Source organism: Panthera tigris, chromosome B1 (genome assembly GCF_018350195.1).
Source record: "Panthera tigris isolate Pti1 chromosome B1, P.tigris_Pti1_mat1.1, whole genome shotgun sequence".
NCBI classification, from domain to species: Eukaryota; Metazoa; Chordata; class Mammalia; order Carnivora; family Felidae; genus Panthera; species Panthera tigris.
Window position 1 is genome coordinate 18606759 of NC_056663.1, and position 72089 is coordinate 18678847.

Genomic DNA, 72089 nt, shown 5'->3' on the forward strand with positions numbered 1-72089 from the left:
CCTTGTTTTGGAATTATACATATTTTTCTCGTGAGCTCCAAAGGTCTTGATAACACTGCAGACAGAATACTTTAAAAAAATCCCTCCTTTTATAATTGTCATAGAAATAATCTGATATTCCAGGTAACTTCTGAGATTAAATTTCTGGTTGTTTAAAGGAATTATAGTATACCACTGAATAAGTGGAGAATATCCAGCGTTTTACATTTTCTTTTGCAAATAAGTACTGCAGTTCGTAAGATCAAGAAGAGCCACAAGGATTATAATTTTAAAAAATCAACATGAAAATTATAGGTCCAACACCTCTATTTCCCTCCATTCCTGCTACCTAGATACACTCAACTCAGGACTTATAGAATTTACATAGTTCTTTAAAAAATTTTTTTTAATGTTTATTTATTTTTAAGAGAGACAGAGACAGAATGCAAGTGGGTTAGGGGCAGAGAGAGAAGGACACACAGAATCGGAAGCAGGCTCCAGGCTCTGAGCTGTCAGCACAGAGCCTGACGTGGGGCTCAAACTCACAAGCTGTGAGATCATGACCTGAGCCGAAGTCGGATGCTCAACTGACTGAGCCACCCAGGTGCCCCAGAATTTACATAGTTCTTAATGTTTCATTTTTAGGCATTATCAGTAGCTCCCTACCCTAAGAAATCAGAATTTACATTACCCCCATCCCCACAGGTAAACTTTCCCTCCCTCATCATTCTAATATAATCATACCGACATTTGATTATATCAATTTTCATTGTGTACTTTGTGACCCAAGAAATATCCTTCAGCTGAGCAAATATAAATACTCTTCATTAATCAACACTATTTTCTATAGACTTACTGCCTCATTTTCCCTATGTTTTCTTTCCTTACTTTTCAAATGTACCAGTCACTAACTCATCCCTTAAACTTTCCTGTGGAGGTATAAAGCTCTTAATAGTCAAACATCTATCAAATAATCAGTTCTAATGATTTTTTCCACATCTTTCTGTGAATCTTCTGTTCTACTTTGGGCAAGCTGTTGCTGATATTCTGGGAATTTTCTCCTTCACCAGCATTTTGGTAATTCCCTTACCTCTTTCCTATGTTGCATTTACCACTTCTGAAATTCTTTCTTTCTCAGTACACTCCCTCATTGTAATGGAGCACATTCTATGATGGCTTAGCAAGCAAAGAGCTAAGCTCAACTGATAATTTGGCTAAGTATGGAATGTAAGTTGGAAGCATTTCTCTGCAGAATTGGGAAAGGCATTACTCCTTTGACTTCTATTTTCCAGTATTGATATTAAGTACAAAGCCATTCTGATTTTCATTTTGTGTTACCTATTTTCTCTCCTCCTGGAAGTGGTTAGACTCGTCTTTTTATCTCTGATATTCAGAGATATCCCTGATAATGTTCCACCTCCCTGTGGATGCCTTCATTCATGATGGCATGAGGGACTCTTTCGATGTAAAATCCATCAATTTAAAATGTGTTTGAAATTCTCCTCCCCTCCACTTTCTCTGTTCTCTTAATCCTGGATTACATTTATCCTTTTCAACTATTTTTCATCTTCTTGCTTTCCTCTCTGGAATATTTCCATTTTTTTTTCTTCCAAACTTTTTACCGAGTTTCATTACTGTGTTTTTTATACTATAAAGTTCTTCATTTTTTTTGTTTACATATACATAGTATTTCTAGAATATCTTTTCATTTCTGAGGCAATTAATGGTTTTAGGTTTTCCTCCAAATTCCACTTTCTTATTGTCAGTCTTTGTCTACTACATTCCAGATTTTTCTTAAATCATTTGTGGTTCATTTTTATCTATGATTAGGGTACTTAAAAGATGACTGGGAAACTAGGTGGGACAACAAATACCAGGTCTTTCCTCTTAGTTTAACAGTCTTTCTTGGGACAAGGGATAAACCTGATCCCAGCATTCTAGAAGCCATCTAGGGGCCTGGGTTTCACTATTCAGTATTCAAGCTTTAACTTCTTTTCTCTCTTTTCAATAAGGTGTCTCACCACAACCAACACATTAAAAGTCCATTCATTTTTTAACAAGAAGTCCACTCACCAATATTTAATGAGAGGCTCCTGTGGGACATTCACAGTGTTTAAGGTGAAACAGCAGCAAATAAGACAACTTTTCCAAAGGGAAAATGTATTAATTATGTTATATTCTATAAAAGTATGGCTGTGTTGTCAAAAAGAAGCCACGAACCTTCTACTGGGGGAATAAAATCACTCAGATATGAAGTAGCTAGTGATCATATGTCTGTCTTTATGTGTGTGTATACACATATATGTATATCTTCTCTTCAACCTAGTTTTTAAAATGAAAGGAGAGTTTTAAACCTTGTATAGGAACACTAATTTAGAGAAACATAACCAAAGAGAGGAACTGCAAATGCTTCAAGAGAGAGAAACCATTAGCCAAACAGGACTCTCGAGAATGCCTTGTTTTTTGAGACTCATGTTAAAGCTACAGGGGAATTTTTCAGAGCAGCCATCATGAACTAAAGGGATTTCCAGTTAGTACAGAAATCTTAACCTACAATGATCCATTTTTATGAGTAGCTATAGCCTTCTCTTTTGCAGACCCTTTTTGTGACCTTTGCCCTCGTAAGGCCAGAATTACTATATTCCATCGGTGCCACAAGAATAAACTGTAGTGCAAAGATCTGTTCTTAGTGATTGAAAAGATTTAACCTCAATGGATTCTTTTATTTGAAGCAAGTATCCAACTCCCCATACTGCATATTCATCTCAGGCTCTATATCTGAGCTGGAAAGTTAGTCTACTATTGGGTCAGAAAAAAATTGAGCTCTGATTTAAAAAAAAAAAATTTTTTTTTAACGTTTATTTATTTTTGAGACAGAGAGAGACAGAGCATGAACGGGGGAGGGTCAGAGAGAGAGGGAGACACAGAAATTTGAAATAGGCTCCAGGCTCTGAGCCGTCAGCACAGAGCCCGACTCGGGGCTCGAACTCATAGACCGTGAGATCATGACCTGAGCCGAAGTCGGACGCTTAACCGACTGAGCCACCCAGGTGCCCCAAGCTCTGATTTTTTAAATCATATTCAGAAACCTGCCTGGAAAAACCAGATGGTCACTGGATCATGATGAAAGGATCTTAGAGAACTCTGTTTCATTACTAGCTATCCTATTGAGAAAACAAAATAAAAGCCATTTTTAGAGAGTTCCTTAGACAACATTATATTCTAAAGCTCCAATGTCAAACTGTCTTATTTGCCCATCGATGTCAGGGATCTGTGTTTTGTTCTCTCATGTAAAGTACCTGGAATATAGTGATATATGTTGATTGTACTGTTCTCCATTCATTCAAAGCCCTTGCCATTGTAGAGATTACATTCCCGAGAGAGAAGATAGATAAATTAAAGAAGAATCCAGGGAATTACTGTTGCTATAAAGGAAGTAATGTAAGAGGAAGAGTGAGGATTGGATAGAATGTTCAGGGAAGGTCTTTTTTTGTGGAGTGTAGACCGAGGAAGATAAGAGGGGAAGGAATGTGTCAGAAGGCCACCACAGTTTAAATGAAAGACAAGCCACAAGAACTAGTGTGAAAGAGGAAAGATGGTTAAAAAAAATAGTTTGAATTAGGATATATATAGAAGTACTTGGTGATGGATTGAATGTAGAATGGGAACAAAGTAAAAGGGTCAGTGATGACCCCTAAGTAATTTGAAACAAAGTGAAGCGTGAAGCTTACATGAAGCATGGGATGCCTAAGAAGTTGGCACACTTGGGAATGTATTGGGCTCGGAAGGTGGGGAAGATATTCTTGATGGATATTCACATGTCTTTTTCTCAAGTTTTTGAAAAGAGACTTTGGTCTTAAAGAGGTGAAGCATGTCACACACCTTCTCCAATTCCCTAAATTACTCAACCCAGGAAAGTAGTATCTCTCCCTTTCCCTCTAAAACAAGCCACCAAACTCCATAATGAAGAATAGGATAGGGGCACCTGCATGGCTCAGTCGGTTAATTGTCCGACTTCAGCTCAGGTCATGATCTCACATCTGTGAGTTCGAGTCCCGCATTAGGCTCTGCGCTGACAGATTGGAGCCTGGAGCCTGCTTCGGATTCTGTGCCTCCCTCTCTTTCTGCCCCTCCCCTGCTCATGCTCTCTCTGTGTCTCAAAAATAAATAAAAACATTAAAAAATTTTTTAAAAAGACTAGGATATTCTCAAAGAAAATTCACATGTACAGTCCCTGGACTAAAATTCACTCACCTCTGAAGTTCTGAATTTCAACATCGAACGTAGGAATAGCTTTTAGCTTCAGAAATTTCACAGGCCAAAGAACAAGAGTTAAGGAGATTGCAACAAGTACCCTTTGACCCTGAGGTCTACCCTCTTTTTCAAACAGAAAATCCACTGGTTTCTGGAATGACCACATAGTTCTATCTGAAACAGGAAACACAATGCAGGGTATCTTTAGCTGACCGGAGAGTGTTCATTAGAATAAACACAAAGCTCATAAAAATACTCAGAAACAAAAATATTCACCTAAGTCGTAATCTGTTTTTTAATTAAAAAATTTACTATACAAATACATAAGGTAAAATTATTTTGAGAAATGTGAATTTCACTTTTACATCTTATCAGGCTTTGACTTCCCCCACCTTCCCTTCCAGTCAATCCTAGTTATCTGACTGATACCTTTAGGGAGAGACAAACTGAGTGGGTGGAAAGATTAAATAGCCTGTTTAAGAGATTGTGTTACTATTTGGTGATTTCTAGCAAATTTTTGTCTCTGTAAATTAAAAATAAAAGCATCTACCTCTTAGAGTCAGAAGATCCAGATGATACATACAAAATATTTGGAACCTTACCTTGCAGATAGCATATTAGAAACTTATTTTAATATGTAATATTTAAATTCAATATCCTTTTTGTCATCCTACCACATTCATCATCTATTGCTGCAGAGAATTCTTTCCTCTCCTGTGGGCGTAAATTTCCAATGTCACACTTAGTGCTTTTCAGGGCAAATTTCCCATTCTCTTGCATACTTTCCAATTTGTCAGGACACAACTAAAATGTGACCTCAGTCTTTTTACATTCCCCGTCTATGTGCTTTTTACTTTCCATGTACTACTGATGGACGATGTTTATCACACAATAAGCAGGAAACCCAAGAAATCAGAACCTTCCCCATGACTTCCCCATGAATTCTTTATCTTCTCTTTATCCTTTTCTTGCTTTATACAAGATCAAGAAAATTAACTGCAGTGAGGTCACTTACCTTTCCTTCTTTTAGCCCCTTATAGATTATTTCAAGCAGCCTGACCTGACTCTCAACTGAAGGTAGGAGTAGGTCTAGATTGGTAGCAGCTGTGAGCCTTCCCTTAATTCTTAACCCAGAAAGGTATCAGTAGTTCAGCTATAAAGAGCCTCACAGCTTGATTTTGCTACACATTGTAGAGCACTATTTCCAAGCTATAACTACAGAATGAAACTGGATTTTTAACTTAAATGTACCCTGGGCAAAAAGCTTAACCATATGCAAAGCGTTTTAAGGGTAGCGATATCGTTCCGGTGTGGTGGGATAATCCTAGGTGTTTCAAATCACTGGAGGCTCCTCTGATGACCCAAGATAGCCTTCCTCTCACTTAGCCCAGGATCCAAGACATTCAGTTTCTTAAAGCCACTGCTAATTATATCTTACCAGCCAACAATTTTCCTAAAACAGCAGTATGGTTGGCAATCCCAGTCACATGAACCGTGCACACTCACTTGTCACTAGATGCCATGCAAAGCTTACTCTCATCTGTAAACCAAATAGCCTATCTCCCCAGTATTATCACCATGTCTTTACATTTTAAGATTTAGAATTGCAAGCCGCACAAAAGGCTATAGCCACCGACCAAACCAGCTGTTTTGTTTCTTGCTTCTTAATCTTGGCTGCATATTGTAACCGCCCAGACAGCTCTGGAAAAATGATGCCTGGGTTCCAACGAAGATTTTGACGTAATTAGTGTGTTTCAGGAGGGGTGGCTTATTCATATTTTTTATTTTATTTTACTTATCTTAGAGACAGATGGAGGCAGAGAGAATCCCAAGTAGTCTCTCTACTGTCAGTGCAGAGGCCAGTGCAGCGCTCTAGCTTATAAACCGTGAGATCATAACCTGAGCCAAAGTCCAGTCGGGCACTTAACTGACTGAGCCACCCAGGTGCCCCAGATAATTTTAAAAAACTCCTCAGGTGATTTTAGGATAAATCAAATTTGTAAACCTGCTACTGTACATGAACAATAATTTTTTTCTTTTTTTAATGTTTGTTTTTGAGAGAGCGAGCGAGTGAGCATGAGGGGATGGGGGAGGCAGAGAGGGGAACATCACATCCAAAGTGGCTTGAACTCATAAACCCTGAGACAATGACCCGAGTTGAAGTTGGATGCTTAACCACCCATGTGCCTCCTCCCCCAAGACTTATTGTGATTTGCTGTGAAGATGTGCAAAGACTTTTCTTGTCCTGACTTTACTTGTATATCTTGAAGCATTGAATTATCAGGCTTCTTATAAGAAATCTAATTATCCTTGTAAGAAAGTAGAATACTTGCAAAAATAATTTTAAAATATTCACATTTTCTGCAATACCTCCTCCCCACCCAGATAAAGTACCCCGGGAAATCGAGTTCTCTGTTTAGAACGATGTCAGGAAGTCTTGACACTGCCAGTAATAGGATCAAAGGATGTCTTCATTTCACCTGTCACTGTGATGATGTCCTCAAATCTAAAGTCTTGATTCATCTAATTGTGTTTTCAGAACTCGCTAGAGTCCTTAACTTAGTCCTATAGAGTCCAGGCTGTATTACTTCTCTAAGTTCCCAATTTTATGCTGCATATGCATTTATTGTTCTAATTAGTAGGGCCCTTCCGTTATTACCATTCATGACTCAGTTTCAATGTAACCTCTGCCACTAAATAAGTGTTGAAAGCCACATGAATGCAAAAACTCTGGGATAATGAACTAGATTCCAACTCAAGTGAGAGAAATCTTTTATTGGATTACTTTATGTAAATTCTTTTACAAAGTCAAACTCTTTACTTCTGCCCCCTCTTAGATTTCATGCCAAGGAAGACTGTGGGCTAACAGTAACATCACAAGAAGAAACGGGAGGAAGGCAAATGCTAAGTGAGTCTGAATTTGTGACTCCACTTGGGATACAAAGAGAAAATATGGGCCTGAGAGCTCCTTGGAAGGTGAGGGAAGAGAAATTATAAATGAGGGATCTGTTTGCCACATCATAGAAGGATATCTGCCCAGACTGACAGTCTAGGAAGACTCCAACTTTGTGCATCTGCTCTCCTCTCAAGGAGACCCTCTTCAGAGGGGGAAAGGCCCAGAAGGTATAATTGGTTCCCATCAAAGAACCCATGAGCAAGACTTTATTTCCCGAAGTGGTGGGTAGATCACCATGTCTGCTGGCAGAATCTTCAGATACCCCCAACTGCCACTTGGTGGCCTTCTCCACATCCACCTCCCAGTAGTGCCTCCCTGAGGTGAAGCTTTCCACACCCAACACGGTGGCACTGAAGACAAATCTTCCTGGGCTGTGAGGCACGTCCTGCTGGACATTTCTGAGATGCATGCTTCTCAGATCCTCAGATAAGACCAAACAGGGATTAGCTGTTTTAGGATCCAAAGTGACAGCTCCTGCAGGAAGAGAGAAACTCAGTTAAACTCAGTGAGAGTTGTCCATGCCCACACCACAGACTATTTCTAACATGCAGAGGCTTGCCAATGAGTGGGCTCGTGTCGCAGGCACAGATATGGAAGAGGCAATCCAAGAGTTCAGGACAGGTAACCTCTGAGCTTTGTTTCAAGAAGTGGACACCAGAGAAGAAAGTGAGATAATGGAAGGAGATGCAATCTGAGGAGGAAGAACAAAGAATAATGGAACACACAGAGGTTTGGAAGTACCTGTCAAACCAGAAAGGAATTTGAGCAGGCTGTAAAAATGGCATCCAATCCTACTTAGGTATCACCTGGGACCCATCTCTACTCCTCTGAAGATCTCCAAGCCTGGAACTCCAAGATCTATTCCCCTACAGAATCATCAGAATCTCCTAACAGATCAGGCTTTTCCCTGTGACCGGCTGTGATTCCCTGTAACTGAATTGCTCTCATCTTAAATATCACCAGAGTGTGACCCGGATGCCTATAAATTGTTGCCAGCAGGCCCTTGATATTGAGTAAATCAAAAGAACATATTAGCAGAGGCTAGAAGACCTGAAGGAATCCTCCAGAAAAAAAAAAAAAAAAATCAAGCTGAGAACAAGAAAGCTCAATGTGATTTCTTATACTTGGATGAAAGTAACACTTGCCTTCATACCTCAAACTGTTCCTTCTCTTTATCTCTTTCTCCTCAACATTTTCTCAGGGCTAAATGGTGGGTCGTCCTTTTCACTACATGCACTCTTTCTCCCCAGGTTACTTCACCTAGCCTCAGTTTTAAATATCTTCTGTATGTTCATGGCTTACTTCATGGAGAAGTTGCGAAATACCAGTTCGAAATAACACAAGCATTTAACACATACTGTGCCCAAAATGGAACTTCAAAACTACCCCTTTCTAGTTTCTACTTCAGTTAACAGCATACTTACTTCTTCAGTTGCTAAAGCATAAACCTGGAGTAGTTCCTTATTTCTTACTCTAATTTCTAATCCAGCAGAAAGTTTTGATGCCAAATGCACTTAAAGTTCTGGAGTTTAGGCCTCATTCATATTATTAGGTGGTCTTAAAAGCCATAAGCCTTTACATTTAAATACAAGTTGTCCCAGACTTTTAGTATTTCCAGAAGATGGGCAGAAACATATGCGGACTCTCTCTACAATAACGCATATATTCATTTTTGAACTCAAAGAATTTCTAAAAATAATATCCAAGGAAAAAAGCAAAACTTTCTGTTTAAAAAAATCAAACACATACTCAAAGTAAGAAAGCGCTATTTTTTTTTAAATTTGTTTTTAATGTTTATTTTTGAGACAATGCGACAGAGTGCAATCATCAGAGGGGCAGACAGAGGGAGACACAGAATCTGAAGCTGGCTCCAGGCTCTGAGCTGTCAGCCCAGAGCCTGACGCAGGGCTCGAACTCACAAACCGTGAGATCATGATCTGAGCCAAAGTCGGACGCTTAACCAACTGAGCCACTCAGGCGCCCCAAGAAAGCACTATTGAGATTAGCAGAAATAAACCTGAATAACTTTAGATATTGGAATCACCAGGCACTGAACTAAAATAATTTTTGCTTACAAGTTTGAAGACAAAAGAAAAGCTTAAAAATATCTACAGGATATAGAAAAGCTAAAAAGCAAGACCAAATGGATTTGACAAAGAACAAAATAGATTATCTAGAAATGAAAATTAAAGTGTCTATGACTCCACCAAAAGTCTGCTAGAACTGATATATGAATTTAGCAAAGTCGCAGGGTACAAAATTAATGTACAGAAATTGGTTGCATTTTTATACACGAATAATGAAGCAACAGAAAGAGAAATAAAGAAACTGATCCCATTCACAATTGCACCAAGAACCATAAAATACCTGGGAATAAACCTAACCAAGGATGTAAAAGATCTGTATGCTGAAAACTATAGAAAGCTTATGAAGGAAATTGAAGAAGATACAAAGAAATGGAAAAACATTCCATGCTCATGGATTGGAAGAATAAATTTTGCTAAAATGTCAATACTACCCAAAGCAATCTACACATTCAATGCAATCCCAATCCAAACTGCACTAGCATTCTTCTCAAAGCTAGAACAAACAATCCTAAAATTTGTATGGAACCACAAAAGACCCCGAATAGCCAAAGTAATGTTGAAAAAGAAAACCAAAGTGGGAGGCATCACAGACTTTAGCCTCTACCACAAAGTTGTAATCATCAAGACAGTATGGTACTAGCACAAAAACAAACACATAGACCAATGGAATCGAATAGAGAACCCAGAATTGAACCCATAAATGTATGGCCAACTAATCTTTAACAAAGCAGGTAACAGTATCTGATGGAAAAAAGTCTCTTTAACAAATGGTGCTTGGAGAACTGGACAGCAACATGCAGAAGAATGAAACTAGACCACTTTCTTACACCATCCACAAAAATAAACTCAAAATGGATGAAGGGCCTAAATATGAGACAGGAAACCATCAAAACCCTAGAGGAGAAAGCAGGAAAAAAACCTCTCTGACCTCAGCCGCAGCAATTTCTCACTTGACACGTCTCCAAAGGCAAGAGAATTAAAAGCAAATATGAACTATTGGGACGTCATCAAGATAAAAAACTTCTGCACTGCCAAGGAAACAATCAACAAAACTAAAAGCCAACCAACGGAATGGGAAAAGATATTTGCAAATGACATATTGGATAAAGGGCTAGTATCTAAAATCTATAAAGAACTCACCAAACTCCACATCCAAAAAACAAATAATCCAGTGAAGAAATGGGCAGAAGACATGAATAGACACTTCCCTAAAGAAGACATCCAGATGGCCAACAGGCACATGAAAAGATGCTCAATGTCACTCCTCATCAGGGAAATACAAATCAAAACCACACTGAAATACCACCTCACACCAGTCAGAGTGGCTAAAATGAACAAATCAGGAGACTATAGATGCTGGAGAGGATGTGGAGAAATGGGAACCCTCTTGAACTGTTGGTGGGAATGCAAACTGGTGCAGCCACTCTGGAAAACAGTGTGGAGGTTCCTCAAAAAATTAAAAATAGATCTACCTTATGAGCCAGCAATAGCACTGCTAGGAATTTACCCAAGGGATACAGGAGTGCTGATGCATAGGGGCACTTGTACCCCAATGTTTATAGCAGCACTCTCAACAATAGCCAAATTATGGAAAGGGCCTAAATGTCCATCAACTGATGAATGGATAAAGAAGATGGGGTTTATATATCCAATGGAATACTACTTGGCAATGAGAAAGAATGAAATCTGGCCATTTGCAGCAACGTGGATGGAACTGGAGGGTATTATGCTAAGTGAAATAAATCAGTCAGAGAAAGCCAGATACCATACGTTTTCACTCATATGTGTATCTTGAGCAACTTAACAGAAGACCATGGGAGGGGAAGGAAGGGGAAAAAAAAGTTACAGAGAGGGAGGGAGGCAAACCATAAGAGACTCTTAAATACTGAGAAAAAACTGAGGGTTGATGGGGGGGTGGGGGAAAGGGGAAAGTGGGTGATGGGCACTGAGGAAGGCACTTGTTGGGATGAGCACTGGGTGTTGTATAAATAAACTGAAGCGTCTATGGACGATTATAAGAAAGCTATATATCAATATGCCTCATTAACCTATATACCAAAATTCTTTAAAGTATTAGTACATTGAATCCAGCAATATATAAAATGGATAAAACATCATAACCAGGTTTACTCCTGGAATGCAAGGCTGGGCCAACATATGAAAAAATATATTTACCATATTAATATATGAAGAAAAAATATGCATCTAATAAATTCAACATTTGTTCACGATACAAAGTTTTAGCAAACCAGGAATAGAGGGAGAACTTCCTTAACTTGATGAAAGGCAACTACAAAAACCTACAGCTAATGAAAAGTTCAAGGTGAAAGACTTAATGCTTTCTTTCACCCTAAGATCAAGAACAAGGCAAATGTTTCTCAGTGCTCCTATGTGATATTATATTTGAGGTCATAGCACCAGTACAACAAGGTGAGAAGAATACAGAAAGGATTACATATTGTAAAGAAATAAAACTGCCTGTATTAATAGAGCACCTGACTCTCTTTGCAGAAAATCCCAAAGAATCTATAAAAAAGCCACCAGCTCTGAATGAGTTTAGCATAGTCATAGATGCAATGTCAATATATACAAATTATTTTTATATATAAGCAATAAACTAGAAATGAATAAAATTTCAATTACAAGTGTGTACAAGAACTAAAAACTATAAAATACTTAGAGACCCATCTAATATGCATGATATTTGTTTGCTGAAAACTTCAAAACATTGATAGTGAAGCAAACCTAAAAAGAAATATGTCATCTTATCCCTAAATTAATCTATACGTTCAATATAACACCATTTAAAATCTCAGGGTTTTTTTTTGTAGAACCCAACAAGCTGATTTTAAAATTTATGTGAAAAAGCAAAGGATCTAGAGTAGGCAAAATTATTTTTATAAGAACAAATTTGGAAAACTCACATGCCAATTTTAAGACTTCCTATAAAGTACACATTCAAGACAGTGTTGTATTAGCAAAAGGAAAAACACAGTGATCAATGGACCTATTAGATTCAATATAGACCTGCTTAAACGTGCCAGCTGATTTTCAACAAAGGTGCTAAGTAAATTTAATGAATAATATCTTCACCAAATAATGCTGGAACAACATGAACAAAAAAGGATACATACATGAACAAAAAAGGAGCGGGTGGGGAGTTATACCAGATCCTGAGTCATACACACATATGACTCCAAAAGAATAACAGACATAAATGTAAGAGCGAAAGCTTCAAGAAAAAAAAAATCTCTATTTGGATACTAAAATACTTCTTAGCACACAAATAGCACAAACCATAACAGAAAAAAAAGTTGGTAAGCTGAATTTCAAAATTATTTGCAATAATCAAGATATACAAGCCACCCAAGTGTGCACCAACAGATGAATGGGTAAAGAAGAAGTGGTAGATATACACAATGGAATATCAGTCAGCCACACAAAAGGATGAAATCTTGCTATTTGCAACAACATGGATGTAAATAAAGACTATAATGCTAAGTGAAATAAGCGAGTCAAAGAAATACAAATACCATGATTTCATTCATGTGGAATTTAAGAAACAGAACAAATGAACAAAAAGAAGACAAACTGAAAAACAGACTCTTAACTATGAGAACCAAACTGATGGTTACCAGAGGGACGCAGGTTGGGGAAGGGGTATAACAGGCAATGGGGAATAAGAATACACTTCTCATGATGAGCACTGAGTAATGTACAGGCTTGTTGGATCACTACTTGTGCACCTGAAACTACTAAAACACTGTGCACTAACATTGGAATTAAAATTAAAAATTTAATAAAAAAAGAAAATATAAATCACAGAGTGGAATAAATATTTGCAAAACGTGTCTGATAAAGAACTGGTAAATATTAATGAGAAAATATAAAGAAATCACAAAACTCAATAATATACAACAAAATTTTAAAAATAGGCAAAATGTTTATAGATACACTTCAAATAGATATAATAAAGTACAAATAAACATGAAAATATGCTCGACATCCCTAGTCATTTCAGAAATGCAAATTAAAATTTAAAGTGATATTTAACTACGTATCTATTAGGTCAGCTTTAATTAAAGAAAAAAAAAGTGACACTACCAAATGCTTATGACGATGTAGAGCAACTGAATCTCATACATTAACAGTGGGAATGCAAAATGGCACAGCCAATTTGGAAAACAAATTTTACAGTCCCTCTCCTAGATATGCAACCAAGAGAAATGAAGTCATGTCCACTTAAAACTCCCTAAGCAAATATTTATAGCATATATTTAGAAATAACTCAAGTGGCCATGGAACTGCAAGAGAATAAATTGTGGTCTATTCATACAACGGAGTACAACACAACAAAAAAGAATAAACTACTGATACACACAACAAACTTGGATATGCCTCTCATGCTTTACGCTAAGTGAAAAAAGCCAGACTCAAAAGGCTACCTACCGTATGAATCCACCTGCAGGACATTCCAGAAAAGGCAGTGGGGCAGGAGATAGAAATCTTTCATTATACATGTTGACATTTTTTCCCCTAGAAGTTTAATTTTTTTTTTTTTTAACTGAAATCTGCTTGCAATCATGTTTCAGGGTTGAAAACTGGGAAAGGATTTGCACAGGAGAGCCTTTCAACATAAGAGCATACAATTATTTTCTTGATAACTATCCAATGTGCACAGCATTATTAAACTCTCCAGTCTTTTTAAATCCTTAAGCTCTTTGGAATCTACTTGTATTTACGGTAGGACGTTCGCTGGATTTTCCAATACAAAGTCAAGTGCCCTGTAATCATGGAGGTGTGTCGACTTACTTTGCAGAACTTTGAGCATTCTGCTCATTCCTGTTACTTGGCATAAACTCAGGTCCGTGATTTGGGCTTGCTCCAGACACTGAAGCAGTAGTGACTCACTCCTATTAAAAAAAGGACAGCCTGTTACCTGTGCAGACGCCAGGCCCCCCACTATTCAGAGGATGGATCTTGTTACATGACCTCCCGATCCTTACCCCAACATCCCTACTCCTGGGTGCTCGTGTATCAGACCTTGACTCCCACCCCAATGTTTCCAAAATGAAAACTTACCTTTTCAAAGAAGATCCTGCATTCTGCAGGGTGAAAAAGAGATAAGGTTAGTATCTGAGCCACGCCTCTTGTGAGTTGTACCCCTGAAAATATCTTCTCATAATGAAACTCGATTTCTACATAATTTCCTCAGCTTCATGGTACTAATTATCAGATACCCAATTTTAACATTGAATGGTAGAAGTCAGAAAAAATACTTAAAATCACGGTTATATTCCCAAGGTAACTATTTGGGTTTTTTGTTTTAATATTCTTAGTTTTATTATTCAGGGACTATATAGTCATTTTACATGGAATTTAGAACCTGCTGAGTCAGATGATGTCTTGACAAGATTTATATTTAATCTGGATGTCTTTCTTTCCTTCTTTTAAAACTTTTTTTTAAGGTTTATTTATTTTGAAAGAGAGAGAGAGAGAGAGAGAGACAGAGACAGAGGGAGAGAGAGAATTCCAAGCAGGCTCTGCACTGTCAGCGCAGAACCTGATGTGGGTCTTGAACCCACAAACCATGAGATCATGACCCGAGCCGAGATGGAGAGTCCAGATGCTTGGGGTGCCTGTCTGGTTAAGTGTCCGACTTTGGCTCAGGTCATGATGTAATGACTGCAAAATTTATCACATCATACAATTATAATACAATATTGTTTTATATATTCATTATACCACGCATTAGATCTCTATTGTTTATTACTATTCATTACAAGTTTGTGCCCTTAAACACCATCACTCTTATCAACGATCTGCCACCCTATTCCATTCTCCAGTAAGTACCCTTTTACTTTTGTTTTTTTAAATAGGTTTAACTTTTTTAGATTCCACATATAAGCAATATTGTACAATAGTTGTATTTCTGACTTATCTTGTTTAAGCACAATGTGTTCACAGTCTATCCATGTCATCACAGATGGGAGGATATTTTCCTTTCTCGTGGCTCAGTAATATTCCATCATTTATATGTACCACACCTTTTTCATTCATTTATCTGTTAATGGACATTTGGGTTATTTCCAAACATGAGTATGTGCATCCCTTTGAAATTCTGTTTTCATTTCCTTTGGGTATAGGCACACAAAGGGAATTACTGGATCATATGGAAGATCTATTTCTCATTTTTTGAAATACTTCCACATTGTTTTCTACAGCGGTTGGACCAATTTACATTCCCACCAACAATGTTTAAGTACTCCCGTTTCACCACATCCTCACCAGCACCCATTGTCTTTTATTGATGACAGTCATTCTAACAGTTGAGAGGGTCTACCTCATTGTAGTTTTTTATTTAAATGTTTATTTTTGAGAGAGGAGAAAGGGAGGGAGGGAGAGGGAGACAGGGAGAGAGGGGGAGAGGGAGTGGGGGGGAGAGAGAGAGAGAGAGAGGGAGAGAGAATCCCAAGCAGGCTCTGCACTGACAGCATGGCTCGATCCCATGAACCATGAGACCATGACCTGAGCTGAAATCAAGAGGTGGACACTTAAATGACTGAGCCATCCAGGTGTCCCTCACCGTGGTTTTGATTTACCTTTCCCAAGGGACATATTTTCCATTCCTCACCTCAGTCATCTTATCCAGAATAGTCATCATTTCAAACTCTGCCCATCTACTTGCTTTCTATACTGTCAATGGCAAGAGTTGAGCAGGCGCAAGGGCTTGCTAAACGGGGGACGGTGGGGGAAGCTGGGTCAGAAGCTGAGCATGACTGAGCCACACCTACTAGAACTGTCTGGGACTGGGCTCTAGAATAGAACCCAAGAGTTTATCAGCAAGTGTTTTTCAAATAAGAGCACTCCCATTGCAAATATGAGTCCAGCAGCAGCAGGATATGGATAAAGTCTTCAAAAGATAATAATTTACTAGTTGAAAGGTGATGCATTTAAAATATACAATACTATGCAAATAAACCTCACCCTTGTTTCTCCAAGGTTACTGCTCAATGTTTGTGTTACAATCTCTGCGTTTATTTTGCCAAAGTCAGTCCGTGAATGTTAATGAACATGTCTATACATATATACGTATCCACAAAACCAAACAAAAAAGCAGTTCCGTATGTTTCCACTCCCATCAAATACCCTGAAAATACCTTTTACCACTATAGAGTTGCTTCATTCTTTTTTTCTGGTTGCAGAATATTCTATTGTATTGATGTGTCATTATTCGACTAACCAATTATTCACCCTAATAAGGGATATCTCAATTCAAATTACTGATAGTCTTAAGGTGAGAATTCATACCATGAAGTAACTCTCCCCTGTACCAGGGTTTTAGATAATTCATAATGCTTTTGGTGACTGCCAAAAGCTACAAAGCCTTCATGTATGTTTGCAAATCATAGAATATTCTAGAATTGACACTTAATGAGCACGGTCCACTTCTCATTTCTCAAATACTGCAATGAAGATAATTTCTGGAATCTTACCTGGAGCACCATTAGGGTGTATTTCCCACACTTCTTCTCCAGCTCTACAGTCATCTTTTGGAGGCTGCAGATGTGTCCCGAAAGCCGGCCTTCACTCTCCTTCAGTTTATTCATGTTCTCTTTCCCCAAATCGTTCAGTCTCTGCAGAATCATCTCCTTATTACTATTTTACAAGTGATAATCTCATTTATTCACTAATTCAACTACCTCTTCAATGTACTTTTCTTCCTGCCATCTCAGAAATACATATAAGTAGATATGGCCCGACAACTCCTCTGTGTCAAGGACACCTCAATAGAAGCTAGATTCTTTGACACAATATATTTGTGTTGATGTGGAAGGTATGCACATAGTCCACTTATACAGAAGACAACCTGACTCTAAAACAGATCATGTTATTTTGCTGTACAGTTTTGTCCAGAAAGTCTCCTGTTACCTTCATTAAATTAAATTTGAAATTAAAAATATAATCAATTAATAAGAAAGAATGAATCAAGCTACTGACATTTTTTATCCTTGCAAAGATGCTCTATCTAGGCATAAGAGCACATGCTCATGTTATTTTTTTTCTTAACACAAATGATGCATATTATACCCTACTTTAAAAAAAAAATTTTAATGTTTATTTTTGAGAGAGACAGAGAGTGAGCACGGGAGGGAAAAAGAGAGAGGGAGACAGAATCTGAAGCAGGCTCCAGACTCTGAGCTGTCAGCACAGAGCCCGAAGTGGGGGCTCGAACCCACAAACTGTGAGATCATGACTTGAGCTGAAGTTGGTCGCTTAACCTACTGAGCCACCCAGGCGCCCCTACTTGTTTTTTATTAATAAATAATATGTTCTTGGAGAGCATTTCTTATCCATACACATACGGCTGTGTTATCTTTTCTAACTGCCCAAGAGCATTCCATTTTAAGTACATAATACAATCTATTTTGAGAGTCCTGGTTTGATGGATATAGGTTGTACTTAATCTCTTGCTATCATAAACATTACAGTTAATAATAATGCCTAATAGTCTCCACTGCATAATACGTACAAACACTATTTAAAGAGCTTTATGTAGATTATAACATTCAATCCTCACAATAGCATAAAAACTACAGGTATTTTCTCCACTTTATAGCTAAGGAAACTGAGTCTCAGGTTAAACAACATGTATAGGTTAGACTAGCCACTTAGAGACTAGTAAATAGCAGAAGCCAGGTAGGAATTTCACCAGTCTGGCTTCAAACATGACCTCTAAACCATGGCTCTATACTGGAATAATTTTACAGCATTCCCTTATCCTTGTATCTTTTTATATGCATGTAAGTATATCTGTAAGATAAGTGACCGGAAATAGAACGGCTGGCTGAATACATACATTCTTTCAATGTACATGTGGCTGTCACTGGATGTCTCATTCTAGAATTGGCATAATGTTCAGCTCCCCTTTCCCTCATTTCCCAAATACTGTGAGCGTGCCGTTTTCCACCTCTCACCTGTAGCGTTTCCTGGGACTGCCCCTTCAGCTCTGTGGCAAAAGCCAGCACTTGATTCAGATGGTCTTCCCTCAACTTTGGGTTGAATACGCAGTCTTGTAGGCTCCGGAAGTTCATCTCTTCAACCATCAACCGGAACCTTATTCTATATTCAGACTCAATCATCTCTTTAAAATCCTGCTCTTCTCCCTTCATCACAGATATAGATAAGAGACTTCAAGTTAAACAGCAGAGATAAATATTCATGGTCACTTTCCATCTCTAACTCCAATACAAAGACAAGGGAATATCAAGTACAGGGGAAGAAACAAAATGCATACATACAGAGGGCAAAGAAAGTTTCAAGATCAACCAACATCAACATAATCTTAGAACATGCAATGCAGATGAACACATGTTAACTGACTTAGAAAACTGAGGAATCTACAATCACAGTGACAAAGAGGGGGAGGTGAGGAAAATTGGAAGGTGGGGCAAATGGATTTGGCTGATGCTTTGGATAGTGAGTATCAGGAAAGGGAAATGGTAGGGTGACACCAAAGTTGTTAGATAAAGCAACTGGAAGAAGGAAGTTGCCAAAACAGGAAAACAAGGGAGGGACAGATTGTAGAGGCAGGGAGTATATGAGCAGCTCAGTTTTTGGATATGCTGGTTTTGATTAGTCAATCAGTCAACCAAAAGAGATGTTGAATAGAAGTTGGATGTGAAAGCCTGTATCACTTGGAAGTCGGAGCTACCGACTGGCACTGGGAGTGGCCAGCTTAATGATATTTCATCTCATGAGACTCCGCAGTCAATACTTATCAAGAACCGAACCACTGCTCACCACCTCTACCACTAACCCCTGGTTCACCATCACCTGTCCCTGATAACTACAACAGTCCCCTGTCAAGTATCCCACCTCTGTTCTCACCCTCCTACAGTCTTGTCTGATCTCAGCAGTCAGTGTTTCTGTGAGAATGAAAGTTCAATCAAGCCACCCCTCTGTTCAAAACTTTCCTTGTTTCCCTATTTCATTTAAAATTTTTTTTTAAAGTTTATTTATTTATTTTGAGAGATTAAGACAGAGAGCAGGGGAAGGGCAGAGAGAGAGAGTGAGAGAGAGAATCCCAAGCAGGCTCTGCACTGCCAGCACAGATCCTGATGTGGGGCTGGAAACCAAGAACTTTGACATCATGACCTGAGCTGAAATGAAGTCAGATGCTTAACAGACTCAGCCACCAAGGCACCCTTCCCTATTTCATTTAAAGTCATCTACCCTAGGGGTGCCTGGGTGGCTCATTCGGTTAAGTGGACTTTAGCTCAGGTCATGATCTCTCAAGGTTAGGTTTGTGAGTTTGAGCCCCACTTCCTGCTCTGTGCCGACAACCCAGTCTGGAGCCTGCTTCAGATTTTGTGTCTTCCTCTCTCTCTGCCCCTCCCCTGTTGGCACTGTCTCTCTCCCCCTCAAAAATAAATAAACATAAAAAAAAAAAAGTCAGCTGCCCTATAGATTTGGCCCCTTTATCTTCTAATATCACCTATCGGCTTCCACTGCCTTTCCAGCCCCAACTAAGAACCTACCAGATTCTTCCCAAAACAGTATAACTCAATCCCTCAACAGCTTGAGTTTTCTCAAATGCCACTTTCTGAACAAGGTCCTGATCACTTTATTTCAAAGTATATCCCATCATGCTTCCCTCCGCCCACCCCTCCCTGAATGTATAGCATTTACCATGTAACATTCATTTTACTTATTTGGTTTACTTCCATGAGAATGTCAGTTGCACAAGGGCAATTTTTTTTCCCTCTCCTACTACTGAATCTCCAACACCTAGTATAGTCCCTGGCAAAGAGTGGGACCCCAATATTTTATTTTTGAATATATGGTGGTTAAGGCTGAAAAAAATGGGGATCAGTTGAAAAGTTCTTGCAGAGTCAGTCAATTCTTCTATCATCTTCAACTAGCCATTTATTGTCTTTAAAATTGAAAGAGAGAAGAGTCAGAATCTGGATATCTGGCACAGAATAGAGTTAAAGGCTTGAGTTAGAAGGTTTGAAATCAGAAGTGAAACATGGGCATAACAGACAGCAAGCCCTCATTCTGGACAGTAATTCTCAAACTGCCTTTTAAATGGTTTTAGGATTAAAATTTAAAAAAAGGGGGGGGGGCACCTGGGTAGCTCAGTTGGTTAAGCATCCGACTTTGGCTCAGGTCATGATCTCATGGTTTGTCAGTTTGAGCCCCACATCAGGCTCTGTGCTGACAGCTCAGAGCCTGGAGCCTACTTCAGATTCTGTCTCCCTCTCTCTCTGCCCCTCCCCCACTCACACTCTGTGTCTCTCTCCTTCAAAAATAAATAAACTTAAAAAAAAATAATAAATGGTTTCAGGATTTACATGGCCACCAACACTACATGAGATGCTCACTCGCCCATGGCGCTGTTATAAACTGTTATCAATCATTAGTATCTTCCAATAAGGGTTACAAATGTCATTTCACAAATTTAAGAGTTAATTTGTATTCTTCTTACCATAAAAAAAGTTCAGGATCTTCTTATATATTCAAAAGGTAGTTGCATTTCCTTTTCTGCAAAATCTCATTTCTTTGATCATTTTTCTATTGAATTTCTAGTCTTCTGCTTATTGATGTTAGACAGTTCTTTATTCATAAAGAAATTAACACTTTTCCTACCAATGGATTTCAAATATTTTTCCTGGTTTGTCATTCATCTTTTGACTTTGTTTATGTTATTTGCTGTCCAACGTTATAGGTAATTACCTAAGACTCGAGATAAGCACTGACCTGAATCATCACCATTCTTTCTTGCTCATCAGCCAATATGCTTTTAGCTACTTCAAGTTTCTCCTTCAATGTGTTCAATATCTCCTGGAATAACTTCTGCAGAGAAATAGATCACAAAACTCTAGGTAAAGTAATCGCTTTAGAATAGTTAGATTTTTCACCTTGGACAACTGAAAAAGGGCCAATACACCTATGTTTTCTTAGCCTTTAAGTTTAAGATCTAAATATAGTACCTGTCTAGAATTCTCTGATAAACACTGCCTAAGGGAAGTGACCTTGCGGGATCAGAATATCGCCTCCCCTCCCCCAAATAAGTGAGTAAGAGGAGGCGGCCAGTGTTAAGAGTGCTCTGGGATCTGCAGGAGGCTCACCCTATAAACGCCAGCAGCCTCTTGTACTCCACACACCAAGTGATTCTCGTGCTCCTGAGAGTGGAAGCACTGGCCACACAGCAGGATTTGGTCATCAACACAGAACAACTGCACTAGTTCCAGGTGTTTCTCACAGTAGACATCTTCCGGGAATTTTCGCTGTAACTGGGAGCTGAGCCTCCTGGACATCCTGGCAGGTGTCCCTAGGTGAACTTTCTGCCGTGGAATACCTCCCTGCACACTGAACCATAAAAGAGTGGCGGTGATTTGGGGGAGTCACACTTGCCAACCGCGGTGTCCACCCTCAGCCAAGCATCAGATCCCCTCAGCGCATCCGCGGCTCCTGGAACCCGCAGGCCTTCCGCAGCCAGCAGCCACGTGCTCGGGGGAGGACACACGGGACTCACACCCGTATCCTGAGATTGAGGGGGCTTCCAAGTTTTCTCAAAATTTAGCACTGGGCTGAAAATTAGTTACAAGCGAGGACACAGGACACCACTTCCCTGTAAGGCACTAGGGGAAAAAAAAAAAAAAAAAAAGCAGCTGAAGAAGAAAGAAAAAGAAGAAAAGGCACTTACTAGAAGGCAGAGAGTATTAAAACGCTGGAGGAACATCCGGGACTAGAGTGCGGCAAAGACCGGCTTCAGGCATTTAAGGACGCTCTCCCTTTCCCAGGGCTTGCACAAGCCGGAAAATGCAGCCAGCTTCCCGGGCCTCCTTAAAGGGGAGTGGCACTTGGGTGCCAAATTTAAGGGAGACCCCCCCCCCCGCTTTCTAAGTACGCATGCGCCTAAGTGTGAGGCACCTCAAGTTTTGTGGGCAAAGCCGAAGACACCTGTCGTCTAAGAGCTGGCCAATAAAGATATCGATTAAAAAAATAAAAAGGCACCCCCAAAAGAAAAAACAAAAATGCTAACGGGAAACTGCTTTTAAGGAAAGAGAGAAAGGGATCTATAATCTCCTCCGTCCCCATTTCCAGACGATTCTGATTACCTTTGAGCAACAATTCTACTGATACTCGAGGAACATTTTAATTCTATTCCTAAAAGGATTACCCACTGAATTTGGGTAGCTTTTCACCAATGAAGAATTGCCTTGCCTTACTTCTTTTCTAACTCCATCTCCAGCCATTCATACGGTGGTGACACTGTAACACCAAGTATTTATTTCTCAAAAAAAAAAAAAAAAAAAAAAAAAAAAAAAAAAAAAAATTCCTCTATCCTGTTTACATTTGTCCCCATTCCATCTTATTAACTAGCTCTTTCGACAAACTCTTGGAACAAATATGACAGACCTCAGAAGTCCCAGACTTCCATTTGTGTACTTACTAGCTTCCCCGCCCGCCATGATGCTCTCACTGTCACCCAAACTCTGCCATCAACTAGACCTCCTGTCTTTTCATTCCTTCTTATTTTTTTTAATTTTTTTTAAATGTTTACTTATTTTTGAGACAGAGAGAGGCAGAGCATGAATGGGGGAAGGTCAGAGAGAGAGGGAGACACAGAATCGGAAGCAGGCTCCAGGCTCTGAGCCATCAGCCCAGAGCCCGACGCCGGGCTCGAACTCACGGACGCGAGATCGTGATCTGAGCTGAAGTCGGACGCTCAACCGACTGAGCCACCCAGGCGCCCCCCTTCTTATTTTTAATTTAAGGCATGCAAAACACTTTTATAGTTCTGCAGTTGATTAATTGTGTATATATGATAACTTTGTATTTTGTGAGGATGAATATTAAAGCAGTTTTCAAAGTGTGGTTCCCAAGACTTGATTTGCCTTTTTTACTGTGCTAACATTTGTGCTGATAGTAGATAAAACTTCTGGCATCTTACCATTCATCAAGTAAGTAGCACCAAGTATGGTCATTTATTGTGTTTTTCAATCTCTTGCATACTCCCAGTTATTTATTTATTTATTTTTTTTACTTAAGAATAACCTTACTTTCTTGAAACAAAATAATAAATGAGCTATTAAGTACAGGATTTAATTAATATTTTGGGTGACAAAATGAAAACTTTGCATAGAGCATTTATGCTGCATTTGGGAATACAGGCGTTGTCTCAAGAAAAAAACACTTTCTATAACTGAGTTACAAGCCATACTAGCCATGTTTTTTCCAGCACATTTTTGTTGAAAGAACAAATGAGACAAATGTGGTCATTCAGATGTAGCACTTTGGAAGATATTTTCTCAAACACTAACAGAGTGACCCTGTCATTTCAAGAAAACCAAGTGAGTGTATTAGTTGTCAATGATAAAATTCTGGCTTTGGAGAACTTGTATCCACTGTTGTAAGCTTGACAGCTTCCCAAGACTTTGACAGCTTCTTTTCTGATAAAAATTGGTGGTGATATTAACAAATGTGACTTGGGTATTGTATAGTGAAATATGTCAACATTTGGAAAGTCTGAAAACTCAGTGAACTAATGTGTTCCAAAAGACCAATGCCTGATGTTAAGATTATGCAAGGATAAATGTAGATGCAAAGTATCAGACAGAACAATGGATTTTAATACAATAGAAAACATTCATTGGTAAATTCAGGAAGAAAAGTCCTAATTATCTGAAAAAAGCTATTAGAATGTGCTCTCCTTTCCCAACAATGTATTTGTATGAGGACAGATTTTCTTCATATATTTCAACTAAAATAGCACTGCAGTGGGTGGAACGTTGAAGCAGATATACTAGCTGTCTGATAAACCAGAAATTAAAGAGATTTGCAAAACTGTAAAACCATGCCACTTTTTTCAATTAATTGTTCAGAAGAGGATCCTCATAAAAATGTTATGTTTACTTTTAATAGTTTAATATATATATATATTTTTTAACTCAGTTTTAATTTCTAAATCAGTGACTACAGATAGATATGACACACAAAAAGCGTTTTAAGGTCTTCACCAATACTTTGGGTACAAAGGAGTCCTGAGACGAAAGTTCTGAACCATGGTCTTAGAGGGAATATTCCTGAGAAATGGGATTCCTGATAAATACACCTACAATTTTGGTACATTTTGCTGGGATCCCAACCACAAAAGTTGCACAGTTTTGTGTTCCAAGCAACATATGAGAAAGGTGTCAAACTTTTTGCTTGCTTGATAGGTGAGAAATGGTATCTTTATATATTGTCAGTTTACATTTTATTTTCACATGCTAAAAAGCCATTTTCATTTCTTTTTCTATGAACCATTTGTTTAAGCCTTTACTCAAAAACATTTTTTTAAGTGTTTATTTATTTTTGAGAGAGAGAGAGAGAGAGAGAGACAGAGCATGAGTGGGGGCAGAGACAGAGGGAGACACAGAATCCAAAGCAGGCTCCAGGCTCTGAGCTGTCAGCATAGAGCCTTATGTGGGGATCAAACCCACAAACATGAGATCACCTGAGCTGAAGTCTGAGGCTTACCCGACTGAGTTAAACAGGCGCCCCACCCTTTACTTTTTTTAAACCAGGCTTTTGGGGGCTTTTTCCTTAATTTTAAGAGATATTTATACATTGAAAAGATTGATCCCTTGTTACTACACAAACTGCAAATACTTCTCTCTACTTTGAGATTCTTCAACCTTCTTGTGGTTTCCCTTGTTTTGCTTCCCTGACATCCTAGACCACTCAACTGAAAAGACTTATCAGTCACAAAATGAACACAAGTTTACAATTCAGCAGCCACTCCTGGCTTTATCTTACCTGACTTCTCAGCAGCAGTTACAGATGACCATGACCCTCCTCTCAGAACGTTTCCTTTTACAATCAAGATCTTAGATCTGACATCCCTCTACTTTCCTGGTCTGCTTCTCAGCATCCTTTTTTTGACCTTACATCCTCTTGAGATTCTAAGTTTTGGGGTGCTTCGAGGGTCAATTCTAGTCCCTTATTCTAGTTCCAGTGACTCCCTAGATAATCACATTTCCAAAAATTTAAGTACCTCTCTCCAATTTAATCTTCTACCTACACAGAACACTTCCAACTCATTGGCAATTAAATGCCTAATAAGCACCCCACATTAGCATATCTAAAGCACTATCCAGGATTTCAAACAATACCTTCCTTTCCCCAGCTCACTTTAAAACTGATTCATTTAGAAGCATAATTTAAACCGCCATCATCTCAACTACTTTGTGTTCAGCCCTGCCCCCACCCCCCATCCCCAACTCCTCAGCTCAACCAGAATACTTTTTTAAACCTTAATCAAGGTTTCTGACAACTTCCCTTTGCACTTAGGCTAAAATCCAAATGGCTAAGCAAGTTCTAGATGGTTTCCCTGCCTACATATAATCTCACCTTTATCTTCCCCCAGCCATTGTCCATTCCAGTTATGATAAATTCATCTGTGCCCTTTCTGCTTCCTCACTCGGCAATGCTTTTCTGTCATGTTTTTACACTTCTAGTTCCTTCTTTCTTCCCTTCAGTTCTCAGCTCAAATATCACTTCAGAGAGGCCCTTTTAGAACTATGCAATTGGAAATACCCTCCCACTATTTATATCCTTTCGTTTTCTTTGTTATCTAATTTTATGCATGAACAAATATATTTGTTGTTCACTCTCCATCCACAAGAAATTACAATTCTTTAGAGGCCCTATATCTGCACCTGACTTACTAGATGCTCAATAAATATTTTGAAGAAATGTTTAAAATCATACCAGCACAAAGTTAAAGGGAAACCGGAGAAAGACGGAGAGAATAGAGATTAAATATTTTTACAGGAAAAAGAGAAAGGGAAGTTGGAGAATACTTTGTTTTCCTAGAATGTTGACTATGTGCTAAACTGTTACCAACATTTATCTCATTTTTCCTAATTTCATCTTTCCCCCTCTGCCTTCGCTTTCTTATTCTTTTATAAGGTTACATTTCGTATATACACTAAAACTTTCACAATATTAAGATCTAGTCTAGATATTTAAAGAAAACCATAAGGAAGGAAATGGTCTTCAGGAAAAAAAAATCTCACCTTTCTTTGTAATCCTGAGTATGTCCCTTCAGGGAAAAAGCCAGAATAGTGGTGACTGAAGGGCTTTTATCTGTTCAGCTGCTCCCAGGACCTCACCTCTCACCATCATGTAGGAAACCTGTGAAGTTTCAAATTCTATCCATATAATAAATCTAGGATAGTGGTTATCAAACTTCAGTGAGCATTAGAATCATAGGAGTTTTTTAAACCAGATTTCTGGGCTCCACCCCCAGTCTGATTTGATAGATCTGGGTGGAGTCGTAATTCATATTTTAATGTGCCAGTGACCTTGGTCAGGAGGTTTAATCTCTTTGGGTGGGTCAGTATTTTGTTCTGTCTCCAAGGTCTGAAATGGTGATACTACATTAGTAGCCTCTTATTATTATTATTTTTTTAATTAGTGATATAGGTATATAGATATAGATACTTTCCACAGGAAGAAATCCTCCTAGAAGCCATTACCCTAGAATCTCATTGTGTTTATGCCTTAGCCATGCCATTTCATCTTAAATCATTAAGTATTTTCACTAAAGAATAATACCAGAGTTCGTTGTTAGTTTTCAGGATATTTACTAAAGAAGGTGATCATGGCATTAGTTGTGGATAGAAAAGTCAAGAGTAGAAATGACAGCTTGAGGAACGTGTCACAGGTGGGAAGTCAGGGGACAATCCAATAGTTCATAGTTGGTCTCAGTGGAGAGGAAGTCTGCACGACTTCGCAAGTTTTACAGTTCCACCTCTGGAAGATGTTCACTGCACCAGTCAATTCCCTGCTAACCATACTAGAGTGATTTATTTATTTATTTATTTATTTTTAATTTTTTTTTTTAACGTTTATTTATTTTTGAGACAGAGAGAGACACAGCATGAACGGGGGAGGGGCAGAGAGAGAGGGAGACACAGAATCGGAAGCAGGCTCCAGGCTCTGAGCCATCAGCCCAGAGCCCCACGCGGGTCTCGAACTCACGGACCGCGAGATCGTGACCTGAGCTGAAGTCGGACGCTTAACCGACTGAGCCACCCAGGCGCCCCGATTTATTTATTTTTTAAAATGCTGACAGGACAATGAGAAATTCTACTACTTGCTATCAGATTTTCCAAAACCTGGTTCCACCCTTTGGAATTTTAAGTACATCTTTTTCCTTATCTCAACACTCCCATCCACTCCCTCTTCTAAATCCACATTCCCCAGGTAGACCCCACTCATTTTTGTGTGCCCCTCCCCTTCTCAACCGGAACAATCTCCTTCTCTATTCAATGTTTTTCTTGCCCCCTCCTCCTTTCTAAGCTTTGATGCAGCCAACTTCTGTGAAGATTTTATCAATTACTCTGTCATTTATTCTCATCATCCCAAGCTTCATAATTCATAAGATTTTATTCTTACAGGAAACCTTCACAATCTTTGTCTCGAAAGGTAAAACATCAAGCAAAATTCTCATGTCTTGTAGTCTCTTAAAACCTACTTTAGGTTTTAAGTAATTAGTAAATTATTAATCCTAGAAGATTACACATTTTAACTTAAGATAATACTAGTCATTGTGTTATATAGTGTGCTAAAGAATTTTTTATAGTGTGCTAAGGAAAGTTTATATATCCCACAGTCCTGTGAGGCAGGTGGTATCAGAATACATTTTACAGCTGATAAAGCTGATGATTTAGAGGTTAAGTAATTGACCCAAAGCAGTAACAGAAATTACAGATCTAGGGTTTGAGTCACAGCCTGTCTGATGGCAAATTTCATGATACTTCATTACCTCTATTAAGCATTAATCAAGTACCTTGCCAGTTTAAAAGAGAAAATGCCTCAAGTTTGCATTACAATTTACCACAAGATTCTTCTATAGGCCTGCAGTAACAACATTATAGAGAGCACAGATCATTTTAAAGTGTTAAATTTTTACGTAGGAATGCTCTTGATTAAAAAATAAAAGGTTCCTGGGATTGCCTGTGTGGCTCAGTTAAGTGTCCCACTTTGGCTCAGGTCATGATCTCACAGGTCATGGGTTCGAGCCCCGCATGGAGCTCTGTGCTGACATCTCAGAGCCTGCAGCTTGCTTCAGATTCTGTGTCTCCTTCTCTCTCTGCCCCTCCCCAACTTGCACTCCATCTCTCTCTCAAAAACAAAATAAAAACATTAAAAGAAAAAAGTTCCTGAAGAAATTTTTTTTTTACTCTCTGTCTCTCCATTGTTAGAGAACAAAATGATCAAGTCATGGTCCTCACAGCTCATTTCATGAGCGGTCCTATCACATGCGTTAGCCACTGGTCCCGTCACCTCAGGCCCCAAGTATCACAGTCTCAGCTTCTGGGGAGGGTGAAGATGCCTGGTGCCAATCAGGATGTTATTTGTTACTCCTGGGCTCATTTCTGCTACAGTAGACCCACTTTGCCCCATTTCAGAAAGGAGCGGGGATGTGGCTTAAGATCAGCCACCTTGTTATTCTTCAGGAAGGACGAGCTACTCTCCGGCTTCTCTTCCAAGGCTGTTCTATCAGAAGCAGGGGCTTAACTTTCATTGGCCTGCTCCCCACAACTCCCAAGAGGTTCAGAAGTCTATGCTCAACTGTTTCTTTATTATTTAGGAATAAACAATCGCTTCTCGGCCTTTTGGCTAAGATCAAGTGTAGGAATAAACATTCATGGCAGACTCCTGTGGTAGTACAGCTGCCTTTCTGTTGTAGATCAATGGTGATCTAAACCCAACCCATCAGTTTTTTACTCTTGGAAAGGAAGATAATCCTCCTAGATAAGATTAAGAGGTCACCTTTACCTCACCTAGTCCAACACAGGACAAGCAAGCCCTCTCTGTTTTGACAATAGAGTATCTTCAACAAAACAAATGGGCTGGCTACAGTTGGGGTCAGTTAAGATTCTGAGCAAATGGAAGTCAGATTTTTGCCAGAGGCCACACATTAAGAAGACTGTCATATCTAACTGATGAAGTTAGACTAAAGTGGATTTTGATTCCAGCTCTGCCATTTAACTGCCATGGCCTTCAGCAAGCCCCTGAATACTGAACATCATCTGCAAAATAAGAATCATTATAACCATCTTTTGTGTACACGTGAGCATATGAGAGGCTGTATGAAATGCAAGAACAAGGTGGTAACAAGAAATTTCTCTCTGTAGGAGTATCCTTTCCTTCTTCCGCGCATCCACAGTTGTGCTCCATGGGCAGAGTCAAGGCATCGCCTTCCTGAAGAAGGGAGTGTGCAACTGGTAGTGGTAGAGGAGATAGAGTGGTTACAGGGAAATGAGAAAGAGCATTTTTATGCCCCTTTAATTTCTTTCAATACACATTAGATTGGTAACTAATTTATATCGAGGCACACATATTCAGCCTTTAGAAACGTAATTATATTAATTTTTAACTTTTATTTAATTTGTTAATTTTATTAATTTTTTATTACTGAGATGCTTATTCTAGAACTTGAAGACCTCTTGTCTCTATCATGTCCCTACTCAGGAAGGAAATATTTTTTCAATAACATCTCCATCATCAAGATATTAAGACCTACTTGCTCACTATCACTAGAAGATATGCATCTTTGAGCCTTCACATGGAATGGGGACTCAAAAAGCCTGTTCTATACATTAAAGTCATACCTAAGACATCTTTCAGGGCCAGGAAGTATACTTGTTAAAAGACTGGCATCGGGGTGCCTGGGTGGCTCAGTCGGTTAAGCGGCTGACTTCAGCTCAGGTCATGATCTCGCGGTCTGTGAGTTGGAGCCCCGCGTCGGGCTCTGTGCTGACAGCTCAGAGCCCGGAGCCTGTTTCGGATTCTGTGTCTCCCTCTCTCTGACCCTCCCCTGTTCATGCTCTGTCTCTCCCTGTCTCAAAAATAAATAAAACGTTAAAAAAGAAAAAAAAAAAGACTGTCATCAACTGCTATAAAGGATTGCCCAAACTATTGGCTTTGAGAAAAAGGCAACTTTATAAATAGCCGTGCCCAGAGCTATGTGAACGTAATCAGCTCCAGCAGCTGTCTTGAGTCAGATATTCTATAGGACAAAAGCTATACATGTCAGAGAAACAAAAAATAGGAGTCTAGGTCCCTGAACCCGTTGTGCCTTCCAGATGTTAAATGAGTAAAAGAAGTTCTACCTTATTTAACCTGCCATTATTTTGTTTTTTTACTGTTACTCATGGCTGAAGCTAACTCCAATACATTGATTGTCCCAAAGTTAAGGTCTGGAAGGCCCAACATAAAGGGCTTGATATGGGATTTACAGTGATCATCCTGCTTGTTTTTGTTTTTGTCTTCTTTTTGGGGAAGTGCTGGGGGATGGGAGTTGAAGCTAGGAAGGAAAGACCTCTGTGGAATAACTACAAGAAATTATACATGAACTGGGAATGAAATCTGTCTTTTATGCCCAGCATTTCAGAGACCCAGATGAAGAATTATTTTCTTCTGCTTTGAAAGACTGTATCCTACAGTCAGGTCCAGGGGTATAACATTAGTATGTGTCCTCGCTAGGGACAGAAGCTAGGAAGGAGCTTAGGCAATGAAAGAGCGAACCTAGACTGGCCGACTCCATTTTGTTCTGTGTCCTCCATCTTGAGTGACTATGTCCCCGACATGGCCCCCTTTCCGGGAAAACCGCAGAAAGAAATTCCCGTTCAAACTTCCCATTCAAACCACCCCCGGCAACCTGCACAACAGGACTCTGACCCTTCACCAGCCAATCGGCTAAGGCCACGACCTTTACCCCACCAACTGCCCCTAGATCCCTATAAAACCTTTGTGCTTTTGAAACTCGCTCTCTCTCTCTCTCCAGCATCTCACCTCTGCATCGGTGCAGGTAGGGGATTGAGCTCCAGCTATCTCGAATAAAGGCTCTTTGCTTTTGCATCGGACTTGGCTCCCTGGTGGTCTTTGGGGATCACGAATTCTGGGCATAACAGCAAGAAAAAGTGGTAAAGAATGCAGATTATCTGTGCGTTCTAAACTACTTGGCTTGGGGGACCTGAATGGCCCAGTCAGTTAGGCATCTGACTATTGATTTTGGCTCAGGTCATGATCTCATGGTTCATGAGATTGAGCCCTGCGTCAGGCTCTGTGCTGACAATGTGGAGACTGCTTGCGATTCTCTGTCTCCCTCTCTCTCTGTCTTTCTGTCTCTCTCTCTCATAAATAAATAAACATTAAGAAAAAGAAAATACTTGGATTTAAGAACAAAAAAGGACTGTAATATATTGGTAAGCTGAAAATCCAAACAATTCTCTCAAAACTGCCAGTACCTAGAAAGAGAGGGCAGTAAAAACACCACTATTTATATCTAGGCTCTATGTGTCAGGAATAGTTCCATTTGATCTTAGTCCTATTTGGATAAGCCTTGGTCTTTATTAATTGGTTCAAACCTGGAGAAGTAGGAAAATGACAGAACTACAGAGAATCCAGGCCTACGTTCTTGTTAAGATAGCTCAATTTTACCATTGTTGGACCTCACCTGAAAATCCTTACCCATTCTAACTATCTTTGTGGTAAAGTCAAGACTGAAAGTCAACTTGGGAAGTTAATAATCTTAAAATGGTGTCTGTGAACAAAGATGGAGTTACAAAGATGTTTAGGCAATGCCAGGAAGTTATTTTTCCTAAGTACCTTCCCTCATTAGACTCCCTCACTAAGTCTTGCTTGAAATAAGATATAGAATGGATGGTGTGGTAGGCAGAACTCTGAAAAGGCTCCTAAAATCCTACCCCCCCCCCCATACATTCTCCTAGTTTTTCAAACACTAATCTGGATGCTGATGTGAAGGGATTTTGCACATATAATTGAGGTCCCAAATCAGCAGACCTTAGAAGTTTACCCTAAATGGGCCTGAGTTAATCAAGAGAGCCCTTAAACAGGGATGGGCTCTTTGTGGGGAGAAAGATTCTACATGAGGGATGGGTGGCTTAGGAGATGGATAGGGCATATATGGCATGGATCTAGGAATGGCTTCTAGGAACTGAGAGCCATCCTTCACTTGATAAGAAAATGGGGACCTCAGTCATACAACAAAAAATTAACCGAATTCTGCCCACAATCTAAATGCATTTGGAAGAAGATCTCAAACTTCAGGTGAGAGCACATCCCTGCCTACACCTTAATTCCAGCCTCATGAGATTCTGAGCAGAGAACCTGGACATGACATGCTAGATTTCTGACCTACAGAATATTAAGCCCATAAATAGGTGTTTTCAAGCTGCTAAATTTGGGGCAATTTGCTACACAGCAGTGTAAGACTAATATGGACACCAGTGCACTGCTACTTGGTGCCTGGGAGGAGAAATAGGGTTAGAAATGAACTTTTCAGGCAATTTCTACATCTTAAGTTGGATATGGAAGACACATCAAGAATTCTGCTTTAACAAGGTTTTGTTAGACTGTTAGCAGTTAACTGTGAAATTCCAATCACAACCTACAGTAGAGTCACTAAATTTGGATCCTAAGTAGAGATCTAAATATATACAAAGAATTGTAATATTTAAGAACTTGAGGTTCTAACTTCCATGCTGGTTGAAGTTAGTGGCATGTCTCAATCTTATGATTAGTAACAAGTACATATTCTTAGCAATGATTTTCTACTTTAAGAAGTGAAATACTTCAGGGTGCCCGGGTGGCTCAGTCGGTTGAGCATCTGACTTCAGCTCAGGCCATGATCTCACTGCTTGTGAGTTTGAGCCCCCTGCATCAGGCTCTGTGCTGACAGCTTGGAGCCTGGAGCCTGCTTCAGATTCTGTGTCTCCCTCTCTTTCTGCCCCTCCCCTGCTTGTGTGCACACGCGTGCATGCTCTCTCTCTCTGTCTAATATAAATAAACATTAAAAAATTTTTTTAAAGTATATAAAAAAAGAAGTGAAATCCTTCAAAGGGAGCCTTACAAGGAATTATAACATACAGATAAAAGTTGAACTTCTCATCCACCCATTTTTCTTAAATCCAACTATTAAATTATCTGCTTCCAGACACATGGAGCTGTTACACTGCAATGGTTTAAGAAAACAAACATTTCTCATGGTCATGGGTTAGTTTTCTAGCCTGCAGGTTGCTATCTATCAGTTTACTGAATCATGACCACAATTAAAAAATAATGACTGAGTACCTTCTCCATGGAAAAGTTAATTTGGGACTCACAGCTTATGAAACATTTTCATCAAACTCTTTCTTCCAGTGTGTCAGGAACAAGAGTTTGAAAAAAAAAAATGACATAAGGAGAGTAGAGTCTAATGCAAGAGACAATTTAAAAAATAAGCTGCAACATGAAGGAGAGGTACAAAGGACTAAGAGATGAGGAACTTGGTTATCCAAGGAGGTCAGGAAATCGTTCCCCAAGGAAGCTGAAGCTGTGAAGGTAGGAAGTAGGGGAGATGCAGGGAAAGCCAGGATGCCCTGTACCCCCTAAGGAATCTGTCATTCATCTCTTGGACTCATTTTCAAGGCACTGGTTGTTGGGCAAACAGTTAAACAAATGTTTGAATTCTTCTTTAAAGTGATCGGTGTTTGAAGGGAAAGCTATTATCAAGTAGAGAACAAACACATTCTTTGTGTTTCTCTTTCCCCCTATCATCTAGATGTGCTTGGTCTCAATCTTTCAAAACCTTTTATTAGTCTTTCACATGGTGTTGTCTATGGCTCCACAAGGCCTTCATATATAACACAAGTTGGGGGTAGATTGTGCCTCAAGGGCACTTAGGGTATTTGGTTTTATAAATACAAAATCTCCAAACTCAAGAAGTTCTACTTTTTAGTTTAGTCTTGTTATATAATTCTAGCAAACTTTACCACACAAAGAGCCTTATGTTTGGTCCCACTTGTAGAGTTTCTATTTCATGGAAACAGGCTATAGTTATCAATTTCATCTAGTCAGTATCTTTGACTACTTCAATGGTTTGACTTAAAACCTCCCTAAGCATGAAATTCTTGTGGGAAGTTAAGCTTATTAAGAATAGTGAACCTAGGGGCACTTGGGTGGCTCAGTTGGTGGAGCAAACATCCGACTTCGGCTCAGGTTGTGATCTAGCTGTTTGTGAGTTCGAGCCCCATGTTGGACTCTGTGCTGTCAGCGCAGAGCCTGGAGTCTGCTTCAAATTCTGTGTCTCCCTCCCTCTCTACCCTCCCCCACTTGCACTCTCCCCAAAATTAATAAATAAAAAAAATAAATAAAATAAAAAATAATAAAAAAATAAAACTAGTGAACCTCAAGTTCTTAAATATTACAATTCTTTGTATATATTTAGATCCAAATTTAGTGACTCTCCTGTAGGTTGTGATTGGAATTACATGGAGACTACTTCAAGCCACATTCTCTTGCACAATTAATCTACACTGAGTAGATTTCCTATGTTCAATACAAAAATGCTAAAGTCTTCGGTTAAAAAGGTACAAACCCACTAGGAAATAATTAGTTTCTTGGTTAGGTGAAGTTACATTGGGCCAAGAACTTCAGTTGGGTATGAGTGTAGAGGCTGCAGGTATCCAGGGGCCTTCGTCAGGGCCACCCAGGAACCAGAGATCATACCATGATTGATAAATCCCATTCTATGCATGTTTTTGGTTTATTTATTTTTTGCAGTTCCTTTGCAGCCTGCTTCAAATGGCAAAATAGCCAGATATGTACACCAAGATACTTGCTGAGATCTTGTCAGACACCCTGGTAGAACTCTAAAGTTTCCTACATTAGTGCCCTGGTAGCCCTTCCAGTTTTCTATTCCTGAAGACGAAGATGTACCTCCCTGCTCTTCACATACACCTATCGCTTGACAGATTTTTACACGACTTTTTCCCTTGATTCTTTAAGCGTCATTTTCATTGAAATCTAGCTTGATCTTGATGGAATGATGTATTTTCTATATACAGGCATTTGTTATGTGATGTGTTTTCCTAAAAAAACACACAACCCATCACTCTGCAAATCATACACTAATAGCACTTTTATAAGTGTTGGAGCAGGGCACTCAATCCCTATACAACTTGAACCAGATGTTTATAAAAATATTAACCATCCTTAAAAGAAAAAACTCATGGATGAACAGCCACAAAAAAATCTTAACAGCTTTTTTAAGGAGTAAAAATATCTGACAGGCTTGGGAAGGGTTGAGGCTGAGGAGGTAGGATGGCAAGGACAAAATGCACATAGAACCAAATAAACATCTGTAAGACAGTACCTGGTTGAACTGAGCCAGGAAGAATGTAGGGTGAACTGTCATCATGGCAGTGGGTAGGTTATCTATCATATTGATGGCTTTTTCTGCATTTGTCTGTGTTAGTGTACTTAGCCTTCAACTGATTTTACTTGGAGTAAAACTTCAATGTGCTAGCAAGTCTTATTGGAACCAAAGTGACTTTCATGTTACAACTCTCTAATTTTGCATTACAGAGCATGTGGTTTCTAGCCTGACAGTTGATGTCTAGTCGTCTTGTAATTCCAAGGATGCCTGATAGCTAGTTTAATTTTGAATTTTACCTATCTTCAGTAATCATTCCATTGAGGCAGAACTTTACCAGCCGTGAGTACAGTTCAGGTCCTGGCTTTTGAGCAAACTGTTGTTTGAATGCTCGGGTAAAGGTGGAGCTAGAGCCTGAAGATATAAGTACAGCCTTAGACCCACTGAAGACTCCTCCTAGACTGGGTGTCCATTCTGATTCTGCAGACCCTAGGTATACCTACCTGCTCATTTCTCTCTTGCAAAGGATCTGCTCTCTTACCAGATTCTAAGGATATGCATAAAAGATTCAGGATTTCTTGGATCTCGTTCTGAAAAGAAAATATCAATTCACTCCTCTTAGAGGTTGCTATTAGAACTATGAAAATAGAAGTTATAGCAAACTTAGATAGGAGTTACACAGTGAAAATTACTCCTAGTCAAAAAGGATCTTTTGGGGATCTCAAACCTTCATGGTTGACAGCTCAGGGAGAGAAATAGAATTTAAGTGTTTATCACATTAAAGACCCAAAGTATTAAGATTAAGGATGAACCTCTAGGGTGTCTGGGTGGCTCAGTTGGATAAGCGTCTGACTTCAGCTCAGGTCATGATCTTACGACCTGTGAGGGTGAGCCCTGCATCCGGCTCTGTGCTGACAGCTCAGAGCCTGGAGCCTGCCTTGGATTCTGTGTCTCCCTCTCTCTCTGCCCCTCTCATGCTCCATCTCTGTCTCTCAAAAAGAATAAAATATTAAAAAAATATTTAAAAAGAATGAATCTCTGGAATTTTGAAAGATAAGATGATCCTACCTTGAAGATTCCTGTTGCCTTCTCCATGGTAAACACTGTGAGACTCATGTGCCCAAGAGAGAAAAATAAATCTCACAAAGGCGCATCTGATCTATCACATAGAACCTCTTCAGTTTCTCTTGGTTAGGATCACATATTATTAGTCTAAAAGTTCATGTCGTGAGGACTTTGCTATCTCAGCCATCATCTCTAGCTGCAAGTTACATCTCTCATCTCTCACCTCATAAATATCCTTGACCTTGAGGCAGGTTCAATGTGGGCTTTCCTTCCAATTTCTTAAGAGAACCTCATAGCAAGACTTGTAACCACCTTCAATTGCAGGTGGTTCAAGTAGCGTAAGGGGATGGAACAGCTCAGCTCTTCAGCAAGGTAGATAAGAGGCAGCTGTTGTCCTTTTCCATGAGGTAGAGAAAGCTTAAAATGGAAAAAACAATCACTCATTCCAACCTACTCTTTTGCAGGATCAGATCTGTCTTCACAATCAGCTCATGGTCACATTCTTTCATCTTCTTAGTAACTCATTCCATTGAGAAGTTGTCTGGGGCTTTAAATCCCCTGCTCTAGACTTCTCTTAGATGCTATTCACCATCCATGTTCATACTGCGAACTCTTGTTTCTAACCCGGGGGTAGACAGATGGTTTTGATAAGAGGAAGAGTGGAAACATGACCGATTGGTCAGCCTTCAGCTGCCCTGGAACCCCATCTTTGCAGTGTAGTTTTATTAACGGTGTGGTTCTCAAACTTCATTGCATATCAGAATTATCTGGAGACCTGTAACCATTGTGACGCCTTCATCTGTGGCCTCCAAACTTTAGAATCCAAGCGTCAGAATCACCTGGAGCTCTTGTTAATGCACAGACTGCTGGGCCTCACTTCCAAAAACTCTGATTCAGTAGGACTGGGCTGGGCCCAGGAGTTGACATTTCCAACAAATTCTAGGTGGTGCTGAGTCCAAATACTCTATTCCAATTAGGACACTAACAATTCAATCAGAACCACTAGGAAAAGGCCATGGACTTCAGGTGTCTAACTCATCAGGTGATTCACATATGCAGCTAAGTTTGAGGACTACAACTCTAAGGCTGGCAGGATTTAAAGGAGGCATGAAGGTACACCTAGAAGGAAGCTTATGTAAAACCTAAATCCTAGAGGGGCGCCTGGGTGGCACAGTCGGTTAAGCGTCCGACTTCAGCCAGGTCATGATCTCACGGTCTGTGAGTTCGAGCCCCACGTCAGGCTCTGGGCTGATGGCTCAGAGCCTGGAGCCTGTTTCCGATTCTGTGTCTCCCTCTCTCTCTCTGTCCCTCCCCCGTTCATGCTCTGTCTCTCTCTGTCCCAAAAATAAATAAACGTTGAAAAAAAAAATTAAAAAAAAAAAAACAAACCTAAATCCTAGCCCAGCCAGTGACCATAAAATAGGTTTTGTGTCCCCAGTTGCCCTGCCAGCAAAGACTTCAGTCTTTAGGGAGTGCATTACCCTAAAAGTCTTTATTTAGCTTTCCTTAGTTTTTTCAGTCATCACAGCAATGTTGCCTTCCTCTGCCCCCAACCATGTCAAAGCTCTTTAGAGGCATTTAGCTCAGTTCTTACACGTGCAGTAATTTTCCTTAATGACACTTATGCAGTGCCTGGTAAATGACATGAATTCCTACAGTTCAGGAGTGCCGATGGCTAGGACCCACATTCTTTCAAGTTCTCTCCAACTATTGGCACCCTAGCCTCACAGATACTTTTTAGGTTGGGCATCAAAGGCCAAGAAAGGCCTAGGGTAATGAAGGCATTACCAATTTTGTTTCTTAAGAGATTCCATTAGCTCTTTTCTATGTCCTAGTACAGCACAGGGAATAGAGTCAATTCGGTAATAACTTTGTACGGTGACAGATAAATAAAAAGCTGTGCCATAAACTTATACACCCCAAAGTAAGTGCTCTCATCTGACCCTAATCTGGGCCTGCAAACAATACATAGGCTTGTGAGAAGCGCCCCCTGGCAGTGTCTGGAGCCCGTTACCATTAGGTGGATGGGAGAAGGGGAGACTCAGCCCCGTCCACCTTCAGCTGGACTTGACTGGATCCTTGCACATTCAGCAAACCTGTTTTTGGTTGCAGTTATAAGTACCTTGAGCTTAATGTTTGTGGCTGATTCAATCACGTGGAAATGGCAGTCTTGCTCTGTGGGCACTAGCATGGACTCTGAAGTCAGGCCACCTCTGTGCATCTAGGGGAAGACTCATAGCCAGTGTGGTTTCTTATCTGTAAATGGTGCTAGAATACCCATGCCACAGGGCTGCTGGAGTGTTAAATAAGTAAATACAGTAAGGTTTTGAGAATGGTGCCTGGCACAGAGCCAGAACACTCTACTTGTGTCAGCCAGCCTTGTGGTGTTTTTCCCCATAAAAATACTGGTTTATGATTAGAGATTAAGAGTCTTATGAATAAACGTTAAGATTTTCCTAAGAGAAAAGTAAATAAAAGGATGGGGATCAACATGTATATGCATAAGCATCAGTTTCCTACCTATAAAATACTAGTTTAATACGGAATGGTTGTTCATATTTATCTAATCCCCCGGGTGTATAGTATACCACCTGGAATGTGGAGAAATTTCCTAATTCCTGCAGAATTAAGTGACAGGCAGCTCGTAAAGGGTGTCCTATGATAGGAGTAGGACAAAAGCAAGTGACTTTTGCACTCTCAAGTTTTTTTATTTTTATTTATTTACTGTTGTTGTTGTTGTTGTTGTTGTGTTTTGTCTTAAGGAGGCTCCACACCCAACATGGAGCTTGAACTCATGACCGTGAGATCGAGTCACATCCTCTACCAGGCTGAGTCAGCCAAGTGCCCCCTTAAGATTTTTTAAAAGATAAATCTAGCTTTATCCTTTACTGATAGTAATCCTATTCACATGGTAGCTCAAATTGTCTGTAATAATCTCAAGCCCCATAATCCTCATTAAAAAGGAGAAAGAAGTTAGACTCTCTTAACAGTCCATCCTCACTTTAATTTTTTTTTTTTTCTTGGTGATCACATTTATTGAAAGGGTTGGAAAAAATAAAAATACTCTTTAGCTTAAGAATTTTTGAGTTATCTGCAAATCAACTCATTTCAGGAGTGCAAGAATCCTTGGTCATTTCTTAATGTCGAAATTAACGCAGGTTTCTCTTTTGAGTGTCTTCTACATTTAAAGAGGCAATCATACAAAGTCTCCTATATTCCATAACACGATAAATTCTTTGTTTCAGCCAACTCTTAATGGAGGGGCAACTAGAACAACACCATCTCCCCGGACAAAGAGCATCGGAATATTCCGTTTTGTTGATTTATATATCTCCTCATAGGTTTCCTCATCAATTTCTATGGTAGTCACAGTCTCTTCCACATCTCCCAATATCATATTTAAATGCTGATCATAAGCATGTAATCTGCCTCGAAGCTCTCTGTCATTCCTCATTTTCACATAAATTCGCTCGTCTAGGCTGAGCCTGATGAGATCCAGGGGCTCCTCTACGGTGTTGGTGGTTTGTTGCTGGTCCACGTCGTCCGCCATGCTTCAAACCCCCATCCTTACTTTAGACTATGTCTTTTTATTCTTATTTGCCAGGATTTGTTTGAACGGCTTTAAAAAAGTTTTCTGTTCATATCTCAACTCATACAATTTCTCTTTGGCTTCTCTTCTCATCTCTTTAAGAGACAAAGTACATAAAACACTCAGCATGAAGCCTGGAGCAAGTACATTTTCAACAATTAACTTTGTGTAAAGCAAAGGGATGAACAATAAAAGGGTCTACTCTTGAGAAAAACAAACAACAAACATCACCTTAAATTCTTGTGTAAGTGGTCCGAGCTCTGGAAGCTGACTTCCTACGTGCATGAGTCAGCAGGCATGGCTGGGTTGTGGCTTTTAACTGAATCCAAGTAGTGACGACACCAGGCGCCTTCCAGCGGAGTGCTGGTCTCCAGGTGTTACTGGCAGGCCCAAAGTGCTACCTATAAAGAATAAGAAAAGTGAATATTTCCAAGGTGAATTGTTTTTTTAAAAACTATTTGTGAGACGGGGTGCCTGGGTTGCTCCGTCGCTTAAGTGTCCAACTCTTGATTTCGGGTCAGGTCATGAGCTCATGGTCGTGAGATCGAGCCCCGCATCAGGCTCCCATCTGAGCATGGAGTCTGCTTGGGATTTGCTCTCTCCCTCTCTTTCTGCCCCTCCCCCACTCAGGTGTACACTCACTCTCTCTCTCAAAACAAAAATAAATATTTTTAAAAAAGATTTAAAAATATTTCTGAGACAAAAATAATGTTACAGTCTAGGCTTTTTGTTATGGTAATATTTTGACCCACTGTCAGATCATGTATCTTATCTTCAAATTTTCCAAGAGTCCTTTGAAATGTACTTAAACCCTTAGTTTAAAGGTCTAGATCAAATGCCATTTCTCCCAAGTTTTCCCTGATTGTTCCAGCAAAAATGAAATCTTCCCTCCACTAAAATGCCAAAATTTTAATAAATTTAAATACTACCATGTGTGCTTAAAACACACGTCTTTTAATGCTTTGTACTTTCTTCTTTTTTGCACATATATCTCCTGCTCTCAAAGAAGAGAAGTTTTGGTCGTATTTATATCACTTGCTGAGCACTGAGCTCATTGTCTATATATAATAGAGGTTCAATACCTATTAGTTACATAAAAGCTGTGTTGAAACCATAAAACCACTACAGACATTTTATTATATCACAGCTGAAACCAATCCTCTGAGATATTTTTATCCCTCAACCTGAAGAAAATCACCTCATTAATTGGTTTACGGCAAGCTACACCTCACATTTCTTTGCTCCGACCCCATTCCCCAATATTTCTTTACTGCCAAAATGTTGAAAACACATTAAGAAGTAAAAAAAAAACAAAAACAAAAACAAAAACAAAAACCAAAAAACCCCCAAAACTATACTTTTATACAAAAATTTATATAATAACAAAGTAAAAGTGATGCCTTCCAATTCTCCAATTCCACTACAGCAGTATGTACCCTTCCATACGTTTTCTTTCCTTTTAAAGTTTATTTTATTGTGGTAAGAACTTGTAACATGAGATCCACCTTCTTTACAAAACTTGAAGTGTACCATACGCTATTGTTAACTATAGGCACAAAGTTGTGCAAGAAATCTCTAGAACTTCTTTACCTCGCATAACTGAGACTTTATGTCTCTTGATGAACAGCTCCCCATTTTTCTCCTCTCTTGGCCCCTGGCAACCACCCTTTTCCTTTCTGATTCTGAGTCTATTTCTTTGTAAAGATTTTTTTATTTTTTTTCAGTCATCTCTACACCCAATGTGGGGCTCAAACTTGCAACTCCAAGATCAGGAGTCACTTGCTCCACCGACTGAACCAGCCAGGTGTCCCTGAGTATATTTTAAAGTAAGATACTTCATGTGAGTGGAACATCCAGTATTATCTTTTTGTGACTGGCTTATTTCATGTAGTATGATGTCCTTGTGTTTCATCCAGTGCTGTCACATATGACAGGATTTTCTTTTTTTCTTTTTTTTTTTAATTATTTATTTTGAGAGAAAGAGTGTGAGCAAGGGAGGGGCAGAGAGAGAGGAAGACATAGGATCCAAAGTGGGCTCTGTGAGCCCGATGTGGGGAGCTTGAACTACTCATGAACCATGAGATCATGACTTGAGCAGAAGTCTGAAGCTTAACTGACTGAGCCACCCAGGTGCCCCAGAATTTTCTGTTTTTCAAAGGTGGAATAATATTTCCTGTGAATACATACCATAATATCCTTTATTTTGTCATATATAAATGGACATTTAGGTTGTTTTCACATGTTAGCTTTCGCAAATAAGGCTGCAATGAACATTGGAACATTAGTACCTCTTCAAGATCTTCATTTATTATTTTTTTGAAAATTCTTTTACTGTTTATTTATTTTGAGAGAGAGAGGGCATGAGTGAGTGGGGAGGGGCAGAGAGAGAGAGAGAGAAAAAATGAGAGAGAGAGAGAGAGAGAGAGAGAGAGTCCTAAGCAGACTTCACACTGTCAGCATGGAGCCTGACAGAGGGCTTGACCTCACGACTACAAGATCATGACCTGAGTTGAAACCAAGAGTCGGATGCTCAACCAATTGAGCCACCCGGGGGGCCCTAATTATTTTTGATAAATACCCAGAAGCGGGATTGTTGGATCATATGGTACTTCCGTTGTTAATTTCTAAGAAATTTCCATATTATTTTCCATGGAAGCCTTACCATTTTGTGTTCCCACCAACAGTGTACAATAGTACCAATTTTTCCACATCCTTACCAACACTTGCCTTTTGTTTTTCTTTATATATAGTGGCCATCCTGACAGGTGTGAGGTGATATGTTATTGTGGTTTTGATTTATGCTTCCCTGATGATGAGTGACATTGAGCATCTTTCCATATACCTGTAGTTCTTTTGTGTATCTTTTTCAGAGAAATGTCTATTCAAGTCTTTATTTTTTGGGCAATTCGGTTTTGTTTTGTTTTTGTTTTTGTTTTTTTGCTATTGATTTATAAGACTTCCTTATGTATTCTGGAAATTAACCCATTCTGATACATGGTTTGTAAATGTTTTCTCCTATTCCAATGGTTGCCTTTCACTCTGTTGTTTGCTATGTAGTGCGGAAGCTTTTTAGTTTGATGTAGTCCCATTTATCTACTGTTGCTCTTGTGGCCCATACTTTTGGTGTCATATCCATGAAATTCCATACTCTCTCTATGCCTTCATGTACACACATACATTACCAACATCATATAGCATGACCTTATTTTTATAGGAAAAAAATACACTTAGAACCTAATTTTTATTATTTATACTTAAATTATTTGTGGGAGCAAAAAGTATTTCCCCTTAATATCATATAATGGATATCATATCATGTCAGTGTGTATATATTGATCTGTTATTTTTAAAATGGTTATATAGTATTAATAAAAGTGATTATTTTTTTGGAAGAGCTGTTATTTAAAAAAAAATTTTAAGCTCTTTTATTTTGAGAGAGACACAGACAGGGTCAGCAGGGGAGGGGCAGAGAGAGAGAGAGAGAGAGAGAGAGAGAGAGAGAGAGAGAGAGAATTCCAAGCAGGCTCTGCACTGTCAGTGCAGAGCCCAATGTGAGGCTGGATCCCAGGAACTCTGAGATTGACCTAAGCCAAAACCAAGAGTTGGATGCTTAACTGACTGAGCCACCCAGGTGCCCCCTATTTTAATGTTTATTTATTTTTAGGAGAGACAGAGCATGAGCTGGTGAGGGGCAGAGAGAGAGGGAGACATAGAATCTGAAACAGGCTCCAGGCTCTGAACTGTCAGCACAGAGCCTGACGTGGGGCTTGAACCCATGAACCTTGAGATCATGCCCTGAGCCAAAATCAGATACTTAACCGGCTAAGCCACCCTGGTACCCTGAAGAGCTATTATTTTTAAGTATATATTTATGTAAGTCCTCTTTGTAATTTATGATTAGGTATTTGATGCATGTGTTCCAAATTCTCTTTCCCAGATTGTCATTAAAAAAAAATTATTTTAACCTGAAACCAATCTTACCATATATATTAATAAACTAGAATTTAAATAAAAACTTGAAATAAAAGTTATTTTATTTACTTTGCTGTATAAAAGTATTTACTTTTTATTTAAATTTATTAATATTTTCTTTTAGGGGTGTCTAAGCTCTGAAGCATGCTTTAAAAAGCCTTTTCTAAGTAGTCTATTTTAAATTTCTATGTTACCAATTATTTCCTTTTATGATGTGCTTCATTTTTTTGGACACAATAATTGACCACATATTTAACAAATATGCTCCTTACTTGCTAAATAGATGTGGGGTGATCTAGAACACAAACACATTCAAAAATAAAATAATATAAATAAATGAAGTAAAAAAAAGCAATACAAAGGGAAATAATAGGAGTATAAATTCATGACTAGAGTGGGGAAAATACACACACACACACACACACACACACACACACACACACATACATCTGGAACACACATTGTTATAACTTACTAGGTAGAGATCTAACTTTGTCTTTTTCTTCTTTTTTTCCCAGACGGCTACCCTCACTTGTCCCAAACCAGTTGTTGAATAATCTATCTTTTCCACACTGATATGAAATGACAGACATATTTCTAAAATCAGGCTTTCAAGCAGTATGTTTTTCCAATAAGTCCCCATCTAGTCCACTGCCTTCATCAATAAGTAAGCTCTAACCACATCTTTAAATTTTCTCTTTTTCTTTGTGCTCCAACCCTAATAGCATGTGGATGACAGTTGTGACTGTGGAGACTTTAGGGTGTATCCCTACCGTCACCTGCACAGCAGGAGACAGGTCAAAGAAGAAACTATTTGAGCTGTTGATCTCAGAAATCATGTCTGACAGTGCAGTGCCCCAAGGGTAGGTGTAATGTATTTTGGGGTGGCTGGCCCACTCTTTGTCTACGAGTTATCTCTGAATTTCTTCATCTATGAACTAAGCTCAGTCAAATGTGTTGTGAGTGATGGTAAAGAAGTCTGCATCCCCAATAATGAGTGTAGCCAGTGATTTCAGATACCTGTCACAACATCACACCATAATAACAGCTGTCCAATTTCCTTCTGAAATATTCTACCAATACTCACTGTATTGAGATAACTGGAAAATTTCATCCACTCACAAGTCAACAAGTGAGATGCAGTGTAGCGTATGAACAACAGAGAATGACTCAGAGGTCAGAGGCCCAGTTTCCCAGTCCCAACCGGACTCATGTAGTAAGCAAGTAGTCAGGGGATCAACTCAATTTATTTGTCTCAATTTTCTTCACCATCTATACATGGTAGTTGGACTACATAATTACTTGGTTTCCAGCGAGATAAAAGACTGTGGTTGTATAACAATATAGTTCCTCTGTTTTTTCATTTACAACTTACAAATAAGTTGAGCCCTTGCTATATGCAAATAATTCTTCTAGTCACTGATGAATAAGATATGGTTATTGTATTAAGGAGTTTATTAAAGGAGTTTGCTTAGAAGAGGGACGTGGGATGGAACAGATCAGTGTGACTTTAATTTAGAACATGTCGGTTTCCCCATTCCAAATTGGAATACAGGATCTGTGATGTACCATGTATCTATTGAAAGGCTTATTCTAACGGTCCTGGTCAATGTTAAAGGCTCCTTCTGGGTTTGTGTGGGAATAACACACTGAATGTAGGTGGTAGTTCATAAATCCTTTTTCCAGTAAAGGCAGTTAATGTTATTATAGATTTTTTTTTGCAAGACCCTTACTTACGACTAACTCCTAAAAAATACTGTGAAGCTGTACCTCAGTTACTAGGCTAGAAGTAATCTTAAGTAGTACAGAGAAGTTTCGTGACCCCAAATTAATGCTTCCTCTCTTTCTATTTAAATTATTATAACTTGCTGTGTTACTTGTTGTTGTTGTTGTTGTATGTTTTTGTAAATTCTCATTTCAGTAATTCACAAATGTTACACAAAGGACATACAATGAAAACATTTGGATTAATAACTTCAAAAGGATGAGTGTTGACTAGGAGGAAGGAAAATGGAGGAAACCTCCAGAAAACTTCTTTTTACAAAAGTTCAAGATAGAGGAACACCCAGCATCTGTTGGAGGTAAGTGGGGAAGAAGAATCAGTGGCAACCGCAAAAATCAGAAAGCAATTAATGAAATAGCATAGGTAATAGAGACACATGGATAGTTGTCAACGCTGGCGCAAGACAGGATAAGAACAAAAATAAGGTATGATGAACTCAATGGGAGGGAGAAACTGGTTAGATTCTAAGGAAAAACTTCTAAGTTTGCACTTTTTGGCAGTCAGTGAGCGGGTGGTGGGCCATGACAAGTGCTGCCTCATGAGCATATGGCAATACAGATTTATAGAGTAAGGCACTAATAATCTCAATGGTCACTGGACACCATTTCCATACTAGACATTTAGTTTCACATAGGTCTAAAACGATTTGCACATTGGATACCTGCTCAGTAAGAAATGATACGGGGTTGAAGAAGACCTAGTGAAAATAAGTGAATAAAATTATATTTATTCTGAAGTACAGTTTTTTCGCCCCCATTCAGTCCATAGTGTTATGGCCTCTTGAGGCAACTTCCAACAATAATGAGGTTTTGCATGCTTTCAATGGTGGTGGAGAGGTATCATGGTCTGCAGGGCAGAGCACTAAATAGAACTCTGGTAATCCATTATACGTTTAAAGTCAGGGAATATTTCAATGGACTTGCTCTCATTTTGTTGGGATGAATAAGATTAAATAAAAGTACACAGTACCTGATTAAGGAGAAAAATATTTTAGGCTTTGGTCAAGCACATAAAAGGGCCTATCAAGAGAAGGGATCGGTATTACGATTTTCTGCCTTCGGTTTCTTAACTAGATTCCATTAGTGGAGTTTTCCAAAATGGGCCATATTTCCAATTCGGATATTATTAGAGGGCATTATAACTTAAATCTCTGTAATGGCTCACACCAAATTACCTAACCTTTCAGCTTAAGATCAAGGTACTTCATTGTTTTTCTGGTGCTATTTACATATAATAGGCTACTCTTGAAGAAAGTCTGTTAGAAACAAGTACCCTCAGTACCCAGTATGTTGCTTGCACAGTGAGACATTCCTTAAAAGTCTGGGGTTGATGATAACCCAGTGTACAAGGGTTCCACGTTAAGTCATAATTGGCCTTTTGTTGGGAGAGTATGTGTCAACTGGTGAAATCAGGCACAGAGGAGAGTAAGAGTTTTTCGTATTAACAACATAGAAACTGATCACCCACCTGTTACTCAAAACAATAGAACCTCAGGGAGGACTTTTCTAATCCCGGAATAGAGGCAGCACCTTGCCTTGATGTCTTTCTTTGTAAAAATGTCTACAGCAGATTTGATGGAGAATCTCAGGGAAGAACTGACCTGTTTCATCTGCTTGGACTATTTCACCAGCCCGGTGACCACTGAGTGTGGGCACAGCTTTTGTCTGGTGTGTCTCCTGAGGAGCTGGGAGGAACACAGTACTCCTTTATCTTGTCCTGAGTGCTGGAGGGCCTTGGAGAGTCCACACTTCCAGCCCAATGAGCGTCTGGGGAGGCTGGCTGGCATCGGCAAACAGCTCCGATCCCAGGTGCTGCAGAGCGAGGGCGGACAAGGCAGCTCTGGGAGAATGCTGGCAGTCGCTAAGGCTTTTTCTGATGAGCAGCAGGGTGTAAACGCTTTCTCAACCCAGTGTCATGGAATAAACAGATTGTATCCCTCCAGTGAGGCTGAGGAGCGTCACAAAGTAAGATTGGCTGCTCAATATAACTCTCAGAACACAAATCACGTTCCATCACTTATGCCCATAATCTTCTCTATTGGTGACAATCACGGGTCCTGGTCTCCAGGCACCAGACCCCAAACTTGGCGTGGATCCTGCTTCAATCCTTGTATTAGGTCCCGCTCATCATATTTTTATTGGTCCTCAAGTCTTCACAACCCGGTGCTCTGCTCATTTGCCACAGAGGATTTGTTTCTATTGCAGGAGAAACTCCAGGAAATCTTAAATCTTTTGCGTAAAAAGAAAAAGGAAACTCAGGTTGTATTATCCCATGAGAAGGAGAGAGTAACACTGTGCAAGGTCAGTATCTGTCTTACTTTTGGATCTCGTATATGTTCTATGAGGGAGACTAAAGGGATACCTAGTGAAATACCAGGCGAAAAAGACCAAATTTTCCAATCCCTGTCCTACAATATGCAGTGCCTTTACTTTGGGCTGTGTACCTCTGCTTGTCCACCTGGGAATCCCAAGAGTCACTTCAAACAATTTCCCCATCCCCAGGCCTGCTTATTTTCTTTTCTTCTGGATACACCTATACAACTTGGTGGCTACCTCTATTATGGCTCTGATGATAATTATTTAAAATTACAAGTTACAGACAATAGAGGATCAAAAATCAATAAAAAGAAATAGCTCAAATGCTTTGGGGTAAAAAGAAAGTGAAAAAAAAAAAGATAAAATAAAGGCCAAATAATAGTTTGGTTTAGTACGCCTAAACAAAAGCTTGAGTTAGTCACAGATTTGAACGTGAGCTGTCTTGCAAAGACCTAAATGTTGAGTCAGATATTTAAAAATGTATCTGATTCTCCCAATAAATGGAGTTCTCAAAGCAGAGTATTTGTGATGTGTATCTCTATCTCTAGGATGTGATCCTATGTCTGCTTTCATTGGATATTTATTAAATAAATGAATATACACTTTTTTTTCATATTTTTGCCCTTGCTTTATAAAATTTTTTTTTTAACATTTATTCATTTTTTGAGAGACAGAGTGTGAGGGGGGAGGGGCAGAGGCAGAGGGAGACACAGAATCCAAAGCAAGCTCCAGGCTCTGAACGACAGCACAGAGCCCAACATGGGGCTCGAACTCACAGACGGCGAGATCATGACCTGAGCTGAAGTCAGATGCTTAACTGACTGAGCCACCCGGGTGCCCCAATTTTGCTTTTTTTTTTTTTTTTTTTAAAGTGTGGTATGGATCACCACCTATCATAGTTGTTGTTTATATTTTTTTCCCCACTAGAATGACAGTCTCCTGGGAATAGACATTTTGGTTTTGTTTGCTACTGTATCTATAGCACACATACCCCCTAAAATATCACACTAGCCCCCCAACTACTTAATAGAATATGGGTTATGTGTCACAGTGGAACTCTAGGCCTTTGCTAGGACTAAAAGTCTGCACAGGCATTTCTGTCACTAACTTTATTATATTGCTCCCGTGTGTGTGTGCATGCATGCGTGTGTGTGGATGGCAGGAAGAGACAAAGGCCTGTAAGCAGGTTGTTGTGTCAGAATATGTAAAAATGCGCCAGTTTTTGAAGGAGGAGGAACAACTACAGCTCCAGTTACTGGAAAAGGAGGAAAGGGAGAACATGAAGAAGTTGAGGGACAATGAGATCAAGCTGACCCAGCAAATAAGAAGCCTAAGCAAGATGATTGAGCAGATAGAGTCCACCTGTCAGCGCTCCACTTTAGAATCTTTTGAGGTAAGACTACTGGGAAAATCAATGCCACAATAACAACAACAACAACAACAACATGTCGTAGCCCATAATATTTTAAGCCATGCAAAAATAAGTGTTTATTTACCCAAAAAACTAAGTTCCAGCCCCAACATAGTTTTCCTAAAGAATTAATGTTCGAGGGGTGCCTGGGTGGCTTAGTCCGTTGAGTATCTGACTTTGGCTCAAGTCATGATCTCATGGTTCATGGGTTGGAGCCCCACGTTGGGCTCTGTGTTGACAGCTTGGGGCCTGGAGACTGCTTCTGATTCTGTCTCTCCCTCTCTCTCTGCCCCTCCCCTGCTTGTGCTCTCTCTTTGTCTCTCAAAAACAAATAAACATTTAAAAAAAAGAATTAATGTTCCATAGTATAAAGACAGTCCTGAAGAGGCAGAGAAAAACAAAACCCAGTAGAACAGCTATCCAAACCAAGCCTGAGGATGACTCCATTTTCTGCTGTGCCTGCCTGTCTGCAACTTCAGCTTCGTTATTTTGTTTAATGAGCATTTACTATGTGCTGCTGGCACACTACATTTCATCTTCACAGAGACCTGATGAAGTTAAATACTGTTTTATGTACTCTTGGTGATTGTAATCTACCCTGTGGGTTTACAGTAGCTCTTACTTAATAATTCAGGCCTCTGGCAGTTAGGTAATTTGCCTATCAAACAGCTAATATGTAGTCGAAATGCAGTATTCTGTACTGAGCCCATATTGTTCACTGCCTTTGCTCTGTTGCCTCCCGGAGCTACTACTGCATTCTCTGGGGCCTTTGTAAAGGCGGGCTGTGTGAGCCAGCTGCTGCTTCACCTCTGCCTCCCGGATGCCCCCACAGAATGCTATTTAACTTAGTGATTTTCCAGCAAAGCACGCACTCCAACTGCGCACAGGCTTACTCCAGCTCTCCCACTTCCCTTTTGCTGATCTTTGACTCCCTGAGGCATCGGATAACAAGATCGATGGTTTGGCTCTTTTGTCAGCATCATGTTCTCTTGACCAAGTGTTGATATGAGGAACGGACAAGAGAGTCCCGCCATTAGGAGAACCCTCTCCTGTGCACAGGAACCCACCCTTGGAGGAAGTTGGGGATTTTTTCCCCCTACCCCGTGCTCTCCCACGCAAGGTGTCCTACAGCCATGGAAAGTGGATTCTGTGAAGTTAGAAAGGACTAGATCCCAAATGGATTCTGTCTTTGTTAGAGATCAAAGGGCACAGATACTAACCCTCTTTCTTTTCTCCCCTTAGGATGTGAAAGGAACACTGGAAAGGTGGGTTTCCAGTCTGTGTTCAGTTATGTGAGACACAGGGGTGTGCTGCTGCTACGTTTGTCAGGGTGGGGAGGAGAGTGTCCATGCTGTTGGGGAACATCAAGCTGGACCCTCAGCTTGCAACAGGTCCTGCGGGCTGCGCAGGGCAGACAGAGTGACTGTCTCTGCCCTCTTGTAGGAGTGAGCCACTCTTGCTCCAGTGTCCAGAGGCGGCCGCCACGGAACTGAGTCTGTGCCGCATCACTGGAATGAGGGAGATGCTAAAAAAATTCAGCAGTAAGTCAGCCTCGTTTGTCAAACCTCCAGGGATTTGCAGACTGAACTTCAGTGTGTATGAGGGTATACAAGATTGAGCTTTTTGGCAGCGTCCTCTGACAGAATACTCACCATCTGGGTGCCAGGCTTCTAGTGAAGGCGCCGTGAGTCTGTGCGAACCCTCAGGGTGGGCTGAGGCCACAGACCGTCTGGGTTCTGGAGCCGACAGAAGCACACTTGATTGAGGGTTCGCTTACCTGTGTTTTCTAAGGATTCCTGGCACTTCCTTTGTTTGTTTTTACTGTCCCATTTTGTCCATTTCATCGCCTTGCGTGCGCGCGCACACACACACACACACACACACACACACACACGCACCTCCTCAGGGGTTTCTGCATTTCTACCTCTGTTCTTGTGAGGGTAAAAACTACTTAAATTCTTAATCTCAATGAGGCAACATTCAAGCTATCCTTTTAGAATGCTCTAGATATTTAGGCTAGCTATCGTGAAGAGAATTCAGCCTTCATTTTTAACTTTTATCTTGTTGACAATCTGACCTTCAGAGGAAGGTCTAACGGGCTTTGGATTCAGTAGATACTTGATAAGTGCCAACTATGTACCTGGTGCTATGCTATTAAACTCTCAGCTTTCTTATAGTGATAAATAAGACAGGCCTGCCTTTGCTTTTACAGAACTTTCAGTGGAACTGAGGAGACAGACATTAATCTCAAATAATTAGTGATGATTAGAATTTTATCTATAAATAAAAGTATGAAATTACATGGTAGGGGCACTTAATCTTGTCTGAGAGGCCATTGAAAGTTGGAAGCCTCTTCTGTGACCTCCTCTCAGAAGATGGGAAGGAGGGGTCTCTCACTGGTTCACAGTGTACTTATCAACTGGTCACAGGTGGTTTCACTAATCTCACAGGAGGCTGCATTTCAGCATGACATAATGAAAAATGCTGACTGGGAATTGCTATTCCAACACTCAGTAACTTTGTAATCTTGGACGAGTTTCCAAACCTCTGTGAACCTCAGTTTCCACTTTTGTAAAACTGGGAAAGGACGCCTGGGTAGCTCAGTTGGTCAAGCGACTGACTTCGGCTCAGTTCATGATCTTGCAGTTTGTGAGTTCGAGCCCTGGGTCAAGCCCCGTGTCGGGCTCTGTGCTGACAGCTCAGAGCCTGGAACCTGCTTTGGATTCTGTGTCTCCCTCTCTCTCTGCTCCTCCTCCGCTCATACTCTGTCTCTCTTTCTCAAAAATAAACATTAAATAAATAAATAAATACAATGGGGGGGAAATGCCACGATTAAATGAGATATTGTACAGAAAATGGTTGGCACCTAAGGAGAAGTCCAGAAAGGATAGCTGCCTCTATTTCTCTCCCACCCAAACTGAAGAATCAGAAGGAGCCTTGGCTCAACTGAATACAAATGACAGAGTATGCCCCGTGTGGATAAATAGCTCTGAGTTTTAAAGCTATGCTGTAAACAGAAACCTGCTATTCTATTCCATTCCATTATATCAGCGATTCCTCTCTCTCTCCTCTCAGGCAGGCTAAATATCACTGTCCACATGACTCTCTTCTGTTTCTTTTCAGAGATTTGCTCTCAGTGTTTGTGAAACAGTGAGAGAAGGGCTCAGAGATTCTGTTCTCAGCGAAACAAAACTCCTCACCACACTCACCTAAATCATATTTTTAAAAATAGGACTGGAAACTAAGAATTTAATTAAAATTCCACATATGTAAAAGGGTTTTCAAGAATGCGAGAGGGGTTCATTCTTTTCTCCTCTTGCAGCGGACATAACTCTGGATCCAGCCACAGCCAATGCCTATCTTGTCTTGTCTGAGGATCTGAAAAGCGTGAGACATGGAGGAATCCGACAGCACTTACCCGACACCCCAGAACGATTTGACCAGTCTGCAACTGTGCTGGGCGCTCAGATCTTCACCTGTGGGAGACACTACTGGGAGGTGGAGGTGGGCAACAAGACCGAGTGGGAAGTGGGCATTTGCAAGGACTCCGTGAGCCGAAAGGGCAATCTCCCGAAGCCACCTGGGGACCTCTTCTCACTTATAGGCTTAAAAATTGGAGAAGATTATAGTCTTTGGGTCTCATCACCTTTAAAAGGTCAACACGTCCGAGAGCCTGTGCATAAGGTTGGCGTTTTCTTAGACTACGAGTCTGGACACATAGCGTTCTACAACGTGACAGATGAGTCCCTCATCTACAGCTTCCCTCCAGCCTCTTTCCAAGAGGCTCTCAGGCCGATCTTCTCCCCTTGCCTCCCGAATGAAGGGACGAACACGGGCCCTCTTACCATCTGCTCACTGAACAGTTATGTCTGAGGGACATGCCCCCGAGCCTTCACCAAGGATGAGGTCTAAGACCAACAGATGATTATTAATTAAGATGATTTATGCATTGATACTATCAATATTGGGTGATCTTAAAGGAAAGCCCCTGAAAAGGCTTCCTGTTAACTTGAGCCACAATCAACGGCCAAGTTGGACAATCAACTTTCAACACCATAGAAGGCTGATCAAATCTTGTCTTTGACCAAATTCGTTATCTAGACTGTCCCGCATACATGCTGGTCACTGAAAATGTAGAGAAAGAATTAGCCCCTATTATCCCTGATCCCATTGTCATAGGCCAGTTTTATAAATGTATGTCATGTTTTTGAGTGTATTTATTTATTTGACTCTAAAGAACTCTATTTTTTATATTTTTAATATTTTTAATGTTTATTTTTGAGAGAGAGAGAGAGAAAGAGCGAAAGACAGAGCACGAGTGGGGGAGGGGCCGAGAGAGAGGGAGACACAGAATTGGAAGCAGGCTCCAGGCTCTGAGCTGTCAGCACAGAGACTGATGGGGGGCTCGAACTCATAGACAGTGAGATCATGACCTGAGCCAAAGTTGGACACTTAACTCACTGAGCCACCCAGGCACCCTAAGAACTCTGCTGTTTGAATGTCTTTGTTCTATGTGCAGAGCTCTGCATGCTGGGACAAGACTGACTCCTCTGGGTGGGAGCAAGTGCATGGGTTCTCCTTTCCAGGGTTGGTGAGAGGGACTCATGACTCAGCCTCCCCTGAAAAGTTGCTTTTCTTTCCATTCCATGGGGCCTGGAGTATCTGTACTCGGGAAGGCTTATATGTTCAGAATACTGCAAATTTAGTTGTCAATATCATCATTATCCTTATTGTTTACCACAACCACAAGAGGCTGGAACCTTCTGTGAATATGTTTAAAGATCACAGAACAAAGTCTCTATTCAATAAATGTATCAATGCTATAGGTGCCAAATGACTTTACTGAATTTTTTATAAGGTTATTTTATGTGTTTTTGCTACTTGCTATAAGCAAAAGGCTTTAATCACTGGAAGATGAAATCAAGTTTACTTATTCCATCCCAACACGTGAGGATTTGGGAGAAAGTTCTGTGAACCGACCTTCTCTTGGCTGCCCATTCTTAGTGCTCTGTCCCTGCAGGTTTTTTGTTTGTTTGAATCCTTCCTTGCTTGCATTGCAGAATGGCACCAATCACAGAGGGTACCCCTTCCTGCCTCTTCCCACTCACAGAAGTCACTGCCCATGTTTTCAATCGCAGACAAGAAAACTGATAGGATTTAACCCTTACACAACTGCATGATTATTAAGGAACATGTTTAACACAGATTTTTGTCTTTAAATTAGAGACTCAGTTGGGCGAAAAATTGATAATTGAATCTGTTAATTAGCATAGACAACCAGAGGGAGGGAGCTAAGTAGGGAGAGAGGATAGGTAACTAGGTTTACTGTAAGGTTGGCATCCACCTTTCTCACTCATCTAGATCTGCCTTCTCTTTCAAACCTATGCATTTTTATCTTGTGCCCTCACAGGCATCGGAGCAGATCTGAACTAGACTTTGGGTCCCGAATCGTGCCCTCTTCTGTTCTCTGTGTTCGCTCTTTGCATTTTCACCCTGACACCACATACACTTAGAGTCCAAGAACTCTAGTGATGGAGAACCAATCACACTCTCTTTGAACAATTTGTTCTGTTCCCCATTTTTTATTTTATTAAATTTTGTTTCTTGATTTATCACCTCAAAAAGCTAAGGAACAAATTATGAATAGCAAACACCAAATATATTTGGTCTACAGCTTTCTCAATTACAAAAAAAACCCCACATTGATTTTTTATAAATGAATATAAAGGTCGTATATTTTAACTTAGTACGCATTACATTAAATTGTGGTGTAAGGTAATAGCTCCTTTTCTTTCCCTTTGTCCCAAAGGGGCTGGTATTATCAAGGAAAACAGCCTACTTTTTCTCCTCTGGCAAAGTCATCCCATGTGGATCATTGTCTGCCCTGGGCCTGCCACTGATCACCTGTGTGGGGAAGATTGAATCTATACTATTCTTACTCTGCTGACTTTGCATAAACAACCATGAAAAAGTTGCAAAAGCATTTTCACCCAAGGCTTCTGGATATAAACTCCACACCAAACAGATGTGGTGATGGGGATGGGAGGGAGAGTGGGTGGAATGAGCAACTGAGAGGTGCACTCCCTTGCTTGGCAAACTCATCCCCTTGTATGAGACCAGGGTCTGGTCTCTTCTGTGCCTCAGCCTTTGAACATCTGTCAGACATTTTCTTAAATGTGAGTGGTGTCCCACATGGGACCGATACTCAAGCTATCCTGTTGTCTCTTCTATTGACTCCTTCTCTCCTTCCCAGATCTCTTTCTTCTACCTTCTTGAGTGGAAAATTTCCCCAGGGGGCTAGCAAGTCACAAGTAGCCTCTTGTCGTGCACATTGCCAAAATGGAATCCAGAAACATGACCGTTTCCCTCTCTAGACATGAGGTAGAGGAGAAGGGGTATGTCAAGTTGTGAGGGCAGAGGACATCAAGAGTGATCTTCCATACAAGGTTGCAATTTGATTTCTTCATTTTTAAAAAATTGTCTTGACTTGTCCTAGAGTACCTTAAAAATAAAATATTATACATCTTTTGCCCTGAGATCTAATTTACCAGTAAAACTCCTTTAGCTCTTCAGATGAGGTCTTTATATACCCTCCTGCCCTAATTACCCCTCCCCCCAACAATGTAACTTTGACCTATTATGCTCCCAGTACCTACTTGGGCACCTTATTTTACTTTGGATTGCTTTACTAGGCCCTCTTACTGACTTAAGTCAGCGATGTGCCCAATCAACCTTTCTCTACTCTTGAATTTCTCCCTGTGCATATACCTTAAAGGTGTGGGAACAGAATAATAGTAGGCCCTGGTAGGAAAATTGAAGAATGATAAAATGTACAAAGGCTAAAATTTTAAAAATTGCATAGGATCTCACTATACAGAGATTACCAATGCTTATATTATGGTGTGTGTCTTTCTAGTCTTTGTTTTTTTTCTATGCATATATATTTTAAGCAACATGAAAATTAATTATCTTAATATTCTATTGTGAGCTTCTTTCTTATATTTCTTAAGAATAAGACTTTTTCATCCCTAAATATATAAGCATGTATTTTCTAAGAATTAGCATATTTTGTTAAATTACATCTATCATATAAACATTTAATAAACGATATTATTTGGTAAGTAGTCCATATTAAAAGTTTCCTAATTAGCCTTGTAGTGTTCGTTATAGCTGTCTTCCAGTATCCAGGAATAATAAAGGATCATGCATTAAATGCAATTGTCTTGGAAACTATGATTTTTAATGGCAGTAAGATTTCATTATATGAATGTCCCTAATTTATTTAATCATTCCCCCACTGGGACATTTGGATTGTTCTCCACTGGTAGCTATTATAAACGACACCACGATGAATGCGCATGTACATAAACCTCTGGGTGTATCTCTAATTATTCACCAATGTCTCCTGCAGGCAGGAGAGCCGCCTGTGGATCCTGTGGGCATGTTTGCAGGTTATACACTCCCCTACAGAAGTTTTATGTGCACGGCAGGTAGTCTGGAAGGTTTTACTCACTGGCATTTCCACACTGAAGATGCAGACACACCGTTTTGAGACAAGTGAGAGAACATGTTTCCCCCTGCCCTATGGTCTTGCCAGAAGCACTGCATTTATTTAAAAAACAAAACAAAAACAAAAACCTACCCTGGGAGAAACTGGGCGGTAGTGCTTGGGCTTTGAAATACACAGCCCTTAGCTGGAACATTCAACTTTACCGTAAGGTAACTGTTTCCCACTTTGACAAATTCTTTTAATTCTCTGAGCCTTTGTTTTCTCAAAGATATGAAAAATAGCTATGTGTTATGATGATTATGTCAGAACACAGAAAAACAATTAATCCATGGTGTATGATGAATTTTTGTTAGTCTCCCCCCACCTTCCTTTTCCTCAATTCACACAATATGTCAATTAAAAATTTTTTTAATGTTTATTTATTTTTGAGAGAGAGAGAGAGAGAGAGAGAGAGAGAGAGTGTGTGTGTGTGTGTGTGTGTGTGTGTATGTGTATGTGAGAGAGAGAGAGCCGGGGAGGAGCAGAGACAGAGGGAGACACAGAATCCAAAGCAGGCTCCAGGCTCTGAGCTTTCAGGACAGAGCCCAACGTGAAGTTCGAACCCATGAGCTATGAGATCATGACCTGAGCCAAAGTCGGACTTCCAACCGACTGAGCCATCCAGGCACCCCACAATATGTCAATTTTGCAATTTGTAATAAAGGGGACAGAAGAGCCACAGAAAACTTGTGTGGAATATGGAAAACATTGGCACCAAAATCTTTGAAATATTTTTAAGGTAGGTGTCACTATTTTAGGGGAAAAGTGTTAACATAAAATTCAATTGAAGAAAAAGAAAACCTAGATCTATGGATTGTTTTTTTATCTTTCATGAAAGTCCTTTTGACCTTCACACTTGTGAATATATATTACCTAATTTTAACAGTAAATTATATTTTGTGTATTGTTTTGAGAGAGAGAGAGGGAGGGAGGGGTGAAGTACAAAGAGGGAGAGGGAGAATCCTAAGCAGGCTCCATACTCAGCACAGAGCTGGACGCTCGGAGCTCAATCCCACCACCCTGGCTGAGGTCATGACCTGAGCCGAAATCAAGAGTGGGACACTTAATCGAATGAACCACCAAGGTATCCCTAAAAGTAAATTCATATTAAAATTATAAAAATAGAACTACCCTATGATCCAGCAATCACACTACCAGGTATTTACCCAAAGAATAAAAGAACACTAATTCAAAGATACATGCACTCCAACCTTTATAAAAGCATTGTTTATAAGAGCCAAATTATGGAAGCAGCTCAAGTACACACACACACACACACACACACACACACACACACTGGAATATTATTCAGTCTTAAAAAACAACGAGATCTTGCCATTTGCAACAACCTGAATGGAGCTAGAGAGTATAATGTTAAGCAAAGTAGGTCAGCAGAGAAAGACAAATACCATATGATTTCACTCATATGGGGAATTTAAGAAACAAATGAACAAAGAGGAAAAAAGAAACAAATCAGGAAACAGACTCTTATTTATAGAGAACAAACTGATGGTTACCAAAGGGGAGGTAGGTGGGGAGTCAGGTTAAATAGATGATGGAGATTAAGGAGTCTTGCCGAGATGAGCACTGGGTGGTGTATGGAATTGTAGAATCACTATATTGTACACCTGAAACTAATTTAACACTGTATGTTAATTACCTGGAATTAAAATAAAAACTTAAAAAGTAAATGCATATAATATGAATAGGAACTTAATAAAAACAAAAACTAAAGTGGTAATCTCACATTCATTCCTTGGGAACCTCACACCTTTGCTCTGGGCTCTGAGGCCCTGGTAAGAACTTGGCTAATCATTAGCTCTGCCAGCATTCGGAGCACTGCACCCAGAAGGACGGCGATGCTCATTGTTCTTCCAATAGATTACAGGTGTTCTAGACACAGCCTGGTATGTTAGCCTTTGGGCGAGGCTTGGAGTAGTCACCACCAGCTGTGAATATCTTCCTCCTTTTAAAACATGTTAGATGTGTTTTTAAAAAATCATAAAAACATGTTATAAACATAGAAAGCCTTATAAAAACATGTTAGATGTGTGTCACAACATGGAGAAGTTTGGGAAGCATTGCCCCTCCCCCACTGTAGGCATCTATAAATAACCTGACTGTGATAAATGACTCACTTACCTGGAATTTCCTGTTAACAGCTTTCCTATTGACAGCTGGCAGGAAGGAACCCGCTTTTGCAAGGCCTGAAGCTTATACAGATGAGGGGAGTGATCTTTAAGACAAAATGATAAAAAGTTACAAAGTCTAGGGGCACCTGGGTGGCGCAGTCGGTTAAGCGTCCGACTTCAGCCAGGTCACGATCTCGCGGTCCGTGAGTTCGAGCCCCGCGTCAGGCTCTGGGCTGATGGCTCGGAGCCTGGAGCCTGCTTCTGATTCTGTGTCTCCCTCTCTCTCTGCCCCTCCCCCGTTCATGCTCTGTCTCTCTCTGTCTCAAAAAAATAAATAAACGTAAAAAAAAAAAAAAAGTTACAAAGTCTAACATTAGGTCCGGGGGTCTTAGAGGGTCTCTGACAATAAGCTGCAGTTTACCTATTTTCATGGTGTGTCTGCCTCTGGGTTAGCAGGATGCAAGTACAAAAGACAGGGGCAATAAAGCCAGGCCTCCTACGTTCGCATATTGGCTACACCACTTCCTAACTGTACGGCCCTGGGCAGGGTGCGTACTACCCCGGGCCTCACTGTCCTCGTCGGCAACATGGGGCTGGCAGCCTACCTGCCTCACGGGACTGTTGCAGCAAATGGCAGAACACGTGTGTTTGGAACACCGCCTAATTCAAGGGATAACCGCGCAATAGATGCTAATCATGAATAGGTCCTTCCTAAGCTCTGGCATCTCCGTTAGCCAGACTCTGGACTTTTTTTTATTTTTTTATTTTTTTATTTTTTAATATATGAAATTTACTGTCAAATTGGTTTCCATACAACACCCAGTGCTCATCCCAAAAGGTGCCCTCCTCAATACCCATCACCCACCCTGCCCTCCCTCCCACCCCCCATCAACCCTCAGCAGACTCTGGACTTTTGAATACTGCCTTCTGCGGCTCCATTTCCTACAGTTCTGACCATGGGCTTAGAATATCTGAGTTCAGAAGACTGCCTTTTCCTACTTGCCTTCTTGCCCTTGAGGTCCTAATCTTGATGGAAACTCTACCTCAAAGCATATTGCTGGTCCTTTGCATTCCTAATTCCAGGTCTCACTCCTTATCCCTTAGGAAGTTTTCCTAAAAATTCTTGAGCATTTCAAATATTGCCTCCTATTTAACTCACTGACGCTTCCAGTTGATGATTCAAATTCTAAACTCTTGTGAATTGTAAGTCACAGCATTCCGAGCCGGTATTGTCTTTCTGGGTCGTGCTTTTAGACAATGATGGTGGATGCACAGGTTCTTCAAAAGGAAGTTCTTCCTCCCCCAGTATTGTTTGACTTCATTTTGGTGAGGGGCAGCCTCTCTTCACAGAGTGCCTGAGTCTTCTGGCACCATCCAGATGGGAAACAAACGTCCAGGGTGCTCAGAAGAGACAGATTTCCCACTGTGTGAGGAGTGTGAATGTGTGTGTGGGGGTGTGGTATGTTGTATGTGGTATGTTAGGTAGGTATGTATGTGTATGGGGGCGTGAGTTGTGTATGTGTGTGACGTGTGTGTCGTGTGCTGTGTGTGTGTGTGTGTGTGTGTGTGTGTATGGTATGTAGCGTATGTGGTGTGTGACGTGTGGTACGTGTGGTGAGGGGGGGTGGTGTAGGGAGAGTCCTGGGGAAAGCTGAGTTTCTCCTCAGAGTCTCTTCTCTGCCCCCCTTCTTGACTTCAAAGTGTGCCCTCCCCTTCAAGTTATCACTCTGTCTTCCTCGGTGCTCATCTTCCAATTCTCCGGTTTCTTGGAAATGAAGAATGGGCTCTGTAAACCTGCTTCGGGAAGAGAATCTCATCAGGGTTTTCTTGGACTCTGTTTCTGCAGTTGGGGGGTGGGCGTAAAAGATGAAAAGAGCTGCTGAATGCACAGAGCAGGGCCAGACTGATGCTTGGTGATTTTGCCCCAACACACATCTGCTTTCCTGCAGAAGAAGTCAGAGAGCTCTCAAGGCTCATCAGGAGGGATTCACGCTGCTTCTACATACATCCTATTTATTGTATAACTAGCCCTTTTATATTAATGGGCATCAGTCAAAAGTCAGTTTTAAGTAATATAAATATTGAGAACAATATGATACTGCGTACAACACTCTAAGCTTTGCATTTAAAGTCTAAATCTCTTTTTTGTTTAAGGTCTGCGCACTATCTTAGGAAATAATGTAAGGTTTTTCCTTTCTTCTCTTTGCATGCATCTGAAAAACTGTTACACTCAGTTAGAATTTTATTAGACATTTTAAAGAGTAACTGTGAAACTGTTGTCTCTTTTGAGGTGCTGGAAATGTTCTGTGCTTATTTGATTACATCTTGAGTTCCGTTTGTGAAAATACATTGAACGGGAAATTTATATGTCTTATTTCTGTATGTAAATTGTACTTCAGTAAAAACTTTCAAATAAGTGGATGCCTTTTATTGCAGATTGGGTCCTCGTCTGCAGGAGCAGATGCTGAGTAGGAGTTTTGCATGAGGGTTCCTTATTCTTTTAGGACATGCAGTGGAGATGAAGATTCTTCCTTTCCTTCTTCCTTCCTTCCCTTCTTCCTTCCCCTTTTTTCTCTCCCTTCCTTCCTTCCTTCCTTCCTTCCTTCCTTCCTTCCTTCCTTCCTTCCTTCCTTCCTTCCTTCCTTCTCTTTCTTCCAGTATTAAAACCATGAATTTTATTTTCCAAGTGGTGAAATTACATGTTTCCATGAGTTCTCTTGTAAAATACCCCTATTTCCCTGTTTGTTTCTTTCTTTCCTTTTTTCCTTTTATTTTTGTTATGGTAAGAACACAACAAGAGACTTTTCAGTGTCCAATACACTGTTGTTAAGCATAGGCATGATGTTGCACAGCAGACCCCTAGAACTTATCCATCTTATATAGCTGAAGCTTTATACTTGCTGATTAGCAACTCCTCTTTTCCCCCTCTCTCAGGCCATGCAACCAGCATTCTGCTCTCTGCTTCTCTGAATCTTATTAAGGCATTTTCAATGGAGGGGAAGGAAGCAGAAATATGCAGAGGAGGAAGTCTAGGTGAATGCAAGCCCAGTGTCAGGTTGCCTTGGCCATGAACAAGAACAAGGCCATGCTGGAGCTAAAATGGCCTTTTAGACTAGAGTCATCTGGAGTCAGACTGAGTTGGCTCAGGCTTTATGCACTGCCATTGATGTGACGTGTCACTGCATAGGAGTGCCCTTGAGCTAGGTGGCTTTCTGCTGCTGAGCCATTTCTTGAAGATGGCCGTAGCCTATCTGTCCATGATACTCCCAGCAATAAGGACAGTGAGATTTTTCTGTGCTGAGGGATCTACGAGATGCATCAAAATGTCCATCACAACAAAGCTGGAGACTAGGACCTGAATAGGAAAGGGGAAGAACAGGATTCTGTTCGACTTTCATTTTAAAGCTTTCTATTTTCTAATTAACAAAAATTCATGTGGGTTCATTTCTTCAACTCAATAAATTAAAGTAGTATTTGACAAGTCCACACAGTAGAATAATTACTTTAATATCATACACAGCACACAATTCTTCTGCCTGTATACGTTTAAATGCGGGCTTGTTATTCCAAATGGAAATGTAAGTGTTCATGAGTGTGTTGCTTTATTTCAATATGAGTCTTCCGCAAAATGCTCTTTCCCTGGATTTTACCTTTGTCTTATTTTATTCAGTATTTGGTTTATGTACTACTCTTTACTTTCACTTCCATTTATGATTTATCATCTTATTTTGGACAACAGCTTTTTAAAAAATTGATGGACTGACTTCTTCTACATGCTTTTGGTCAATTTTATCAAATTCATTGTTCCCATGGTTAGCCTTTATTAGGTAAGAGCATTCATACAGAAACAAGTTTCAGTGGGAGAAAGAAGTCTGCAAGGGATGGCGTCCATGAGAATGTACCCTGAAGACCACCGATCATAGGGTGTGTAATTGACCAAGGGCCTTGTTGCTGAGCTTTGAAATCCATCACACCCTCTGCATGAGCCAGGCCTCTGATGGCCAATTTCTCTGATGACCGATTCTGGCTGGCCAAAGCCGTCATCCCAACTTCCATCCAACCCTCTTTCCCTCTCTCCTTCACTTTGAGGTGCAGCCTTAGCATGAGTCCCTCCCTGTTTCCCTTACAAAGAGGTGTGCTGGATCCCACTTGGCTGGGACTGGCTCAAGAGGATCAAGTGCATCTCTTCTCAACTTGGGGTTCAGGGACACCATGTTGATAGTGTGAAACGGGCTAAAGTGGGAGTGATTACATCAAGTAATACACAAACATTACAAATCAGGTCTTTTTCTCATAGAGACCTAGTTGATGAATAATTATCTGCATACTATTGGCCTCATCAGCATTCCTCATAAAATTCCTGCACATTTAATTATCTTTGGCATCTGCTTCCTGGAGTGCCCATATTAACAAAAAAGGGGTGAGGAGAAAAGATAAAATCAGTTTTGGACATACTGATACAGTGGATAGGAATCTTGAGACTCACCAAGACCATCAAAATAAGATTTCTTTCTCCAGTAGGAACATTATCATCAGCTAAGGCTAAGTTGTTCCCTCAGGAACTAAAGCTTAGGATATTGGGTTTTAGCAAAAATAACTCTAAAGGTTGAGGTAGTGCACCTTTTCTGGCTTTGTGGCCTCTAAAACCTTCTAAATCTGACCTAGCTTCCAGGTTTTCTGTTCTAAAAATTCTTCACTGGGATGGATATTATTTTTTCCTTAAATATATATATATATATGTATATACATATATATATATTTATTACTTTTCTCACTTCATTTATCATGATAAGCCAAACTTTTCTCAATTGTCCCTCTAGTTCCAAATTTTTACCATCTCTCTTTGCTTGAAAATCGCCAGAATCTTTTTTTCTTCTTCTTCTTCTTTTTTTAAAGCTAACCTATTACAAGGCAATTCATGAAATTTGCCTTCCTTTTTCTCAGGTGGTCTAGCTCCAAGTCTGCAATATTTAACCATTATCTTTTGTTGCAGAAAAAAAAATCCTTCATATACTGAATTTACAAAGCTATGATTATTAACTCTTCAAGAGTTGGACAAATAATTTGATTTAGTTTTTCCTATTAGCTCCTACAGGGAAGAGGCTAAGAATAACTCTTTAAAAAGAGCAAGCTGTGGAAGACACATAATCTACTTAGTAGGGCCTTAGCATCGTGCTGCTGGAAATCAGATTCTACTCTATGTACCTCTTCTAATCTTTACCACCTGTACCTTTCACTTTATGGACACTATCTTGGTTCTGTGTTTGGGTTTAGATCCTTACCCTTTCCCTGGAAGCTTGGCCCCTTGAGGATTATACCCTGGCTTTCTACCCAAATGGCTAATCATCCCAGCTTAGGGCTTAGATAAACAACTCCACCAAGATACGCCGAGCCATTGCTAAACACACTTTTTTAGTGTGTTTATGAGATCAAGACAAAACTAATACTTGTGAGATATTTTCTATGCATATGTATTTTATCTATAATAAGATATTCTCTTAGATAATGTATCCCAGATGAAAATAATTTCTCACATTTATTAAACACCTATTATAGGCCAACTACTGTGCAAAATATTTCCACTGCTTATTGAGGTTGAAGAAGTTGCCCAATGCCCCACATCTGTCAAGAGGAAGAACTAGATGTCTAACTGGGTCTATTAATCCAGAGCCTATTTTTTAACCATTGGGTTGTATTATTCTTCCATAGAAGTTCGCCAGGAGAAGGAGCCAGTTTATTTAACCGCGCACTGGAGTGCAAAGAAGAATGTGGTACCTGGATATGAAAAGAACAGTGACTCTTTTGAGGTTTATGGGGAGAAATCAGTTTTGCTACCAGATTGAGGCTTACAAAGGATTTTTACAGTGATTGTCATACACATAATAACTACTGTCATATATATAATTTGCACCTGAAGTTGTAAGACAGCATCACTTAATTCTAGCAAAGGCTGAAGATCAAGAACATAGGGTCAAGTGTTGAGCTTTAGAAGAAATTCACCGGTTAGCTTAAAGAAGCGGCAGACCAGGAAGGTGGAAGAATGTCAAGTTAGGATCTGTTGCAACAGCATCGGAAGCAACACAGTGGTCACTGGAATACCGGTTACTACGGTACTATTTTAATGTAAATAATTCATCTGGAAATAATCTCTAAGAGAAAAAAATTACAAGTGGGAAGGGATAACATGTTATAATTGACTCTTTTTTTCCTTCTCAAGTCTGAATTTCCTTCCTCTCCTTCTCCGTTCTGCATTTGGTTAACCAGCACAGGTGAAAAATATGTATTTATTTTGGGGGGGCACAAAATATAAGATGCTAAAATGACCACAAAGTTTTGTCATAAAACTGAGGATCATTATAGTAAAATCTCATGTTCTTGGCTATTATGTAATCAGAAGATACCAACAATATTTCAAACCTAGTATCAGTACTTTGGATCCTGAAACAACCAATAGTTTTCTCAATATGGCTGAGGATTTTCAGATTGGCAGATGGAGATGTCCCTCAGTATGTTCCTGAAACTCTGGTACAATTGGATACATTGTCAACATCTCGGGTTGTATACATTTACCTTTAGAATATTAATAGCAGGTGCTGGATCAAGACCACCCTAAGTAGGACCTGATGGGAAATCATAAGAAATCAATCAATAGAAAAAATAATCCCCAGAATTTATAAGAATGGATTTTATACATGCTTATTATTTTATGAAAATAAAATAAAAGGCCTTTAAAAAGGTCTTTTTAAGAAGACTCAAGATTATTTTTGTGTTTTCCTTCCTTTTTTTAATTTAAAAAAATTCTTTGTATGTTTAATTATTTTGAGAAAGTATGGGACTCAGATCCATGAACTGTTACATCACAGACTGAGCCAAAGTCAGGTGCTTAACCGACTGAGTCACCCAGGCACCCCTTGCCTTTTCCTTCTATTGAGATCTACACAGGGACAGCTTCAAGGACTTCGAATTCCTGTACTTTACCTGACAGCAAAAAACAAACAAACAAACAAAACCTCCCCAAAACAAAAACTGTTGGAGAAAGTTGGTAATTAAGAAATTTACTGTTGGGTGACTGAAAACAGAGGCAAGGAAAACAATTTTGTCAATTTGGGTCAAGGCTGACCAGCTGGTTGTTTTGCATGCTAATGAAGATTCAATGAGAGAGGGTAAAAAAAAAAAAAATCAATGAGCTGAAAGGCCATCTTATTTAAATTAAGAAACCCACTCAAAAGTTTGTGGACAAATTCCCTTTTTCTAATAGAAGTAATGAAATCTCGTTAGATCAACAGACGCTAATTTTGAGTCAGTGATCACATGAGCCGAGGCTGTGATAGCAGCTCGAAGAAAGGCCAAGTGTTTAACGAAGACACCTCAAAATACGATGGATTACAGAGTAGAGAATTTTACCTTTCTCTCAGGCAACAGTCCTTAGTAACAAAGTGATCTCTGCTCCAGAGAGTCACGCAGGGATCGAGGTCACTGGTGCAGGACTGAGGCTGCCACCCTCAGCCCGTGGCTTCCAGGTTAGTTTCAGCCACGAGCGTTTCGAGCCAGTGGGAGCCTGGGGTCACGGGAAAGTTGCAGTTCAGAGCAAGAGATGGACCTTGCATCATGTGACATGGCAGCTTCACATCCATCCTCGGGTCAGAATTCCCTACACATTGGTCCCGCCTGTCTGCAGGGGATGCGGGAAGTTCTGTGTAGCACGTGCTCAGAGAGAACACATCTGGGGGCGACCAGCGGTTTCTCCAGCACCTGTACTAAAACTTAACCTCAGTGTTCCTGGCTGATAATTGGAAAATCATACAGGTTTTCAATTCCCAATCACCTTTGGGCTAAATATGTTTTGGAATTCAAGATTTTTGCTTTGTAGATAAGCAATTAGTTACACACACTCTGAGTTGGGAAGCACCCCAGTGGGGTTTGAGACAGTACCTCTTTAAGCAAATCAATGAATATTTCTGTGGTGTAATGCAAGATTATTCATGCTAAGTGAGATGAATATGATGAAAAATAACCTCCTGGCAGTGCATGCCAGGTTTTGCCTTCATGTAAGTTTGCATCAAGCTTAGGGAAAATACTTTTAGCTTTGAACTTTGAAATTGTGGATAAGGATTTGTGGACCTGAGTTAATAGAAAGATCATGCAATTTAAGCAGGATTGAAGTAATTTGAAAGCCAAAATTTTAAAGCAGTGATAATGGCAAGAGGTCAAAAAATTCTTATTTAAATTCTGTCCTTTACTTTTTTTAACTGATTTATTTATTTTGAGAGAGAGAGAGAGTGCAAGCGAGGGAGGGGCAGAGAGAGGGGACAGAGGATCCACAGCAGGCTCTGTGCTGAGAGCAGAGAGCCTGACGTGGGGCTCAAACACTCGAACCGAACCGTGAGATCACGACCTGAGCCAAAGTTGGAAAGTTAACCAACTGAGCCATTTAGACGCCCCTTAAGTTCTGTCCTTTAAAGTTATGGTTCCCCATATCTACATCTATTTTTGTGGCAACTACACCTAAAAAAAAAATGACAGGATGACTTAGAAGTTTAGGAATGAATAATTGAAACAGGTGCCAGGCCCAGAGCAATAAGGCTAAGGATGTTGGATATGATGACAGGGAAGGAGGAAGGGTGGGGGACCAGAAAGGGGGAATCTCTGCTCTCTGGGAAAAATGTCTAAAGTGGCTCCTTTAAAAAAGTAAGGGAATATGTTGGCATTGTGGTTGTTAAGATAAGGAGCAGAACACAGAGAAAGCAGCATGAGTGCCAGAGAAGGCAGTCAATAAATGTCACTAAAAATATCATTTCTCTCTCATCCAGGATGGACTCTCTCCTCAGCTTGACCCCAGTATGTCTCCCTATTAGGTTAGAACCACTAGACCTTGCCTTCAAGTGCTGCCCTGCACTTTCCTTCTTCCCTCCACTTCCCCCCCTTTTTTGGCAAAAGAAACCCACACTGGACACACTATCACTTGGGTTTGCTAACTGTCCCTTAGTGCACACTGGCACTGGGGTGCTCATTTGCTTCTCTGCAGACACTACCACTTCTTATTTATTCTCAAGAAAAAATGGTTCAGGCACAGGAGTCTCCTGTAACAGATGTTTGTGCATGATCAATGCTAGAAGCACACATTTGTTACCTCTCTTCTGGATGCTCTCAACTTTTCTCAGGGCGCCATGACTGAGAAGTGAGAGTTGGAAAATCACTAGGCAATGAATAGCATCACTTGAGGGAGTCTTAAGGATTTTCTAAGGAGAACTAGTAGTTGGGTTGAGCTTGTCCTGCACACATATCTGTAATGTCTACACTGAAGCTCTTATCAAAGAAGGGAATTTAAAAAGTAGACGTGAGGCTCACAGCAAAATTGAATGGAAAGTACAGACATCTCTGTCTGTATATATCCTTTGCTGCCCACACAGGTACAACTTCCCCCATTATCAACATCCCCTACCACAGTGGTATATTTCCTACCGTTGATGAACCTACCTTGACAATGTTATCATCAGCCAAAGTTCATAATTTACATTAGGGTTCACTCTTGGTGTTATATAATCTATGGGTTGGAACAAATAAGTAATGATATGTACCCACTAATGTAGTGTCATAAAGAATCGTTTCGCTGCCCTAAAACCCCTCTGTGCTCTGCTAATTCACCCCTCCCTCCCTAAACACTAGTGACCACTGATCTTTTTTCTGGGTCCCTAGTTTTGCCAATTCCAGAATGTTAGACATTTGGAATCATGTACTAATTTTATTTACAATCATATGGTATGCCGCTGGAATTTTTTGGACCGAGAATTCAGGGGAACTTTCCTTTACCTACATTTTCTCCTGTGTCTCTGTGAGACATCTTTACAATCTCTTCTTGATTTTGCCTTAAAATAAGGGAATGAATCCTAGTTCTCACCATCTGTCTAGCAATACCCAAAGATGCCAGACAACTGAAAACAACTTCTGTTTAATAGCTTGATAAGCTCCTATCGTTTGGCGTGTCTCCCCCAGGAGGATCTGATCAGAACACTTGCATAAAAATACAGTCAGTTGTGCTATAATGCTTGTTCTGAAAATGTAAATTTATCCTGGCACAATTGATGTATCAAAGGATAATTTGAGCATCACGGGAATCTCATGTTTGCTTACACATGATTTCATCCATGAGAAACACTAGATGAGCACAGAAAACTGCATTCAGCAGAACCTAGCAGCCCAGGAATACGTAAAGCCTGTGCGTGTGCACGCACATGCTCACACACACACACACACACACACACACACACACCACCCCTCAACCATCTGCCAGCTACCTCAGTTCGCAGCATGTGTTATGCGTCCCACCTACTCACGTTTGGCATGGCAACCTTCCACCTAACTCCTCTCCTTTCCCATCCCTCCCGATGAACCTCCCTTCTTTCAACGCTTCATGGTAACTCAGGACTTGCCTTCCTTCTGATGCTTATGTCCCCAAGCTGACTGCATGTCTTTTTCAAGGCCAAGTGTCATATTTATTGTAGTATTTATTCCTTAACCATTTAACAACTATAAAACCACGTTGCTATGTTTATTAGGCTTATATATACACACATATATATTTTTTGTAATGTGTCACTGAGAAAGTTTTTAAGTGTTATGCCCACAAACCCGTAACCCCTGTGGTTTTTATTGCTCACTTTTGCATATCGCGGTGATTCAGGAGCGCATATGTAGCATTCTCACAGCACTGACTGTACGTGACGGGACGTTAAAATGGAACTCCTTTTCTTTAGGGTTCCACTGAGGATCAAGATCACCTGTGTGCCAACTCCTCAGTTTTTCCCATGTTAAATGTGCAAAACCGTTGGGAAAAAAGTCTCTTTTTCATTTTCTCTTGCTTTACGTGGGCCAGTGTCAGAGTTGAAGCAGCTGGGTGTTTATTTGGAAATTGGAAGCTTTCTTTGGAGACAGTGACCGTGCCCTCAGCACGTCTGTGGGAGGACACTGCTTACATCCCCCACCTCTCATGCCTGGTAAGAGGGACTTTAAGCCACTGAGACAGCTTCCTGTGATGATGTTGATTCTTCTTCTTCTTTTTAAATTTAAATTGAAGTTAGTTAACATTTCAGGAGTAGAACCCAGTGATTCATCTCTTACCTATGATACCCAGTGCTCATCCTGAAAAGTGCCCTCCTTAATGCCTATCACCCATTTAATCCATCCCCGCCCCCACCCCCCTCCAGCAGCTCTCAGTTTGTTCTGTGTATTTAAGAGTCTCTTCTGGTTGCATTTGCCTCATGCCTGAAGAAAAACCTACAATCTGGCTGACATGGTCACAAATACACTGATCAGCACTCAGTTTCGCATATCCTGCTACAAATGCTTGAAATAACCATTCAGTCGTGTGTCACTGGGCAGGAGAAGAAATGGAGGTGATGGCCTGAGAGAGGTGTGGACAAGGTGTGCGAATGCAAGCAGAGGTCAGAGGAAGAAAAGATGCTAGTCTCCTAGCTCTGAGGATGGAGGAAGGGGCTATGAGCCAAGGAAGGCAGGTGTCCTCTCAAGGCTGAAAAAGGCGAAAAAACGGATTTCCCCCTAGATCTTCCAGAAGGAACCCGGGACCTCCTATACCTTGATTTTCACCTGAGAAAAAACAATTTTAGGCTTCTGATCTCCAGAACTGCAAGATAAATTTGTTTTGCTTTAAATCACTAAGTTCGAGGTCATATGAGAGGAATAGTTTTGGCCAATAATTTGGCCCCGAATAGAAAACAAACACGTATTAAGGGTAGAGGCAGAGGGGAAGAAGCAGAAGGGAAAGACTTACTCGATAGGGTGGGTTACAATCACATGTGTCCACTAAGTGCCAACGTAGCTCCAGGGACTGAGGGGGACTTCGCTTGGTACCAGGATGAAGACACTTCCAAGGCTGACACCATCTGGCAATGCCACAGCCAGTGGCACAGGGGACAGCCCAGGCAGACACACCCCACCTACTGGCCCTACTGATGATGTATTTGGTTTGCTATTGGCAAAATTACTTTCTACCTCTTCACCTTTGTTTTGCTCTTTAACTCTTTACAAGACACCATATGTGCAAGTCAGGTGAAGTGGGGCTGGGCCCCAGGTCCTTCACTTTCTAGCCGGGTGACCAGGCCCGGGGTCTGCTGGGCACATACCAAATGTAAAACAGATGCTGCTTTTCATCAGGTCCTTCTTTCATGCCATGGTGATGGGTGTGCCTCAGAAGTCCGGAATACGGTCTCAGAAAATCATGCCGTATGTCCAAGCCAAGAAGATATATGGACAATTAGTCCTACAGTGTGAACTCTCAGCTCTATTCAGTTAGGAAAATAGAATACTATCACTGCACACTGGCTGTGTCCTAGGTACTGATTAAAGGGCAGGGTGCTGGTGAACCTTTCACTTCTTTACCATGTTTGTATTTATACTGTGTGGCCGGTTCACTTGTCAGACAGGACCTGGTGTAATTTAGGGGCTTAATATATGTTAGGAAGGTAGACTCAGAATGGGGTTTGGATCTTTACTTTGTTTCTTAGAAAGTTTTTGACCCCAAACAATTTTCTTAACCTTTTCAAGGATCATTTATTCAACTGACCTTTTATCGAGTATCTACGTTGGATTCACCACTGAGCTGTCCCGGAGGGATAGTCGATAAAAGACAGAGTCCCTGCCCTGCAGAGAAAACCATTAGCCTCTAGCTTCCTCAAGTGTCGAAATTTGGATAATAGTACCCATCTTGCAGCATGTTGCAAGGATTAAATGAGATAAATTTTTATGAGAGTGCTTCA

The 72089-nt window shown here is 40.2% G+C and overlaps 3 protein-coding genes across 9 annotated transcripts; 1 reads left to right on the forward strand and 2 right to left on the reverse strand.

The window, feature by feature from the left end:
• Positions 1-7004: 7004 nt before the first annotated feature.
• Positions 7005-59366, reverse strand: TRIML2 (tripartite motif family like 2). 6 transcript variants are annotated; one of them, XM_042983015.1, is made up of 11 exons: positions 45214-45783; positions 40386-40555; positions 36004-36090; positions 26349-26466; positions 21411-21651; positions 21040-21135; positions 18255-18443; positions 16773-16913; positions 14359-14381; positions 14089-14189; positions 7005-7663 (listed from the first exon to the last, which is right to left on the reverse strand). In XM_042983015.1, exons 5-11 carry the CDS (start codon positions 21597-21599, stop codon positions 7074-7076), a joined length of 1329 nt encoding a protein of 442 aa, XP_042838949.1. In that variant the 5' UTR covers positions 21600-21651; positions 26349-26466; positions 36004-36090; positions 40386-40555; positions 45214-45783; the 3' UTR covers positions 7005-7073. The 6 variants fall into 6 exon arrangements, with proteins under 6 accessions (XP_042838949.1, XP_042838948.1, XP_042838947.1 ...); XM_042983014.1 differs by lacking the exons at positions 26349-26466; positions 45214-45783 and adding an exon at positions 59327-59366; XM_042983013.1 differs by lacking the exons at positions 26349-26466; positions 45214-45783 and adding an exon at positions 47510-47572.
• LOC102970689 (U6 snRNA-associated Sm-like protein LSm3) lies at positions 39590-40130 on the reverse strand. The gene has a single exon (XM_015545133.2). The coding sequence runs from the start codon at positions 40113-40115 to the stop codon at positions 39807-39809; it is 309 nt and encodes a 102-aa protein (XP_015400619.1). The 5' UTR covers positions 40116-40130; the 3' UTR covers positions 39590-39806.
• On the forward strand, positions 47319-53835 carry TRIML1 (tripartite motif family like 1). Of its 2 annotated transcripts, none has more exons than XM_007098984.2 (6): positions 47319-47873; positions 48114-48209; positions 49387-49617; positions 50878-50900; positions 51079-51176; positions 52958-53835. In XM_007098984.2, exons 1-6 carry the CDS (start codon positions 47448-47450, stop codon positions 53506-53508), a joined length of 1425 nt encoding a protein of 474 aa, XP_007099046.2. In that variant the 5' UTR covers positions 47319-47447; the 3' UTR covers positions 53509-53835. The 2 variants fall into 2 exon arrangements, with proteins under 2 accessions (XP_007099046.2, XP_007099047.2); XM_007098985.2 differs by having other exon boundaries at positions 47319-47717.
• Positions 59367-72089: the final 12723 nt, after the last annotated feature.

Bases quoted from the DNA above. Each gene is read 5' to 3' on its own strand.
- TRIML2 (XM_042983014.1), bottom strand. The intron at 14,382-16,772 runs GTAAGATTCCAG...TTCACCCTGCAG, and splicing joins ACACCCTAATGGTGCTCCAG to AATGCAGGATCTTCTTTGAA. The intron at 14,190-14,358 runs GTAAGTTTTCAT...TTTTTTTAATAG, and splicing joins GCAGGATCTTCTTTGAAAAG to GAGTGAGTCACTACTGCTTC.
- LOC102970689 (XM_015545133.2), bottom strand. From the start codon at position 40,115: ATGGCGGACGACGTGGACCAGCAACAAACCACCAACACCGTAGAGGAG.
- TRIML1 (XM_007098984.2), top strand. From the start codon at position 47,448: ATGTCTTTCTTTGTAAAAATGTCTACAGCAGATTTGATGGAGAATCTC. The intron at 49,618-50,877 runs GTAAGACTACTG...TTCTCCCCTTAG, and splicing joins CCACTTTAGAATCTTTTGAG to GATGTGAAAGGAACACTGGA. The intron at 50,901-51,078 runs GTGGGTTTCCAG...GCCCTCTTGTAG, and splicing joins GTGAAAGGAACACTGGAAAG to GAGTGAGCCACTCTTGCTCC.